Source organism: Takifugu flavidus, chromosome 16 (assembly GCF_003711565.1).
Source record: "Takifugu flavidus isolate HTHZ2018 chromosome 16, ASM371156v2, whole genome shotgun sequence".
Classification (NCBI taxonomy): domain Eukaryota; kingdom Metazoa; phylum Chordata; class Actinopteri; order Tetraodontiformes; family Tetraodontidae; genus Takifugu; species Takifugu flavidus.
In genome coordinates, this window is record NC_079535.1 from 5,657 (window position 1) to 77,466 (window position 71,810).

The 71,810-nt window shown below is 44.2% G+C and overlaps 3 protein-coding genes and 5 non-coding genes across 11 annotated transcripts in view; 7 read left to right on the plus strand and 1 right to left on the minus strand.

The window, feature by feature from the left end:
• Window positions 1-8,210: 8,210 nt before the first annotated feature.
• LOC130513044 (zinc finger protein 318-like) lies at window positions 8,211-10,495 on the plus strand. The gene is made up of 3 exons (XM_057011580.1): window positions 8,211-8,397; window positions 8,486-8,985; window positions 9,242-10,495. The coding sequence occupies exons 2-3, from the start codon at window positions 8,542-8,544 to the stop codon at window positions 9,962-9,964; spliced, it is 1,167 nt and encodes a 388-aa protein (XP_056867560.1). The 5' UTR covers window positions 8,211-8,397; window positions 8,486-8,541; the 3' UTR covers window positions 9,965-10,495.
• A 14,314-nt stretch (window positions 10,496-24,809) lies between these two features.
• On the plus strand, window positions 24,810-24,881 carry trnag-ucc (transfer RNA glycine (anticodon UCC)). Its single transcript has one exon. It is a non-coding gene; the product is annotated as a tRNA-Gly (tRNA).
• A 3,376-nt stretch (window positions 24,882-28,257) lies between these two features.
• Window positions 28,258-28,329, plus strand: trnag-ucc (transfer RNA glycine (anticodon UCC)). The gene has a single exon. It is a non-coding gene; the product is annotated as a tRNA-Gly (tRNA).
• Window positions 28,330-31,702: 3,373 nt separating this feature from the next.
• On the plus strand, window positions 31,703-31,774 carry trnag-ucc (transfer RNA glycine (anticodon UCC)). The gene has a single exon. It is a non-coding gene; the product is annotated as a tRNA-Gly (tRNA).
• A 2,828-nt stretch (window positions 31,775-34,602) lies between these two features.
• On the plus strand, window positions 34,603-34,674 carry trnag-ucc (transfer RNA glycine (anticodon UCC)). Its single transcript has one exon. It is a non-coding gene; the product is annotated as a tRNA-Gly (tRNA).
• A 3,375-nt stretch (window positions 34,675-38,049) lies between these two features.
• On the plus strand, window positions 38,050-38,121 carry trnag-ucc (transfer RNA glycine (anticodon UCC)). The gene has a single exon. It is a non-coding gene; the product is annotated as a tRNA-Gly (tRNA).
• A 21,973-nt stretch (window positions 38,122-60,094) lies between these two features.
• The window catches only part of LOC130540060 (uncharacterized), a 101,098-nt gene continuing 89,382 nt past the window's right edge, over window positions 60,095-71,810 (plus strand). Inside the window, exon 1 of the mRNA XM_057058942.1 lies at window positions 60,095-62,098. Coding sequence (XP_056914922.1) covers window positions 60,764-61,951 — 1,188 coding nt within the window. The 5' untranslated portion in view covers window positions 60,095-60,763 and the 3' untranslated portion in view covers window positions 61,952-62,098. The remainder of the gene's footprint in view (window positions 62,099-71,810) is intronic.
• Window positions 65,743-71,810, minus strand: part of LOC130540058 (kinesin-like protein KIF6) — a 92,812-nt gene continuing 86,744 nt past the window's right edge. For 2 of the 4 annotated variants that reach the window (XM_057058939.1, XM_057058940.1), the window contains 3 exons: window positions 71,695-71,745; window positions 66,259-66,343; window positions 65,743-66,166 (listed from right to left, as the gene is read on the minus strand). In XM_057058939.1, coding sequence (XP_056914919.1) covers window positions 66,094-66,166; window positions 66,259-66,343; window positions 71,695-71,745 — 209 coding nt within the window. In that variant the 3' untranslated portion in view covers window positions 65,743-66,093. Of the gene's footprint in view, window positions 66,167-66,258; window positions 66,344-69,856; window positions 69,890-71,694; window positions 71,746-71,810 lie in introns of those variants that run through there. The other 2 variants (XR_008954299.1, XM_057058941.1) reach the window with 2 other exon arrangements.

Below are 71,810 nucleotides of genomic sequence, written 5' to 3' on the forward strand. Positions count from 1 at the left end.
TTTTTCACATGCTGTGAAAATATGGAATTTGTGTTGACAGAAATCACATCCACAGATGATATTGAAATTATGGCTTTTTTGAACCATATATGACCTCTTTGCAATGGTTGGTGTGACTACATAGGTCAGTGGTTTAAGCTGCTCACTTTTTGCGGAAGGTTGTTGGTTCGAATCCAGGCGGGAGTTTGGTTTGAAGAATCAATATTCTTCACACACATGTTTTTGGTTTTACCGTGGTGACTGTCATGCATTGCATCACAATTTTTAAGACCAAGTATCCTATTTAGAAATTACTTTGGTGGGAAAGAGGATTATGACAGCTTATAAATCAGCACCCCTGTAACTATTCCAGCAATGAATCACAAACTAAAAAGGGAAAAAGTTATATAATTGATGTATAAAAAAACAAAAACATGTGTGTGAAGAATATTGATTCTTCAAACCAAAGTCCCGCCTGGATTCGAACAACAACCTTCAGCAAAAAAAGTGAGCAGCTTAAACCACTGACCTATGAGGTCACACTGACCCACTGCAAAGAGGTCATATATGGTTTAAAAAAGCCATTATTAAATTTTTCACACAGATTTTTTTTTTCACATGCTGTGAAAATATGGAATTTGTGTTGACAGAAATCACATCCACAGATGATATTGAAATTATGGCTTTTTGAACCATATATGACCTCTTTGCAGTGATCTAGAGTGACTGCATAGGGCAGCGGTTTAAGCTGCTGACTTAATTAAGGAAGGTTGTTGGTTTAAACCCGGTGGGACTTTGGTTTGAAGACTCAATTTTCTTTACACACATGTTTTGGTTTTACCGTGGTGACTGTCATGATTTGCATCACAATTTTTAAGACCAAGTATCCTCTTTAGAAATTACTGTATGGTGGGAAAGAGGATCGTATGACAGCTTATAAATCAGCACCCCTGTAACTATTCCAGCAATGAATCACAAACTAAAAAGGGAAAAAGTTATATAATTGATGTATAAAAAAACAAAAACATGTGTGTGAAGAATATTGATTCTTCAAACCAAAGTCGAACCAACAACCTTCAGCAAAAGAAGTGAGCAGCTTAAACCACTGACCTATGAGGTCACACTGAGCCACTGCAAAGAGGTCATATATGGTTTAAAGAAAGCCATTATTAAATATTCTTCACACAGATTTTTTTTTTCACATGCTGTGAAAATATGGAATTTGTGTTGACAGAAATCACATCCACAGATGATATTGAAATTATGGCTTTTTTGAACCATATATGACCTCTTTGCAATGGTTTGGTGTGACTACATAGGTCAGTGGTTTAAGCTGCTCACCTTTTTGCGGAAGGTTGTTGGTTCGAATCCAGGCGGGACTTTGGTTTTAAGAATCAATATTCTTCACACACATGTTTTTGGTTTTACCGTGGTGACTGTCATGCATTGCATCACAATTTTTAAGACCAAGTATCCTATTTAGAAATTACTGTATGGTGGGAAAGAGGATTGTATGACAGCATATAAATCAGCACCCCTGTAACTATTCCAGCAATGAATCACAAACTAAAAAGGGAAAAAGTTATATAATTGATGTATAAAAAAACAAAAACATGTGTGTGAAGAATATTGATTCTTCAAACCAAAGTCCCGCCTGGATTCGAAACAACAACCTTCAGCAAAAAAAGTGAGCAGCTTAAACCACTGACCTATGAGGTCACACTGAGCCACTGCAAAGAGGTCATATATGGTTTAAAAAAAGCCATTATTAAATTTTCTTCACACAGATTTTTTTTTTCACATGCTGTGAAAATATGGAATTTGTGTTGACAGAAATCACATCCACAGATGATATTGAAATTATGGCTTTTTTGAACCATATATGACCTCTTTGCAGTGATCTAGAGTGACTGCATAGGGCAGCGGTTTAAGCTGCTGACTTAATTAAGGAAGGTTGTTGGTTTAAATCCCGGTGGGACTTTGGTTTGAAGACTCAATTTTCTTTACACACATGTTTTGGTTTTACCGTGGTGACTGTCATGCATTGCATCACAGTTTTTAAGACCAAGTATCCTATTTAGAAATTACTGTATGGTGGGAAAGAGGATCGTATGACAGCTTATAAATCAGCACCCCTGTAACTATTCCAGCAATGAATCACAAACTAAAAAGGGAAAAAGTTATATAATTGATGTATAAAAAAACAAAAACATGTGTGTGAAGAATATTGATTCTTCAAACCAAAGTCCCGCCTGGATTCGAACCAACAACCTTCAGCAAAAGAAGTGAGCAGCTTAAACCACTGACCTATGAGATCACACTGACCCACTGCAAAGAGGTCATATATGGTTTAAAAAAAGCCATTATTAAATATTCTTCACACAGATTTTTTTTTCACATGCTGTGAAAATATGGAATTTGTGTTGACAGAAATCACATCCACAGATGATATTGAAATTATGGCTTTTTTGAACCATATATGACCTCTTTGCAATTGTTTTAGTGTGCCTACATAGGTCAGTGGTTTAAGCCGCTGACTTTTTTTGCGGAAGGTTGTTGGTTCAAATCCAGGTGGGACTTTGGTTTGAAGAATCAATATTCTTCACACACATGTTTTTGGTTTTACCGTGGTGACTGTCATGCATTGCATCACAATTTTTAAGACCAAGTATCCTATTTAGAAATTACTGTATGGTGGGAAAGAGGATTGTATGACAGCTTATAAATCAGCACCCCTGTAACTATTGCAGCAATGAATCACAAACTAAAAAGGGAAAAAGTTATATAATTGATGTATAAAAAAACAAAAACATGTGTGTGAAGAATATTGATTCTTCAAACCAAAGTCCCGCCTGGATTCGAACCAACAACCTTCGGCAAAAAAAGTCAGTGGCTTAAAACACTAACCTATGAGGTCACACTGACCCACTGCAAAGAGGTCATATATGGTTTAAAGCCATGATTAAATATTCTTCACACAGATTTTTCTTTTCACATGCTGTGAAAATATGGAATTCCTGTTGACAGAAATCACATCCACAGATGAGATTCAAATTATGGCTTTTTTAAAACCACATATGACCTCTTTGCAGTGGGTCAGTGTGACTGGGTCGGTCTACCCGACGAGTGCAAAGCTTTATAAACCCAGTCAGTCGCGTCGCAGATTCAGAAATTTGAAAGCCAATTGTCTGTGCGATTCAATCTTTCACAGCCAAACATATGTGCGATTCAATCTTTCACCAGCCAGTCATATGCGCGATTCAATCTTTCACCAGCCAATCATCTGCGCTTTTCAATCTTTCAACAGCCAATCATCTGCACTTTTCAATCTTTCAACAGCCAATCATCTGCGCGATTCAATCTTTCTACAGTGTTCCCCGGCTTAAATTAAACTGCGGTCTCAATATTTGGAAAAGCCAATCGATCCTAGAGTTGATTTATTATTTAAAAATCTGCCCGCTGTTTATTCCGGACATCTCCGTGGATTCTGACAAGGTACGCGCGCAAATTGAGGTCTGTTATTCGTTAAGATTTTTTTTAAATTTCATAAAATATCACCGTAAATGCTTAATGCAATATGTCCAAGTCATGTCAGGCATTTGTAACGCTAATGTAACTTGAACATCGGGAGTTTTGCAATAAAGTTTGTGCAGTTGCTGCCGTAGCTTTAGCTGGTTGTATTTCTTTCTGCCGATGAAATTGCTTGTTTTCTTTGGCAGTTGTACGCTGGAGTGTGTCGTTTCTGATTACTTGTTATGTTATAACAATATGTTATGTTATGTTATAACATGACAGAAAATGTCTACCAAAAAAACTCACAAGGCCATGGATGACCAAGAGTGGCTGTCGCACTTGAGGTCATTTGCCACCACAGGCCATCAACTTCAGGCAACAGGCCTGCTCCCAGACAAAAGAAATGGCATGACCTTTACACTCAGGTAAAACGACCAACCAAAAACAACTTACATTAATCATTTCAGATAGCAGACTACATTTTTCCCTCAGGTATAGACAGAAAGGATATAATCTATCTAGATTTATAACTATTAGCAGGATAAAAATCCCTCGGAAGAACTTAACACGGTGAACTGTTACATTCAGTAGGGTGTTTACACATTTATTAGTCAGCTATTATGTTATGTGAAACAAGAGTAAGATTTTTTTGTTGTTACAGATAGAGAAGTGCCTTCTGCAGCTGAGGGGTCAAAGGACCCTGGTGAGAGAGCCACAGGGGTGCAATTGGAGCTTTCACACTCACAAGGTGACTACAATTAAAAAGAAACACTGCAAATATAGAAAAATTCATTTCCAATGAGAGGTTGACTGCTGACACTGACAGCACATTCACAACTCCATACATTTATCCTATTTTTCTCCTTCATTCACTAATGGGACTCCACATCATTATAGGATAGAATAGAATAGTTATGTAGTGTGTGAGTGTGTTTTTGGGGGGGTTGGGGGTAGCAGTAGTGGGGGTGGGGGTTAATAACACAGACATAACAATGTTAGATTTTGGGATGTTTAAGGTACCTAGTGTGTTTTTTCTTTAATTAATTATTGCAGGCAACATTAGAGAATGCTGGAAAGAAAAATATTAAAATCCTTAAACAGCACTACTCACAGAGCACTTATTTCATTACTTTGGGCAAAACTGCAGCAATAACAACATACGACATTGACACTTTCAACTTTATTTTGGTTATGTGTGTGATTTTCTGGGAGGACTGTAGTGTTTGATTTCATATTAAAAACATTGGCTTAACTTCAACCTGGATCGGTTGGGCTCTAGATAAATGGTCTGTTCCTCACCTGAAGAATGGCATTACATGTATCAGGAGGTAATATTATTCTGGGTTTTGTAATCTTCAACTAACCAAAACACCCTAACGTAGTTTATTGCTTTAAAATACAGATCCCACAGGCACTAATGGCACTAATCAAGCACAGTGGTGAAGTTTCAATAAAATAACTGTTTGATGATAGTTACAACCATTAAAGACAATTGTTGATATGTATTAGTGTTAATAGTAGTCGCAGTATTAATTTCACACTCTTTTGATAATTTAATTTACATGTGCTAGTACTGGGCAAATGATGATTTCTTGATGGTTTCTGTGACTCTTCAGCTTCCTGCTGCTGCTGCTGCCTCAACATGCATTGTTGGCCAGAGCACATCTGCATCCACTGGTGATTTGCCAGTGTCAAGTCCTGCACACTCGTTCTCTGTGGTAAATGAAGCCTCCAAATCATTTTCTTGCAATTATTTAATTCAGTCTAACATATGTATGCCTGACTGACATTGTATGTGCTGTATTTTTCAGATACCCTCTGTTGTTCCAGAAACAACCCATGCAGGTGACACATCAGTCACTCTTCCTCCTCCGCAGAGAAGTCCAATCAGCTCTACTGATGTCTCCACTGCTTCAATAAGGTCGAGGATAAATATTTCAATGGTAAATGTAACATACTGATATTAATTTCTAGTCAAAGTTACTTACTCCGAATGTTCTTCAAGCATAAAAACATCTTATGACATAGTGATGCAACGTTTTGCCTCTAATTTCCAAGGCTTTTGATTTTGATATATGTTTTATGAGTCTGATATATGTTATTTTAGGTTTGAAAGATCAAGGTTTGGTGGAAAACATGTGAGAGCTGCAAAGCCAAACCTGAATGTTTCCAGAAAACCTTCCCAGGTGAATATAAGAACATATTATGAAGTTTGGCATGTACATACAAATGTATGACAGTGGCAAATAAAACATGTACAATAACATGTCACATCTATATAACCTCATAGCTACCAGTGACTGCATCGGGACATGAGGGTTCTGGGGCAGCTTCAGCCATCTACCCATCTCCTGATCCTGTCCCATTGCCAAAGCAGCCTCATCAACCTTCTCCGTCTCGTCCAACTGTTTTCGCATCCCCAGACACCTTCCTTGCGCCCCCATTACCACTATCTGTGCAGCAACCAGCACCTGCTCAGCCTGTGACGGATCATACTGTTGTGAGCAACCTGGCAAAAAAAGTGATGATACTTTTGTTTTGCCTTAAACCATTGCATGAGATGAGTCTTAAAAGGCAGGTCTCCTTGTTTTTCTGTACTTTAACAGAACCCCTTTCAGCCAGGGCATTCTGCTGCTCTCCCACTGCTGTGTCCAAAGACAATGCCACAGCAGGACCACAAGTGGGTGTCATTAGCTTTGTTCAGGGTTGGTTCAGGTGGAAAGTTGGAGTTGCGTGACCAGCTTGAGCTGTGGTATTACCCTCCACAGCCATCTCTGGTGTACCACCAGGCTCCAACCCCTTGCCGTTTCTTCGCACAGTCTCTGCTGCTGTGGATGCCATACAGGCTATGGAAGGTACGGCTGCTCTGCTTAAAGCCAGCATGTAATGGGCATCCACTGGCCAGCGGTGGTCTTCACAGGAGAGTGTGCCAAGTCCTTGATATCGACCGCTATTACAACTTGGTCACAGAGACCCTGATATGCACCAAGTGCAGAACTAGCCACTTGTCATGGAGTCAGGCAATTCTCCAGCAGCTGGACCTGGAACACCGCTCAGAGTTTAGGGTCATCCTGACACGCAGATACATGACAAAAATACATAAATATGCACTCACTACACATATTTACACATCAAAATGTAGTTTGGAGAAAGAGAGAATATTTTTTTTCCTTTTTAAAGATGCCTGTGACATCAGAGTGATCCGTCTGCTGCGTGAGCGTGGCCCAGGGAACAGTCCATCAAGGATTATTCTCCAGCTAAAGGAGAACCACAGCGAGGAGTGGCTCCAGCGGGTTGCTCGGTACACAGCACAGTGTGAAGCTTTCATGGATGCCTCTAGACTGCTGCAACCACATTTCCAGGAGCCCCCAGTATCAGCGGTGTTACCAAGTTATAAGTGGCTCCTTGTTGTGTACAGTCAAGATATCCTGAACAGGCTGGAGGATATTAAGGCTAAGATAACTTCAGTCTCTGGATGCATTTTAAAAATGGACTCTACTAAGACGGTTAGAATTTGAATAGCTCTAATCTTCCAAATAATATACACTCAATCTTTACATAAATGTTCTGATGGTTTTTGAATTTTCAGATCACCAAGAAGCTCAGTGGAACTGCCAAGGGCACTGCCCGGTGGCTGACTTCTGTTGGGAACGAAATGGGTCAGGTACTTATTAGTGTCCTAACAGCCAGTGAGGGTCCAGCATTGGATCTTATGGCTGCAGGCCTGATGGACAGGTAATAATGATAATACTGATGAACTATTAGCTATTTAAAAGAACGAGTTCTAAAATGCTTAACAGAATTGCAAAAAATGAAAGTGGCATTATGGATGGATTCAGAATAAAAAACTAAATGCACCAACATGATTTCCTCAGGTACCAGAGCGCAGGGGTGGATCCTTCTGTTGCACTTTATGTGGACAACGGCTGCTGTAAAGAGGTGGGCGAGCAAGATCAAGGCCAAATTTGGGCAGTGGCCAAATTTGATTGTCCGTCTAGACATTTGGCATTTCATGCGTCGTTTGGCAGTGGGATGTACTACTGATGCACATCAGCTGTACCCCACTTTCATGGCACGCATGTCAGCCTGCATATTTGAGTGGGATGCAACAGATGTGGCGGAGCTCAGAAGGGCCAAGAAGGCACAACTGTTGCAGGAGGGCTGGCCTGCTCTCTCTGACCAGGAGTTGGACAAAGGAGGACATCCATCCAACTCCTTGATCAGCTTCTTACGGAGCTCATGAGTGGCAAGGGGAATGATGCACTGGGTGTTCCTCTTCTAGACACTGTTAGGATGCAGCACATCTGGCGCATCCAAAGGCGGCATGTGAGGTGCATCCAAGACCCTCCTGGTTTGGCTTTATACACGGAGACTGGGAGCACTAGAAAGGGAGGAGTGGTATTAAAACATTCCGCTGTGCCAGGGGTTCCACGTCTATGGAATCGTTTCACTGCCATTTGAATCGATTCATTCCAGGTTTGTGCTAAATGTTCATGATCACTCTTTATAATGAGAATTCAGGCCAGGGGATTTAATGGTCTTTTGCTTTTAAATTTGTTGGCCTATTAGCCACAGTGATTTGGGGTTCTGACGAACTATTACCTTATAAATAGTGTTCTCTTTGTGTAACTCTTCACTTTTTCTCATTTATCAGGAATCTCTTACACTTTACTTCCTTTACTTGTTTTTTCAAGGGAACAGTGCGAACCTGCTGAACTATCCAAATCTACCTTTTGGAAGGACTCAGTCGCTGGAATCAAGACCGGGCCGCTGCTGCTGTCACATCTGAACCTTCAACTTTGCGCACGTACACAGGGGAGTTGGTTCATTGTGTGAACAGCAACTACGAGAAGGTGTTTGGCAGGAAACTTGTTCCAGGGTTTTCACCACCTGCAAAATATACAGGTAGTGTCAAATGTGCCTGTGTGCATTGTTTTTATTTGAGTTTGGGATGGTTCGGTTATTCAAAATCTCCCAATTTAATATTTCTCAGGAGAACTCATTGGGGTGCAGTACTTTCTGAGGCAGAATAATGAACCTCTTCAAGACATGCACCCCAATTCTGAGGAGACATCCCAGTTGATGGAGGACTTAGATGTTGAGGAGCCAAAAGATCTAGATGAGGGATTTGAGGATTTTTTGGGAAGTGAAGCAACAATTGCGGATCTGATGGTTTCTAATCCCATCAAAGAAATCTACCCCCCTCCAGCTGTTCTTTGTACTTCAGCAGTTCCTCCTCCACCTTCAGCAGTGCCTCCTCCACCTTCAGCAGTGCCTCCGCCACCTCCAGCAGTGCCTCCACCACTTTCAGCTGTGCTTCCTCCACCTTCAGCAGTGCCTCCACCACCTCCAGCAGTGCCTTCACCACCTCCAGCAGTGCCTCCTCCACCTTCAGCATGGCCTCCTCCACCTTCAGCCGTGCCTCCTCTTCAGTCAACTACAGTTTTGCTTCAGCCCCAGCTTCCTTCTTCCATGTCCTCTTCACAACAGGATGTAAGTGATAAATAAATATATTCTCAGTCGATCTATAGAGAGTCCCCAACTATTCTATCCTGCCTGCTCCCCGGTGAATCCTGTCTGCTGTCTATTCCTGATAATAAAGCTGTGTTCCGTCGAACTCTAGTGTCGCATTTGGGTTCTCATCGGGTTCCTGACATCTGTCTGTCTGTCCTGTCTGTCTGCAAGAATTTAAGTAGTGACAAGGAAATTGTGATGCCACAGAACCTAAATATCAGTTTTTATTTTCCAGGCTGTAGACAACCGCAGCATTCCTGGAATGGACCGTGTAGATGAACTGGCTGAATACTTGGTGGAGCTACGAGAGCAGACAGGATTGACCCTGAACAATCAACAAGTTAGCACCATTCTGGGTTTGTGGCAGAGTCTTGACAAATTTGACAAAGACAGGATTGTGTATGCTGCAAGACATCAGGACCGGTTGCTAACTGGACGCTTCAGGTCTCCTAAAAAGAAGGCTGTGTTCACTCCTGGGGTAGAAAGCACAAAACGGTGTGTTCTTGGCTCAAGTGGTTTACCAGCTCAGTGGCCAAACTGCTGTCGCCTGATTGAGACCATCTTCGTGAGGCTGTGCAACATTCACACGAGCCCCAAAAAAAGAGGACAACACAGCGTATCTCGATGGTCTCTAATTTTACAGGACTACAAAAAGATCCGGCAGCTGGTTCTGTGCAATGGGACACTAATGCAGCAGACAACCCTTCAACTTGTTGTAGTGAACCAGACCACCCTCATGCAGTGGTATAACCAACGGTTGAAGGGTCAGGAGGTGTCTGTTCTTTTGCAAGGTGTGCAACTGCCAGTCGCACGGCCAGTGGCAGCTGACCCATTGCCCTTTGCAAAAACAAAACCCATCTCTCTGCCACAGTACCAACACCAGCCCCCAGCTTACCAGCTGCACACATACAATATGCCAGCAAATACAGCTGGACATGCAAAACTGAGGTTACGGTAAATTGATCCTGCAGTTGCCTCCAGTGGACCATCAGCCACCCTCTTTCAGTCCTCGGTCACACAAGCTCCAGATTCCTCAGCTCCCAACAGAGCGAGGCCCATTCTGCCGAAGTTTGTAGTGCCGCAGTTTGTTTTGGTACCACGCTGACCATTTCCTCTGCAAACACTTCTCCTGCTCCAGAGCCCCGTGTTTCCACTGTCTCAGATGTGAAACAAAAAAGAAAGTATAATCGGACGGTCACTGCTAATTCTTGTAGAGCTTGCGGACAGTTCAGGACGGTGGAGACTGGCCACAGCCAGTACAAAGGAAAAATATACTGTCCAAACACTGAGGCTAAAGCACACTTGATACTGAAATAAACCAAGAGTTGTACAATTTTGGATTAAACTTTTAATACATTTGATCAGTATGCCTTGAGAAATGAAAAGTTAAACTGTTTTCTGCCATTTTTGCTCTGAAAAAAAACAAAAGAACAACCACAACAAAAGATCTGAACAGACGGATGTGTGTCAAAAAAAATTCGTATTCATTAAAAAATTCCAACAGTTAACTCAGTTTTTATCTACACTCCTGATAATTGGCACTTGACACAGAGAATTTAACTTAGCAAAATACTCATTGGTCAAACATGGTAATTTAACATCATCTCTGGAAATTGTCCATTCATTAAGCTACACTGTTCAGATCAAAACTGATCCTGAAACAGTGAATTGTATTGGAATTTCTATTTAGTAATTGTCTGTTTCTGAGAAATAAAAGAAAGAAACAGTCTGGTGGTTGGAGACATTTCTGTGTAAAAGCCAAAGTCTCATTAGGAGCCCTCTGATGGCTGCATATAGTTGGACACCTCAATGAGATTGTGGTCTGGATCCCTGAAGTACAGGGTGGTGATGGTGCCCACAGCTCCAGTCCTTTCCACTGGACCGTCCTCGATCTCAACGCCACAGGCCTAAAAGAACACCGTGAATGAACCGAGTGGACTTTATCTCAAAGTATCACGCAGGAAATGTGGTGGCAGCAGCGGGTCAAATACCTACAGATGTGCAGCTACTTGGGCCAGAGGGCTTCTGGTTATGGATGGTCAGCGGAGCCTGAAGTTGGATGCTTTGCTTTGGGCTCAAACTCCTGCCCCAGCTGGTGAAGGTTGAACTTCTGCTGGCCAAACCCCAGAGCTTTACGGTTTCCCTTAAAATACAAGAAATGTGTTTCCGCTGCGCCGCAGGACACAAATAAAACACCCATAGTCTGCCTTCTACTCGCATCTTCTTCAGCCTGACACGTGTCGATATGACCTATGGGTCATGGTAACTTCTGACATCCCTTGAAAGTGATGACATGCATGCCGAGGGTCGTGGTGTAGAAGTTGACCGTGTCTGACACACTTCGCACGGTTAGAACTAAATGATCTAAATGGCTCGCTTCAACCTGGCAAGTTGTTTTTAACCTGAACCCCCCAACAGTGACTGTCTGTGAAGGAAACAATGATTAAGATGTGCACCTTCAATATAGCTGTCAAGAAGGTATAAATGGTGTTAGCGAAACGACGCCACTCCGTAGCCAAAGGAAGTACGTAATGCAGCCAGTATCCACAAATCTGCTCCGATCCTTGTATAAAAAGAATTGACCTACTTTATATGACATTACCTTTCAAATCTCTGCCGATATTTTCACTGTTAATAGTTAGCTTCGCTTTATCTTTCATATAATAAGAATATAATGTTCGGGATCTGAGGATTGGGGTTAAATGAATTAAGGTTGGGCTTTTATTGCATTTGAATTTCATCATGTGACTCAAATCATCACTAAACACAGGAGTAATTTCAGATTTTAGTCACAAATACAACAAATATTCAGGAATTTCAGGAAAAGAAAATGGATCATTTAAAATGAAGCAGTTCAAAAAAGAAAAACTGATTAGGCCATTGCCACCCATCGGCTGCCAAACAATCGGAACAGGCAGAGTCCCTGTGGGGTCATCCTTATTTCTTCGTCGTCGTACTCGTCATCCATGATGTATTCACGCAGTCGACGCTGGCAGTTGCGACGACGACGACGGGCGGGTTTTTTGACCTTTGGAGGCTTGGGCTCCACTAGAACACAATTATGAAAGTCTGTTAGTGTTTAGAAGTTTCTCCCTTCCTGGGACTCGCATTCATTTCACAACAAAGCCAGATATTTACATTTCAGAGTCCAGACCGGCTGGTCTTCGTCGGTTTGCCACAATTCTTCAGTGTGTTCCCCTGTTCAGAAACACCATCCTCATGATCATCACCATCTAATCTATTGCTTTCACATGTGAATTATGGGTTAATTTCTTCTCACCAGAGTCTGGTGGCTGGCCGCTGTGGGCCTCACTGCTCAGACACTTCTGGTCTCGCAAGCTGCCGTTTCCTGTTGTGTGGGCCCTTTGCTCGCTAGAACCAGCATATTCAGTTGGCTGACCGCCGTCGTCGGCTTTGGTCTGACAGCCCTGATCCTTGGTCTCTGCTTGTGCGTGGCACTGCTCCTCCAACATGGCCAGGCAGAGGAAGACATGGATCACATGTGTTTGACAGCTGTCAAAGCCAGCCTTTTCACATCTGCTTGTGCACTTCTTCGTGTCACCTACAGTATGTGGAGCGTACGCTCTGAGCGCTCACCTGCAGTCTGACTCTTGGCTCTTCTAACCAGAAGATATGCATGAGCATTTCTACGGTGCAGAAAGTGTCCGTATTGTTATTCCTGATGGACCCTGATTTGACAAACTCCTGGAATCCATCCATGTATTCAATCAGATACCACTGGGAAAAGTGTAAGAAAGGAAGCTTTTTTATTACCATCCCTCTGAAAATGAATAATTAGTAGTGAAGCTGAATTATTTTTTGTGCTTTTTTTAAAAAATAATCCACTCCAGCTTCTGATTCTGCAGCAACATCTGAATTACCTTGATCATATCTGCTACTTGCAATTTAGAATTTGTCAATAAAGCTATGCTATGATACAAACTACAGTTTAAAACACTGCTGTGCTCCTACAAAGAACAGCATTTGCACTGCTATGCTCTTTAAACATTTTTATTATCGTGAATTTTTCAATCAAATATCTTCCATTTGATAATGCCCAAAGCGGGATTCGAACTCTCCCTTTGGGGTCTTCAGGAGCTTTCGATCTGATTGGCTGGTTCTCTGTTACAGCGATTCTCGACTGGCCCGCACCGGTCCGTGTTCGATTCCCGGCCAGTGCACATTGCTTTGAACTTGATTTTATTTATGGGAGTTGAATCTTATTTGATTTTTTTTGGAAGACGTTTCACCTCCCATCCACCTCCCACACATGTTATGTTGTTTTTTTATACATCAATTAAATAACTTTTTTCCTTTTTAGTTTGTGATTCATTGCTGGAATAGTTACAGGGGTGCTGATTTATAAGCTGTCATACGATCCTCTTTCCCACCATACAGTAATTTCTAAAGAGGATACTTGGTCCTAAAAATTGTGATGCAATGCTTGACAGTCACCACGGTAAAACCAAAAACATGTGTGTAAAGAAAATTGATTCTTCAAACCAAAGTCACGCCTGGATTCGAACCAACAACCTTCCGCAAAAAAAAGCCAGTGGCGTAAACCACTGGTTCAAAAAAGCCATAATTAAATATTCTTCACACAGATGTTTTTGTTTACATGCTGTGAAAATATGGTGTTCACGTTGACACAGAAATCACATCCACAGATCATATTCAAATTATGGCTTTTTTGAACCATATATGACCTCTTTGCAGTGGGTCAATGTGACTGGATAGGTCAGTGGTTTACGCCACTGACTTTGTTGCGGAAGGTTATTGTTTTGAATCGAGGCGAGACTTTGGTTTGAAGAATCAATATTCTTCATGCACATGTTTTTGTTTTTTTATACATCAATTAAATAACTTTTTTCCTTTTTAGTTTGTGATTTATTGCTGGAATAGTTACAGGGGTGCTGATTTATAAGCTGTCATACGATCCTCTTTCCCACCATACAGTAATTTCTAAATAGGATACTTGGTACTAAAAATGATGATACAATGCATGACAGTCACCACGGTGAAACCAAAAACATCTGTCTTAAGAAGATTGATTGTTTAAACCAAAGTCTCACCTGGATTCGAACCGACAACCTGAAACATGTTTCCCAAAGTTCAAAACTTTTTTCGTCACTGTTGGATAAAAGTCTAATCCACCTCTGGCTGGCATGACTGGGCCCATAACCTGCAAGAGTGGACATTTCTGCAGCAGGTTATGGGCACTCAGGAGACGGCTGAAAAAAACACACGACGCTAGTCTGGGAGTTCACACATGTGACCGTCTATTTTGCGCATGCTCATAAAACCTGCCGGCATCTCAAACGAAGCAGCACATCATGTAACAGCGTTTGACGTAAACGTGAGAATGCGATGGCCGGGAATCGAACCCGGGTCAACTGCTTGGAAAGCAGCTACGCGCACAACAATACCACCATCGCGACGTGGTCAACAACTGCCCAGCACATCTGGAAGCGAAGACAAAATGGCACCAAAGGACTTGAGGGAAAGACTTTTCCTATGTAAATGATGTGATGCAGCATCTTTTAACTGCTGCTGTCTTTCAATGCCCATTTTGTACAGTTCAATTTAATCCAAGTGCGTAACAACATGCAAGAGCTCAAAGGCAGCGGGCTCGCGCTCCTCACGTCAGCGTGCGCTCACCTCCACTTGACGGACGCAACAGAGAGGAAGGGGAACGTAAGGTGGTTGTTGAGAAACATTGTAATTTAGTGTACTAAGTTGTGATATATAATTTTCAGTCATCATGTTGAGCCTGTTTATTTATTTTTTTAAAGTTCCGTTCCCCATGATTAAGCAGGAAGACGACTGATTTCGTTAATCGCTAATAAATATGCCCAGGTGGCTAAAAGACAATTTTGTCCCAGGAAGGATTTATTTGCCAGCTTCAGCGCAGGTAAAGCTGCAAAACCCAACAGTGTTGTGCGTCATTACGCGTAGTGATGCCAAGCTCTTCACCACGGTATAGCTGTGAAATATGACGGCAGCATGTTGTGCAAATTACAAGAACGAATAGATTCCCGTGTTACATTCCAAAATGCATCACATTATAGCAAATCTTGTTGCTAAAGTCCACGAAACCCTAATATTCATATGAACCGTTGAAAGTGACAAGTCAACACCGAGGGTTCAACACCAGAAAAGAACAAAATCAAGTCACATCAGGCTAACTGAGACAACTGTAAATTTTTTCTTTGAACTGAAGTTAATCTGTGCAGTGCAGAAGGAACACAGGAAACCGTCATAGAGAGTGCTGCTCTTTCTATGATGGGTTTTAATTGCGGGGGCGAATTAACACTTGTGCTCAAATGTGACATCTCCACTCTTTCTGTATCGGTGGAAGACACAACTGTTTACCTCCACCTGTTTGAATGCCTTGGTGATGGACTGTAAATGGACATGTGGATGAACATCATTAGCTGAGCTGTGCTGGCGCTGTCTACCGACTTGTCGCGCTGGATGTTGAACCACCTGCACTAAGCAAGATCTTGGTCCAGTTGCTCTGTTAAGTTCTCAGACAGATGACACTCTTCTAGCAATCGTACTTGCTCCAAGGTGGACATCGGACAGTGCAGAGGTGACATCAGAACCATGTTTCTCATGTTTGAAGATTGTGTTAGCGACGAGCATCAAAGCTTGCCCAACCCTAAAAGGCTTTCTTGTTCTTTATCACAAAATGTTGAGCTATAAACAACGCTACGGTTGCGTTGAAAAAAGTCTGTGGCTTGTCTAAAGCTGCCTTTAACTCACGGCTTTTTCTGTCCTTAATGCGCTGCCGGGTGGGTAGTTCACATCAAAGCTCTTGTGGCAGGCTCTGTAGTGTTTCTTCATGTTGTGTGCTTTGATACTGCAACTGTTTTCCCACACATGAGACGCAAACATTTTTCTTTGAATGATGTAAAAAAGCACTCTTTCTCCTATTCACTGTGGAAATAGTTTGCCTTTTTGCACTTTTATGTCATGATATTTTGGGCTAAACGGTAAGCAGGCTTCAAATTTGGAGTTCATAGTCCCCTGATGAATGATCTTCAGGTGATTCGTATCTTCATCCAGGGTCCTCCAGCGTCTTTCACAGTTCATTTTGAATTTCTGAGTCCATTCCAACATACTGTACTTGTCACCCCACTGTAGATCCCCAACTACTGTCCTGGAACAGAAAGAGAGAGGTGCCAGTATTCTTGCAACAAAACATTGGTTTCGTTAAAAGGAGTACAGTACACATAACAGAACATGAGTATCACGATTAAGTAAATTATGTGATCATTTTCCCTTGGCTACCAGTACTACGACAGAGAAATGAAAACATAAACGCCATTAAATACAAAGGATAACATAAGAATATATCTTGACGAATTATACTGGATATTTGTCAACCATGTTGTTGGCAATGTCTTCCTCATCTGAATCAACTGAAGCTTTATCACTTAAGAGCAGCATGTGAGTCTGATTGCCAGGCATCACCACACCAATCCAACGCCATATCATTGCCTTGGCACAAATTAATGCCAAAGTACAAAAACAAAACATCACACCCAGTGGCACTACGACTGCGCTGAGAACCTGAATTAACATAGCTCCCATTGGACCAAATTTGTCCTGAATCCATGCCGTCGCAGATGTTTCTGCGCCTTCAGAAGGACCGAATGCATCTCTTATTTTCTTCAAAGGGTCGATTACATTAGTCATATTATGACCATTGTCCGGAGGCAATGGTCATAATATGACATAATGATGACATAATATGGCATCTCCTGTCAAATTCAAAGACACACACAAACCTCCTTCTTTGACCAAGATGTAATCTAAAGCCATGTCATGTTTTAATAACATAAGTCAGTTCCAGAGTGAACTGCTGCTCGCTCTCCCTTGCAAGGTACCTGTGTTTGTGTCTATTGTTGATTCACGCAGGGTTTTACTGCTGCTACTACTGTTTCAACTCTAACACTATAAAAGGCTTTGAACATCTCTCCAACACACAAGCTCCGAAGCCTCGGTATCATTTGTCCATCACTAATTATCTTGCTCTCTTAGACAAAAAAACAAACAAACAATAGCATCTGCAGCAAAAGGTTAGCGTGCGGTAGTGATAGGCAAATGATACTGAGGCTTCAGCGCTTGTGTCACTCTTCCCGAAGCGGAGTGATTCGAAACACTGTGTCGGAGCTTGTATCAAAACACCAGTGTCACGTAACCGAACGTCATCGCTGTTTTGCTTCGCGCTTCATTGCTTTAAAATGTTTCAAAGCCTTTCAATGGCTCAGCCTTTCAGTGTGTGTCATTGGCTCATGGCGTTTCAATGCATTTTGAGACAGATTTGAGTGGTTTGATGGCATATCAGCTATATAAGATGCATTAATATGCTTCAAAATTGTTGGGTTGTGAGGAGATAGAGATTTGGAGAGTGAGAGTTAGAGTATTTTGGCAAGTTTCATGGTGAGTACCACCAATAAGTGACGTTCTAGAGTTTGTGAGGACAAATAACTTTTCTGCTTCTGTGAAAAATCATTCCAAATCAAACATATGACAAATGACAAACCATTATCTTTAAAGGTTTTCCTAAAAACACTTCACACACACACAAAAATAAATGTTTCTGAATTCAAACACCATGATGATTTGCAAAGTAGGAAGGATCTCTAATCCTGTTAGGGACTTTTAGTAGTTTTTAAATAAATCTCAAAGTGTTCAATGACCCCTTAACCAACACTGAACCCTTAATATAATTTGCATTTATTCTTTGGGTTAATCTTGAATGTGTTTTAGAGTAAGGGGGAGACCATCTGCATATTTTATTGTAAAGACGATATAATCATTATTTGGTATGAATGAACAAAACCCCTGGACGAGCACACAATGAACTTTTATTAGTGTCATGGGATTGAAACAGTGCCAGTGCTTCAGTCGTGCTCTTTGGAGGTTGCTATGGCTTCAGTTGTCCACCAGATGTCACCGTCACTGAAGTCTCGAAGCTTTGAATCTTTTTCGACACAATTGTTTGGAAAGCCTCAGTGCTTCATGAGGCTTCACTTTCCCACTCCTAAAGATAATTCAATAATTTTCATCACTGTGGTTTTTGGTGTGTTTTATTTTTTTTTTTTGCCGTGGATTCATTAGTGGACCATGTATTCTGCCAAAGAAACGAGAAAACCTGAACCTGGACTGATGAGAGCCACGTGATCTGCAATTGTGCCAGTGTTTGTGTATTTGATGCGTGAGCCTCTGGTGAGTAAACTTCACTGATATTATATACCGTATTTTCCGGACTATAAGCCGCTACTTTTTTCCTACACTTTAAACACTGCGGCTTATTCTCCGGTGCGGCTTATTTATGTATTTTTCTATCGGCCGCTAGGGGCACTCGAGCAGAAAAGGTAAGAGTGAGACAGGTGGAATTTATGTGTCGAGGAAGACGCAAGTTTAATGTAACTTCGCGCTTTGTGTATGAATAAAATTAGCATAAACAGACCCTCATCATGGAAAATGCAAGAAGAAATGCATATGACGCAGCTATTATCGTTTGCGGTGAGGGCTGAGGCAGGTTACACCACACACCCACCAAATGTCTTTAAACGTTCCAATAGTCACATCCGCAGGCAAAAGTATAGCCCACACGGTTTGACTGGGCTCACCTTTTTGCCCGGGAAAAATAGCCGGATGCATGTCGGAGCTCTGCCAAGGTTTATACTCAAAATTTTGTCCACGAACAACAACAGGAAACATTTTGTTAGGAGAGCTCTCCTTTTTCGAACGCAAGGTATAGTCAGAAGTTAGCAGTTTTGAAAACTTTCCCTTCCTTAATGACCTACACCATCTCTCCATACCTTCCAACTGTTTTTCTAACATCTTCTGAGCTTCAGGAGTTTAGTCAAGTTAATGTCTAAACGACACTGTTCCATACTCCTTTCAAGATTTCTCAGGGAACGTTGTTTCTCCTCAGAAGAAGAACAATTGCTGTCTGAATCTTCATCAGTGTCTGACCCTGAACTGTCATTGGTCAGATCTTGACCAGACTTGGCACTCTTCTTAGATTTATTGCCTCGCTTTTCTGCCTTAGCCAACACACGCTTGATGACAGGATCATAACCACCTATGGCATCATCGTCCTCCAAGAGCAGTGTTTTTCTTGATTTGGATTTTGGAGTTGTTGGATAAATGTACATAACTGTTTTCGCCTTTCCCTTTTCAACAGTTTGGTTGTCCTCATCCTTAATTTTATATTTACCTTTCTGGCTAAGAACAGGAAGTTGTAGATAGATATCGGTGGAGTCAACTTCTAAGTCATACGGTGGAGGGTTTTTCAGAGGAGCCGTTAAAAAGGAGCATTAATCTTTTCCACTAGCGCTGCTGTTTGTTTGGTGGTTCTTTCAATAACTTGTTTTGCTGTTCTGTTTTTCTCTTTTAAAGCTGCTCTCAACTTCTGTCCCTCTTGATCAGAAACTTGCAACATTGCGAGCTCAGTCCGTCTTTTTTCTGCATGAGACTTCCCCTTTTTGCCTTCTTTCTCATTTGCCTTGGAGGCGGTAGCAAGTGTACTGATTGTTTGAATCACATCAGGGTTGAGGGTACCTTCAACCGGCCAAGGTTGTTCAATATCTGGCCAACGCTTGTTCCATTTCTTTGAGGCTTTTAATAGGCCTTTAATAAGAGGATTATTTTTCTGTACCACCTCAATTGGGGTCATGCGTTTAAGTGTTTTGCTTTCCACCTTTGACATTTTCGTGTAGTAGATATATTGTAAAAAGAATCTGTTGGATCGCAATACCTCTCGTGTGTAGCTGCTAATCCGCGTGTTCTTTGAATGAAGACTCCAAGAAGAAAAATGTCAATTTCAAAATGTATTTAGCAACAGAACCAATTCGAGATACAAATATTGGAGAGCTCCAGGCCAATTCATAACCCTACAATAACAGAGTCAATTGCCAGGGCATGAAGTCTGACAACCTAACTATCCCTTGGCCCAGTCTTTAATAGAAACACAAATGCAAATTATCAATGTTCATACAATCCAATCCAGTTTCTCTGCTGGGATGACCTCGTCCTCTTCTTCCAGTCTCCTTTGGTGTTGATACAGTCCTTCTTCTCCATTATCTTCCCGGGTGGCCAGATCAAAGTTCCCATTCTTCATGCAAATAAACTCATCAACCTGATGTCCCGTTTATAATTAATAATTAATATGAGAATGTAGAAATATAAAGAATACAAAAGGAAACAACAAAGCAGAATTATAATAAAGTATTAATAAAGAAAAGTATATAAATGAGGTTAGAAAAAAGTTAAAAATTTATAAATTCCCTATTACTCTCAAACTAATTCAATCTGACTCTAAACCATCCAGAATGGGGTGCAAAACAACTTTTGTATGTATTTATCCAAAAAGATTATGTATATATAAATTTAATTAGCCTTAGTGTAAGACCATTATGTTACCATCAGTAGGTCAACTCCTCCTCTTGTCTGCCCCCTAAAGGAATCAAGTTCAGATGTGTCAAAAATGTAAAGTGGAAAAAGAAAAAAATCAGTAGTTCATAAGCTATTAAACTCCTTCAAGAAAAATACAAAGTGTATAATTCTTGTATTATTCTTATTGATTTTATTAAGCTATAACAATTATTATTATTAAACAATTACTTAATTATAAACAATAATCTTACAAGTAAATAAACCTGTTGCATTTACGCCCCAGTATATTTCTTAAAAAATCCCAACACACATTAAAGAATTCAGCGCTGTTCTAAAAGGAGGAAGCAAGTGTGTGTTCAGCTTTTTCCTCTGATAAAGACTGTCACTTTAAAAAGTGAAAAGAAATTGAATGAGGAGGGACTCTCCGCCTCACTCCTAGTGGGAGCCAACTAGCTCCACCTCTTGATGTCTAGAACCACTTCCTGTTCACTTCTAGTCGCCAGAAAGTGAACATCTGTTCTCACTACTCCGAATTGGTCGCTGATTGCAGGCCCAACACACAGCTGCAGACTGTGAGCCATACCCTGAGATCCAAAAGATCCAAATTAACCCTAACAATGGATAGAAATATTTTTTTTCAAAATCAATTTTAAATAAAGCTTTCCATATATATTATGGTATGGTCCCCTCCTGGGCTACTACCTTATCGTGGTGGAGGGGTTTGCGTGTCCCAATGATCCCAGGAGCTCCGTTGTCTGGGGCTATATGCCCCTGGTAGGGCCACCCATGGCAAACAGGTCCTAGGTGAGGGATCAGACAAAGCGTAGCCCAGACCTCCTAATGATGAAAAACATTGGTACCAGGTTTCCCTTGCCCGGATGCGGGTCACCGGGGCCCCCTCCTGGAGCCAGGCCTGGGGGTGGGGCACATTGACGAGCACCTGGTGGCCGGAACTCTGCCCATGGAGTCCGGCCGGGCACAGCCCGAAGAGGCAACATGGGACCCCCTTCCCGTGGGCTCAACACCTGCAGGAGGGGTTCACTACCAGGACCGCCCTTAGGTCGCTGCCTTCCCAGCAGTTGACCCGGGTTCGATTCCTGGCCATCGCATTCAAATTCTCACTTTTACGTCGAACGCTATTACATAATGTGCCGCTGCGTTTGAGATGCCGGCAGGTTTTATGAGCATGCGCAAAATAGACGGTCACATGTGTGAACTCCCAGACTAGCGTCGTGTGTTTTTTCCAGCCATCTCCAGACTGCCTGAGGGTTTGACTGCTGCAGAAATGTCCACTCTTGCAGGTTATGGGCCCAGTCATGCCGGCCAGAGGTGGTTTAGACTTTTATCCAACAGTGACGAAAAAAGTTTTGAACTTTGGGAAACATGTTTCATGGCGCACGGGGGCTTGCACAGCCTCAGAGGCATAATTGAGAAAGGACCGGAGGCCGATGAGGATGACGTAGAAGTTTTCGCTGAAGATGAGGCAAAGAACGGTGAGGCATATGCGCAATTAGTGGACAACAAGAGTTTGTCCTTGGTAATGAGAGATGCAAAATGTGACGGAAGAAGAGCGCTGGAGATTCTACAAGAGCACTACGCGGGAACAGATAAACCCCGCATTGTAAGTTTGTATTGCGAGCCTTCCTCACTCTGCAAGGTGCCAAGGGGAGTCCCGCTCCGTTACAGCCACGCCTGCTGTCGCGCTGTCCCGGGGACTCTCACTCCGCCCCAGCATTGTCTCTTTTATTAAAACAGGCATGATTACATGGCAGGAGGCGTTTCTTTAGTTCCATAGTTTGCATCAACCGAGTCACATTGCCCATAGTTGACCATATTGAAGCGGCTCTCGGCCTACGCACGGGTGCACAGCCTTCAGTACCCTAACCCAAGCAGATATCACACATTGTTGTTTTGTCCTCCTTCTCACAAACACGCTCACATACGGTTTCCCCAGTCCACTTTACCCCAGTTAATCCTCCTCGCATTATCAACAAAACTACTCTACTTTTATTAAAATAGCTATAACATAAAATGCTATTCGCTATATTTCACAACAAAGGCCAGCAATGAGACAGTTACAGACTACATTGTTCGACCACAGATGATATTCACATCATTTAGAAGAGCAGAGAAGCAAATAAGTGATGGGCTTCAAATAGCAATGCTACTAAAAGGGCTACGTGATTCATATAAGCCATTTGTTGTGCATATCACCCCGACAAATGACACGCTAACTTTTGGAGAATTCAAGACAAAACTGCAAAGTTACAAAAGTACTGAGAAAGAACAGGAAGAAAGGTAACCTAAGAGGGAGAGAAAGACCCCAGAATATTGTGGTGAATTTTCTTCTGATGGTAACCGAGATGTGTTGATGAGGAAGGAATCTTCACAGACTTGGTTGGAAGAGATGTTTATTGGAGAGAAAAGTCAGGCATCAATCGGACACTGCAGTTTGTCCGCGGGAGGTCTTGTGGTCCTGACGTTAAAATCTCCGAAGGGCTTAGTTCGGTAGCCCCTTATATATGGTCAAGTAAACACATTCTTCTCTGAGGACCTCATAACACAATATAGCCAACCAAATAGTACAGAGTCCAGTCCATAAGAAGAAGACACAGGAGCCTGTTGGCCCCAGGACTCCCTCTTAGCAGCTCCTCACACAGGAAAAAACAAGACATTCAATCACAAGCACATGAAAACACAGGTGACAGGACACATATGCAACATGTGTAAGATGGCGCCAGGATGGCTGACAAACAAGTTAAGTTCTTACAGAGGTCAAGGCCTGCAGAGAATAGATACACAGGCTTCAGATACTACATGATTGTGAATTAATGTTGTTGTTTGTTTTTTTTTAAATGTAGGTCACCCACACGGTCGTCCGGGATGACCACTCAAGGCGCCCGCACGGCATGCTCTAAAAATAGCACTGGTCACAATAGATTTTTTTTTTTTTTTTTTAAAGTTGCTTTAATTTTTTGAAAAAATGCTTACATTAATGCCGATTTTTAAACAATGTTAAAAAACGGAACTTTTTTTTATGCACGCCATTATGAAGCCACCTCTTTTGAAGGCGAAGGTCATTAGTGCGTGGTCGTGTCCACCTTGGAGCAAGTACGATTGCTAGAAGAGTGTCATCTGTCTGAGAACTTAACAGAGCAACTGGACCGAGATCTCGCTTAGTGCAGGTGGTTCAACATCCAGCGCGACGAGTCGGTAGACAGCGCCAGCACAGCTCAGCTAATGATGTTCTTCCACATGTCCATTTACAGTCCATCACCAAGGCATTCAAACAGGTGGAGGTAAACAGTTGTGTCTTCCACCGATACAGAAAGAGTGGAGATGTCACTTGGTTATTGTGCGCCACGATGCAAGTTGATTAGATGCTGCAATAGACCAGTGACATTGCCTCTGGTAAATGCAAATGAATTGAAGTGGTCACATTTGAGCACAAGTGTTAATTCGCCCCCGCAATTAAAACCCACCATAGAAAGAGCAGCACTCTCTATGACGGTTTCCTGTGTTCCTTCTGCACTGCACAGATTAAATTAAATTCAAAGAAAAAACGTACAATTGTCTCAGTTAGCCTGATGTGACTTGATTTTGTTCTTTTCTGGTGTTGAACCCTCGGTGTTGACTTGTCACTTTCAACGGTTCATATGAATATTAGGGTTTCGTGGACTTTAGCAACAAGATTTGCTATAATGTGATGCATTTTGGAATGTAACACGGGAATCTATTCGTTCTTGTAATTTGCACAACATGCTGCCGTCATATTTCACAGCTATACCGTGGTGAAGAGCTTGGCGTCACCACGCGTAATGACGCACAACACTATTGAGTTTTGCAGCTTTACCTGCGCTGAAGCCGGCAAATAATTCCTTCCTGGGACAAAATTGTCTTTTAGCCACCTGGGCGTATTTATTAGCGATTAACGAAATCAGTCGTCTTCCTGCTTAATCATGGGGAACGGGACTTTAAAAAAAAACAACAAAAAAACAGGATCAACATGGGCGTGACCTGAATCGAAAGGTTGATGCCAGTGTTAATTCTTGGGCCATAAAACTATGACTGAAAATTATATATCACAACTTAGTACACTAAATTACAATGTTTCTCAACAACCACCTTACGTTCCCCTTCCTCTCTGTTGCGTCCGTCAAGTGGAGGTGAGCGCACGCTGACGTGAGGAGCGCGAGCCCGCTGCCTTTGAGTTCTTGCGTGTTGTTACGCACTTGGATTAAATTGAACTGTACAAAATGGGCACTAAAAGACAGCGGCAGTTAAAAGATGCTGCATCACATCATTTACATAGGAAAAGTCTTTCCCTCAAGTCCTTTGGTGCCATTTGTCTTCGCTTCCAGATGTGCTGGGCAGATGCTGCCCGCGTCGCGATGGTGGTATAGTGGTGAGCATAGCTGCCTTCCAAGCAGTTGACCCGGGTTCGATTCCCGGCCATCGCATCCAAATTCTCACTTTTACGTCGAACGCTATTACATAATGTGCCGCTGCGTTTGAGATGCCGGCAGGTTTTATGAGCATGCGCAAAATAGACGGTCACATGTGTGAACTCCCAGACTAGCGTCGTGTGTTTTTTCCAGCCGTCTCCAGACTGCCTGAGGGTTTGACTGCTGCAGAAATGTCCACTCTTGCAGGTTATGGGCCCAGTCATGCCGGCCAGAGGTGGTTTAGACTTTTATCCAACAGTGACGAAAAAAGTTTTGAACTTTGGGAAACATGTTTCATGGCGCACGGGGGCTTGCACAGCCTCAGAGGCATAATTGAGAAAGGACCGGAGGCCGATGAGGATGACGTAGAAGTTTTCGCTGAAGATGAGGCAAAGAACGGTGAGGCATATGCGCAATTAGTGGACAACAAGAGTTTGTCCTTGGTAATGAGAGATGCAAAACGTGACGGAAGAAGAGCGCTGGAGATTCTACAAGAGCACTACGCGGGAACAGATAAACCCTGCATTGTAAGTTTGTATTGCGAGCCTTCCTCACTCTGCAAGGTGTCGTCGAAATCACCCTCAGAACTGTACTCAGACAGGCGCACGAACGAAGTTCACCACAAATTGAGACCAGACGTCAAAGTTCCTTTTCTACCTTGGCCAAGGGGAGTCCCGCTCCGTTACAGCCACGCCTGCTGTCGCGCTGTCCCGGGGACTCTCACTCCGCCCCAGCATTGTCTCTTTTATTAAAACAGGCATGATTACATGGCAGGAGGCGTTTCTTTAGTTCCATAGTTTGCATCAACCGAGTCACATTGCCCATAGTTGACCATATTGAAGCGGCTCTCGGCCTACGCACGGGTGCACAGCCTTCAGTACCCTAACCCAAGCAGATATCACACATTGTTGTTTTGTCCTCCTTCTCACAAACACGCTCACATACGGTTTCCCCAGTCCACTTTACCCCAGTTAATCCTCCTCGCATTATCAACAAAACTACTCTACTTTTATTAAAATAGCTATAACATAAAATGCTATTCGCTATATTTCACAACAAAGGCCAGCAATGAGACAGTTACAGACTACATTGTTCGACCACAGATGATATTCACATCATTTAGAAGAGCAGAGAAGCAAATAAGTGATGGGCTTCAAATAGCAATGCTACTAAAAGGGCTACGTGATTCATATAAGCCATTTGTTGTGCATATCACCCCGACAAATGACACGCTAACTTTTGGAGAATTCAAGACAAAACTGCAAAGTTACAAAAGTACTGAGAAAGAACAGGAAGAAAGGTAACCTAAGAGGGAGAGAAAGACCCCAGAATATTGTGGTGAATTTTCTTCTGATGGTAACCGAGATGTGTTGATGAGGAAGGAATCTTCACAGACTTGGTTGGAAGAGATGTTTATTGGAGAGAAAAGTCAGGCATCAATCGGACACTGCAGTTTGTCCGCGGGAGGTCTTGTGGTCCTGACGTTAAAATCTCCGAAGGGCTTAGTTCGGTAGCCCCTTATATATGGTCAAGTAAACACATTCTTCTCTGAGGACCTCATAACACAATATAGCCAACCAAATAGTACAGAGTCCAGTCCATAAGAAGAAGACACAGGAGCCTGTTGGCCCCAGGACTCCCTCTTAGCAGCTCCTCACACAGGAAAAAACAAGACATTCAATCACAAGCACATGAAAACACAGGTGACAGGACACATATGCAACATGTGTAAGATGGCGCCAGGATGGCTGACAAACAAGTTAAGTTCTTACAGAGGTCAAGGCCTGCAGAGAATAGATACACAGGCTTCAGATACTACATGATTGTGAATTAATGTTGTTGTTTGTTTTTTTTAAATGTAGGTCACCCACACGGTCGTCCGGGATGACCACTCAAGGCGCCCGCACGGCATGCTCTAAAAATAGCACTGGTCACAATAGATTTTTTTTATTTTTTTTTTTAAAGTTGCTTTAATTTTTTGAAAAAATGCTTACATTAATGCCGATTTTTAAACAATGTTAAAAAACGGAACTTTTTTTTATGCACGCCATTATGAAGCCACCTCTTTTGAAGGCGAAGGTCATTAGTGCGTGGTCGTGTCCACCTTGGAGCAAGTACGATTGCTAGAAGAGTGTCATCTGTCTGAGAACTTAACAGAGCAACTGGACCGAGATCTCGCTTAGTGCAGGTGGTTCAACATCCAGCGCGACGAGTCGGTAGACAGCGCCAGCACAGCTCAGCTAATGATGTTCTTCCACATGTCCATTTACAGTCCATCACCAAGGCATTCAAACAGGTGGAGGTAAACAGTTGTGTCTTCCACCGATACAGAAAGAGTGGAGATGTCACTTGGTTATTGTGCGCCACGATGCAAGTTGATTAGATGCTGCAATAGACCAGTGACATTGCCTCTGGTAAATGCAAATGAATTGAAGTGGTCACATTTGAGCACAAGTGTTAATTCGCCCCCGCAATTAAAACCCACCATAGAAAGAGCAGCACTCTCTATGACGGTTTCCTGTGTTCCTTCTGCACTGCACAGATTAAATTAAATTCAAAGAAAAAACGTACAATTGTCTCAGTTAGCCTGATGTGACTTGATTTTGTTCTTTTCTGGTGTTGAACCCTCGGTGTTGACTTGTCACTTTCAACGGTTCATATGAATATTAGGGTTTCGTGGACTTTAGCAACAAGATTTGCTATAATGTGATGCATTTTGGAATGTAACACGGGAATCTATTCGTTCTTGTAATTTGCACAACATGCTGCCGTCATATTTCACAGCTATACCGTGGTGAAGAGCTTGGCGTCACCACGCGTAATGACGCACAACACTATTGAGTTTTGCAGCTTTACCTGCGCTGAAGCCGGCAAATAATTCCTTCCTGGGACAAAATTGTCTTTTAGCCACCTGGGCGTATTTATTAGCGATTAACGAAATCAGTCGTCTTCCTGCTTAATCATGGGGAACGGGACTTTAAAAAAAAACAACAAAAAAACAGGATCAACATGGGCGTGACCTGAATCGAAAGGTTGATGCCAGTGTTAATTCTTGGGCCATAAAACTATGACTGAAAATTATATATCACAACTTAGTACACTAAATTACAATGTTTCTCAACAACCACCTTACGTTCCCCTTCCTCTCTGTTGCGTCCGTCAAGTGGAGGTGAGCGCACGCTGACGTGAGGAGCGCGAGCCCGCTGCCTTTGAGTTCTTGCGTGTTGTTACGCACTTGGATTAAATTGAACTGTACAAAATGGGCACTAAAAGACAGCGGCAGTTAAAAGATGCTGCATCACATCATTTACATAGGAAAAGTCTTTCCCTCAAGTCCTTTGGTGCCATTTGTCTTCGCTTCCAGATGTGCTGGGCAGATGCTGCCCGCGTCGCGATGGTGGTATAGTGGTGAGCATAGCTGCCTTCCAAGCAGTTGACCCGGGTTCGATTCCCGGCCATCGCATCCAAATTCTCACTTTTACGTCGAACGCTATTACATAATGTGCCGCTGCGTTTGAGATGCCGGCAGGTTTTATGAGCATGCGCAAAATAGACGGTCACATGTGTGAACTCCCAGACTAGTCGTCGTGTGTTTTTTCCAGCCGTCTCCAGACTGCCTGAGGGTTTGACTGCTGCAGAAATGTCCACTCTTGCAGGTTATGGGCCCAGTCATGCCGGCCAGAGGTGGTTTAGACTTTTATCCAACAGTGACGAAAAAAGTTTTGAACTTTGGGAAACATGTTTCATGGCGCACGGGGGCTTGCACAGCCTCAGAGGCATAATTGAGAAAGGACCGGAGGCCGATGAGGATGACGTAGAAGTTTTCGCTGAAGATGAGGCAAAGAACGGTGAGGCATATGCGCAATTAGTGGACAACAAGAGTTTGTCCTTGGTAATGAGAGATGCAAAACGTGACGGAAGAAGAGCGCTGGAGATTCTACAAGAGCACTACGCGGGAACAGATAAACCCCGCATTGTAAGTTTGTATTGCGAGCCTTCCTCACTCTGCAAGGTGTCGTCGAAATCACCCTCAGAACTGTACTCAGACAGGCGCACGAACGAAGTTCACACAAATTGAGACCAGACGTCAAAGTTCCTTTTCTACCTTGGCCAAGGGGAGTCCCGCTCCGTTACAGCCACGCCTGCTGTCGCGCTGTCCCGGGGACTCTCACTCCGCCCCAGCATTGTCTCTTTTATTAAAACAGGCATGATTACATGGCAGGAGGCGTTTCTTTAGTTCCATAGTTTGCATCAACCGAGTCACATTGCCCATAGTTGACCATATTGAAGCGGCTCTCGGCCTACGCACGGGTGCACAGCCTTCAGTACCCTAACCCAAGCAGATATCACACATTGTTGTTTTGTCCTCCTTCTCACAAACACGCTCACATACGGTTTCCCCAGTCCACTTTACCCCAGTTAATCCTCCTCGCATTATCAACGAAACTACTCTACTTTTATTAAAATAGCTATAACATAAAATGCTATTCGCTATATTTCACAACAAAGGCCAGCAATGAGACAGTTACAGACTACATTGTTCGACCACAGATGATATTCACATCATTTAGAAGAGCAGAGAAGCAAATAAGTGATGGGCTTCAAATAGCAATGCTACTAAAAGGGCTACGTGATTCATATAAGCCATTTGTTGTGCATATCACCCCGACAAATGACACGCTAACTTTTGGAGAATTCAAGACAAAACTGCAAAGTTACAAAAGTACTGAGAAAGAACAGGAAGAAAGGTAACCTAAGAGGGAGAGAAAGACCCCAGAATATTGTGGTGAATTTTCTTCTGATGGTAACCGAGATGTGTTGATGAGGAAGGAATCTTCACAGACTTGGTTGGAAGAGATGTTTATTGGAGAGAAAAGTCAGGCATCAATCGGACACTGCAGTTTGTCCGCGGGAGGTCTTGTGGTCCTGACGTTAAAATCTCCGAAGGGCTTAGTTCGGTAGCCCCTTATATATGGTCAAGTAAACACATCTTCTCTGAGGACCTCATAACACAATATAGCCAACCAAATAGTACAGAGTCCAGTCCATAAGAAGAAGACACAGGAGCCTGTTGGCCCCAGGACTCCCTCTTAGCAGCTCCTCACACAGGAAAAAACAAGACATTCAATCACAAGCACATGAAAACACAGGTGACAGGACACATATGCAACATGTGTAAGATGGCGCCAGGATGGCTGACAAACAAGTTAAGTTCTTACAGAGGTCAAGGCCTGCAGAGAATAGATACACAGGCTTCAGATACTACATGATTGTGAATTAATGTTGTTGTTTGTTTTTTTTTAAATGTAGGTCACCCACACGGTCGTCCGGGATGACCACTCAAGGCGCCCGCACGGCATGCTCTAAAAATAGCACTGGTCACAATAGATTTTTTTTTTTTTTTTTTTAAAGTTGCTTTAATTTTTTGAAAAAATGCTTACATTAATGCCGATTTTTAAACAATGTTAAAAAACGGAACTTTTTTTTATGCACGCCATTATGAAGCCACCTCTTTTGAAGGCGAAGGTCATTAGTGCGTGGTCGTGTCCACCTTGGAGCAAGTACGATTGCTAGAAGAGTGTCATCTGTCTGAGAACTTAACAGAGCAACTGGACCGAGATCTCGCTTAGTGCAGGTGGTTCAACATCCAGCGCGACGAGTCGGTAGACAGCGCCAGCACAGCTCAGCTAATGATGTTCTTCCACATGTCCATTTACAGTCCATCACCAAGGCATTCAAACAGGTGGAGGTAAACAGTTGTGTCTTCCACCGATACAGAAAGAGTGGAGATGTCACTTGGTTATTGTGCGCCACGATGCAAGTTGATTAGATGCTGCAATAGACCAGTGACATTGTCTCTGGTAAATGCAAATGAATTGAAGTGGTCACATTTGAGCACAAGTGTTAATTCCCCCGCAATTAAAACCCACCATAGAAAGAGCAGCACTCTCTATGACGGTTTCCTGTGTTCCTTCTGCACTGCACAGATTAAATTAAATTCAAAGAAAAAACGTACAATTGTCTCAGTTAGCCTGATGTGACTTGATTTTGTTCTTTTCTGGTGTTGAACCCTCGGTGTTGACTTGTCACTTTCAACGGTTCATATGAATATTAGGGTTTCGTGGACTTTAGCAACAAGATTTGCTATAATGTGATGCATTTTGGAATGTAACACGGGAATCTATTCGTTCTTGTAATTTGCACAACATGCTGCCGTCATATTTCACAGCTATACCGTGGTGAAGAGCTTGGCGTCACCACGCGTAATGACGCACAACACTATTGAGTTTTGCAGCTTTACCTGCGCTGAAGCCGGCAAATAATTCCTTCCTGGGACAAAATTGTCTTTTAGCCACCTGGGCGTATTTATTAGCGATTAACGAAATCAGTCGTCTTCCTGCTTAATCATGGGGAACGGGACTTTAAAAAAAAACAACAAAAAAACAGGATCAACATGGGCGTGACCTGAATCGAAAGGTTGATGCCAGTGTTAATTCTTGGGCCATAAAACTATGACTGAAAATTATATATCACAACTTAGTACACTAAATTACAATGTTTCTCAACAACCACCTTACGTTCCCCTTCCTCTCTGTTGCGTCCGTCAAGTGGAGGTGAGCGCACGCTGACGTGAGGAGCGCGAGCCCGCTGCCTTTGAGTTCTTGCGTGTTGTTACGCACTTGGATTAAATTGAACTGTACAAAATGGGCACTAAAAGACAGCGGCAGTTAAAAGATGCTGCATCACATCATTTACATAGGAAAAGTCTTTCCCTCAAGTCCTTTGGTGCCATTTGTCTTCGCTTCCAGATGTGCTGGGCAGATGCTGCCCGCGTCGCGATGGGGGTATAGTGGTGAGCATAGCTGCCTTCCAAGCAGTTGACCCGGGTTCGATTCCCGGCCATCGCATCCAAATTCTCACTTTTACGTCGAACGCTATTACATAATGTGCCGCTGCGTTTGAGATGCCGGCAGGTTTTATGAGCATGCGCAAAATAGACGGTCACATGTGTGAACTCCCAGACTAGCGTCGTGTGTTTTTTCCAGCCGTCTCCAGACTGCCTGAGGGTTTGACTGCTGCAGAAATGTCCACTCTTGCAGGTTATGGGCCCAGTCATGCCGGCCAGAGGTGGTTTAGACTTTTATCCAACAGTGACGAAAAAAGTTTTGAACTTTGGGAAACATGTTTCATGGCGCACGGGGGCTTGCACAGCCTCAGAGGCATAATTGAGAAAGGACCGGAGGCCGATGAGGATGACGTAGAAGTTTTCGCTGAAGATGAGGCAAAGAACGGTGAGGCATATGCGCAATTAGTGGACAACAAGAGTTTGTCCTTGGTAATGAGAGATGCAAAACGTGACGGAAGAAGAGCGCTGGAGATTCTACAAGAGCACTACGCGGGAACAGATAAACCCCGCATTGTAAGTTTGTATTGCGAGCCTTCCTCACTCTGCAAGGTGTCGTCAATCCCTCAGAACTGTACTCAGACAGGCGCACGAACGAAGTTCACCACAAATTGAGACCAGACGTCAAAGTTCCTTTTCTACCTTGGCCAAGGGGAGTCCCGCTCCGTTACAGCCACGCCTGCTGTCGCGCTGTCCCGGGGACTCTCACTCCGCCCCAGCATTGTCTCTTTTATTAAAACAGGCATGATTACATGGCAGGAGGCGTTTCTTTAGTTCCATAGTTTGCATCAACCGAGTCACATTGCCCATAGTTGACCATATTGAAGCGGCTCTCGGCCTACGCACGGGTGCACAGCCTTCAGTACCCTAACCCAAGCAGATATCACACATTGTTGTTTTGTCCTCCTTCTCACAAACACGCTCACATACGGTTTCCCCAGTCCACTTTACCCCAGTTAATCCTCCTCGCATTATCAACAAAACTACTCTACTTTTATTAAAATAGCTAAACAAAATGCTATTCGCTATATTTCACAACAAAGGCCAGCAATGAGACAGTTACAGACTACATTGTTCGACCACAGATGATATTCACATCATTTAGAAGAGCAGAGAAGCAAATAAGTGATGGGCTTCAAATAGCAATGCTACTAAAAGGGCTACGTGATTCATATAAGCCATTTGTTGTGCATATCACCCCGACAAATGACACGCTAACTTTTGGAGAATTCAAGACAAAACTGCAAAGTTACAAAAGTACTGAGAAAGAACAGGAAGAAAGGTAACCTAAGAGGGAGAGAAAGACCCCAGAATATTGTGGTGAATTTTCTTCTGATGGTAACCGAGATGTGTTGATGAGGAAGGAATCTTCACAGACTTGGTTGGAAGAGATGTTTATTGGAGAGAAAAGTCAGGCATCAATCGGACACTGCAGTTTGTCCGCGGGAGGTCTTGTTGTCCTGACGTTAAAATCTCCGAAGGGCTAAGTTCGGTAGCCCTTTATATATGGTCAAGTAAAACATTCTTCTCTGAGGACGTGTCCACCTTGGAGCAAGTACGATTGCTAGAAGAGTGTCATCTGTCTGAGAACTTAACAGAGCAACTGGACCGAGATCTCGCTTAGTGCAGGTGGTTCAACATCCAGCGCGACGAGTCGGTAGACAGCGCCAGCACAGCTCAGCTAATGATGTTCTTCCACATGTCCATTTACAGTCCATCACCAAGGCATTCAAACAGGTGGAGGTAAACAGTTGTGTCTTCCACCGATACAGAAAGAGTGGAGATGTCACTTGGTTATTGTGCGCCACGATGCAAGTTGATTAGATGCTGCAATAGACCAGTGACATTGTCTCTGGTAAATGCAAATGAATTGAAGTGGTCACATTTGAGCACAAGTGTTAATTCGCCCCCGCAATTAAAACCCATCATAGAAAGAGCAGCACTCTCTATGACGGTTTCCTGTGTTCCTTCTGCACTGCACAGATTAAATTAAATTCAAAGAAAAAACTTACAATTGTCTCAGTTAGCCTGATGTGACTTGATTTTGTTCTTTTCTGGTGTTGAACCCTCGGTGTTGACTTGTCACTTTCAACGGTTCATATGAATATTAGGGTTTCGTGGACTTTAGCAACAAGATTTGCTATAATGTGATGCATTTTGGAATGTAACACGGGAATCTATTCGTTCTTGTAATTTGCACAACATGCTGCCGTCATATTTCACAGCTATACTGTGGTGAAGAGCTTGGCGTCACCACGCGTAATGACGCACAACACTATTGAGTTTTGCAGCTTTACCTGCGCTGAAGCCGGCAAATAAATCCTTCCTGGGACAAAATTGTCTTTTAGCCACCTGGGCGTATTTATTAGCGATTAACGAAATCAGTCGTCTTCCTGCTTAATCATGGGGAACGGGACTTTAAAAAAAAAAACAAACAAAACAGGATCAACATGGGCGTGACCTGAATCGAAAGGTTGATGCCAGTGTTAATTCTTGGGCCATAAAACTATGACTGAAAATTATATATCACAACTTAGTACACTAAATTACAATGTTTCTCAACAACCACCTTACGTTCCCCTTCCTCTCTGTTGCGTCCGTCAAGTGGAGGTGAGCGCACGCTGACGTGAGGAGCGCGAGCCCGCTGCCTTTGAGTTCTTGCGTGTTGTTACGCACTTGGATTAAATTGAACTGTACAAAATGGGCACTAAAAGACAGCGGCAGTTAAAAGATGCTGCATCACATCATTTACATAGGAAAAGTCTTTCCCTCAAGTCCTTTGGTGCCATTTGTCTTCGCTTCCAGATGTGCTGGGCAGATGCTGCCCGCGTCGCGATGGTGGTATAGTGGTGAGCATAGCTGCCTTCCAAGCAGTTGACCCGGGTTCGATTCCCGGCCATCGCATCCAAATTCTCACTTTTACGTCGAACGCTATTACATAATGTGCCGCTGCGTTTGAGATGCCGGCAGGTTTTATGAGCATGCGCAAAATAGACGGTCACATGTGTGAACTCCCAGACTAGCGTCGTGTGTTTTTTCCAGCCGTCTCCAGACTGCCTGAGGGTTTGACTGCTGCAGAAATGTCCACTCTTGCAGGTTATGGGCCCAGTCATGCCGGCCAGAGGTGGTTTAGACTTTTATCCAACAGTGACGAAAAAAGTTTTGAACTTTGGGAAACATGTTTCATGGCGCACGGGGGCTTGCACAGCCTCAGAGGCATAATTGAGAAAGGACCGGAGGCCGATGAGGATGACGTAGAAGTTTTCGCTGAAGATGAGGCAAAGAACGGTGAGGCATATGCGCAATTAGTGGACAACAAGAGTTTGTCCTTGGTAATGAGAGATGCAAAACGTGACGGAAGAAGAGCGCTGGAGATTCTACAAGAGCACTACGCGGGAACAGATAAACCCCGCATTGTAAGTTTGTATTGCGAGCCTTCCTCACTCTGCAAGGTGTCGTCGAAATCACCCTCAGAACTGTACTCAGACAGGCGCACGAACGAAGTTCACCACAAATTGAGACCAGACGTCAAAGTTCCTTTTCTACCTTGGCCAAGGGGAGTCCCGCTCCGTTACAGCCACGCCTGCTGTCGCGCTGTCCCGGGGACTCTCACTCCGCCCCAGCATTGTCTCTTTTATTAAAACAGGCATGATTACATGGCAGGAGGCGTTTCTTTAGTTCCATAGTTTGCATCAACCGAGTCACATTGCCCATAGTTGACCATATTGAAGCGGCTCTCGGCCTACGCACGGGTGCACAGCCTTCAGTACCCTAACCCAAGCAGATATCACACATTGTTGTTTTGTCCTCCTTCTCACAAACACGCTCACATACGGTTTCCCCAGTCCACTTTACCCCAGTTAATCCTCCTCGCATTATCAACGAAACTACTCTACTTTTATTAAAATAGCTATAACATAAAATGCTATTCGCTATATTTCACAACAAAGGCCAGCAATGAGACAGTTACAGACTACATTGTTCGACCACAGATGATATTCACATCATTTAGAAGAGCAGAGAAGCAAATAAGTGATGGGCTTCAAATAGCAATGCTACTAAAAGGGCTACGTGATTCATATAAGCCATTTGTTGTGCATATCACCCCGACAAATGACACGCTAACTTTTGGAGAATTCAAGACAAAACTGCAAAGTTACAAAAGTACTGAGAAAGAACAGGAAGAAAGGTAACCTAAGAGGGAGAGAAAGACCCCAGAATATGTGGTGAATTTTCTTCTGATGGTAACCGAGATGTGTTGATGAGGAAGGAATCTTCACAGACTTGGTTGGAGAGATGTTTATTGGAGAGAAAAGTCAGGCATCAATCGGACACTGCAGTTTGTCCGCGGGAGGTCTTGTGGTCCTGACGTTAAAATCTCCGAAGGGCTTAGTTCGGTAGCCCCTTATATATGGTCAAGTAAACACATTCTTCTCTGAGGACCTCATAACACAATATAGCCAACCAAATAGTACAGAGTCCAGTCCATAAGAAGAAGACACAGGAGCCTGTTGGCCCCAGGACTCCCTCTTAGCAGCTCCTCACACAGGAAAAAACAAGACATTCAATCACAAGCACATGAAAACACAGGTGACAGGACACATATGCAACATGTGTAAGATGGCGCCAGGATGGCTGACAAACAAGTTAAGTTCTTACAGAGGTCAAGGCCTGCAGAGAATAGATACACAGGCTTCAGATACTACATGATTGTGAATTAATGTTGTTGTTTGTTTTTTTTTAAATGTAGGTCACCCACACGGTCGTCCGGGATGACCACTCAAGGCGCCCGCACGGCATGCTCTAAAAATAGCACTGGTCACAATAGATTTTATTTTTTTTTTTTTTAAAGTTGCTTTAATTTTTTGAAAAAATGCTTACATTAATGCCGATTTTTAAACAATGTTAAAAAACGGAACTTTTTTTTATGCACGCCATTATGAAGCCACCTCTTTTGAAGGCGAAGGTCATTAGTGCGTGGTCGTGTCCACCTTGGAGCAAGTACGATTGCTAGAAGAGTGTCATCTGTCTGAGAACTTAACAGAGCAACTGGACCGAGATCTCGCTTAGTGCAGGTGGTTCAACATCCAGCGCGACGAGTCGGTAGACAGCGCCAGCACAGCTCAGCTAATGATGTTCTTCCACATGTCCATTTACAGTCCATCACCAAGGCATTCAAACAGGTGGAGGTAAACAGTTGTGTCTTCCACCGATACAGAAAGAGTGGAGATGTCACTTGGTTATTGTGCGCCACGATGCAAGTTGATTAGATGCTGCAATAGACCAGTGACATTGTCTCTGGTAAATGCAAATGAATTGAAGTGGTCACATTTGAGCACAAGTGTTAATTCGCCCCCGCAATTAAAACCCACCATAGAAAGAGCAGCACTCTCTATGACGGTTTCCTGTGTTCCTTCTGCACTGCACAGATTAAATTAAATTCAAAGAAAAAACGTACAATTGTCTCAGTTAGCCTGATGTGACTTGATTTTGTTCTTTTCTGGTGTTGAACCCTCGGTGTTGACTTGTCACTTTCAACGGTTCATATGAATATTAGGGTTTCGTGGACTTTAGCAACAAGATTTGCTATAATGTGATGCATTTTGGAATGTAACACGGGAATCTATTCGTTCTTGTAATTTGCACAACATGCTGCCGTCATATTTCACAGCTATACCGTGGTGAAGAGCTTGGCGTCACCACGCGTAATGACGCACAACACTATTGAGTTTTGCAGCTTTACCTGCGCTGAAGCCGGCAAATAATTCCTTCCTGGGACAAAATTGTCTTTTAGCCACCTGGGCGTATTTATTAGCGATTAACGAAATCAGTCGTCTTCCTGCTTAATCATGGGGAACGGGACTTTAAAAAAAAACAACAAAAAAAACAGGATCAACATGGGCGTGACCTGAATCGAAAGGTTGATGCCAGTGTTAATTCTTGGGCCATAAAACTATGACTGAAAATTATATATCACAACTTAGTACACTAAATTACAATGTTTCTCAACAACCACCTTACGTTCCCCTTCCTCTCTGTTGCGTCCGTCAAGTGGAGGTGAGCGCACGCTGACGTGAGGAGCGCGAGCCCGCTGCCTTTGAGTTCTTGCGTGTTGTTACGCACTTGGATTAAATTGAACTGTACAAAATGGGCACTAAAAGACAGCGGCAGTTAAAAGATGCTGCATCACATCATTTACATAGGAAAAGTCTTTCCCTCAAGTCCTTTGGTGCCATTTGTCTTCGCTTCCAGATGTGCTGGGCAGATGCTGCCCGCGTCGCGATGGTGGTATAGTGGTGAGCATAGCTGCCTTCCAAGCAGTTGACCCGGGTTCGATTCCCGGCCATCGCATCCAAATTCTCACTTTTACGTCGAACGCTATTACATAATGTGCCGCTGCGTTTGAGATGCCGGCAGGTTTTATGAGCATGCGCAAAATAGACGGTCACATGTGTGAACTCCCAGACTAGCGTCGTGTGTTTTTTCCAGCCGTCTCCAGACTGCCTGAGGGTTTGACTGCTGCAGAAATGTCCACTCTTGCAGGTTATGGGCCCAGTCATGCCGGCCAGAGGTGGTTTAGACTTTTATCCAACAGTGACGAAAAAAGTTTTGAACTTTGGGAAACATGTTTCATGGCGCACGGGGGCTTGCACAGCCTCAGAGGCATAATTGAGAAAGGACCGGAGGCCGATGAGGATGACGTAGAAGTTTTCGCTGAAGATGAGGCAAAGAACGGTGAGGCATATGCGCAATTAGTGGACAACAAGAGTTTGTCCTTGGTAATGAGAGATGCAAAACGTGACGGAAGAAGAGCGCTGGAGATTCTACAAGAGCACTACGCGGGAACAGATAAACCCCGCATTGTAAGTTTGTATTGCGAGCCTTCCTCACTCTGCAAGGTGTCGTCGAAATCACCCTCAGAACTGTACTCAGACAGGCGCACGAACGAAGTTCACCACAAATTGAGACCAGACGTCAAAGTTCCTTTTCTACCTTGGCCAAGGGGAGTCCCGCTCCGTTACAGCCACGCCTGCTGTCGCGCTGTCCCGGGGACTCTCACTCCGCCCCAGCATTGTCTCTTTTATTAAAACAGGCATGATTACATGGCAGGAGGCGTTTCTTTAGTTCCATAGTTTGCATCAACCGAGTCACATTGCCCATAGTTGACCATATTGAAGCGGCTCTCGGCCTACGCACGGGTGCACAGCCTTCAGTACCCTAACCCAAGCAGATATCACACATTGTTGTTTTGTCCTCCTTCTCACAAACACGCTCACATACGGTTTCCCCAGTCCACTTTACCCCAGTTAATCCTCCTCGCATTATCAACAAAACTACTCTACTTTTATTAAAATAGCTATAACATAAAATGCTATTCGCTATATTTCACAACAAAGGCCAGCAATGAGACAGTTACAGACTACATTGTTCGACCACAGATGATATTCACATCATTTAGAAGAGCAGAGAAGCAAATAAGTGATGGGCTTCAAATAGCAATGCTACTAAAAGGGCTACGTGATTCATATAAGCCATTTGTTGTGCATATCACCCCGACAAATGACACGCTAACTTTTGGAGAATTCGAGACAAAACTGCAAAGTTACAAAAGTACTGAGAAAGAACAGGAAGAAAGGTAACCTAAGAGGGAGAGAAAGACCCCAGAATATTGTGGTGAATTTTCTTCTGATGGTAACCGAGATGTGTTGATGAGGAAGGAATCTTCACAGACTTGGTTGGAAGAGATGTTTATTGGAGAGAAAAGTCAGGCATCAATCGGACACTGCAGTTTGTCCGCGGGAGGTCTTGTGGTCCTGACGTTAAAATCTCCGAAGGGCTTAGTTCGGTAGCCCTTATATATGGTCAAGTAAACACATTCTTCTCTGAGGACGTGTCCACCTTGGAGCAAGTACGATTGCTAGAAGAGTGTCATCTGTCTGAGAACTTAACAGAGCAACTGGACCGAGATCTCGCTTAGTGCAGGTGGTTCAACATCCAGCGCGACGAGTCGGTAGACAGCGCCAGCACAGCTCAGCTAATGATGTTCTTCCACATGTCCATTTACAGTCCATCACCAAGGCATTCAAACAGGTGGAGGTAAACAGTTGTGTCTTCCACCGATACAGAAAGAGTGGAGATGTCACTTGGTTATTGTGCGCCACGATGCAAGTTGATTAGATGCTGCAATAGACCAGTGACATTGTCTCTGGTAAATGCAAATGAATTGAAGTGGTCACATTTGAGCACAAGTGTTAATTCGCCCCCGCAATTAAAACCCTTCATAGAAAGAGCAGCACTCTCTATGACGGTTTCCTGTGTTCCTTCTGCACTGCACAGATTAAATTAAATTCAAAGAAAAAACTTACAATTGTCTTAGTTAGCCTGATGTGACTTGATTTTGTTCTTTTCTGGTGTTGAACCCTCGGTGTTGACTTGTCACTTTCAACGGTTCATATGAATATTAGGGTTTCGTGGACTTTAGCAACAAGATTTGCTATAATGTGATGCATTTTGGAATGTAACACGGGAATCTATTCGTTCTTGTAATTTGCACAACATGCTGCCGTCATATTTCACAGCTATACTGTGGTGAAGAGCTTGGCGTCACCACGCGTAATGACGCACAACACTGTTGAGTTTTGCAGCTTTACCTGCGCTGAAGCCGGCAAATAAATCCTTCCTGGGACAAAATTGTCTTTTAGCCACCTGGGCGTATTTATTAGCGATTAACGAAATCAGTCGTCTTCCTGCTTAATCATGGGGAACGGAACTTTAAAAAAAAACAAAACAAACAGGATCAACATGGGCGTGACCTGAATCGAAAGGTTGATGCCAGTGTTAATTCTTGGGCCATAAAACTATGACTGAAAATTATATATCACAACTTAGTACACTAAATTACAATGTTTCTCAACAACCACCTTACGTTCCCCTTCCTCTCTGTTGCGTCCGTCAAGTGGAGGTGAGCGCACGCTGACGTGGAGCGCGAGCCCGCTGCCTTTGAGCTCTTGCGTGTTGTTACGCACTTAGATTAAATTGAACTATGCTCACCATTATACCACCATCGCGACGCGGTCAATATCTGTCCAGCACATCTGGAAGCGAAGACAAATGGCACCAAAGGACTTGAGGGAAAGACTTTTCCTATGTAAATGATGTGATGCAGCATCTTTTAACTGCCGCTGTCTTTTAGTGCCCATTTTGTACAGTCATCAAGCTTCAGATAAACTCTCAAACGATCTATCTGAGGTACCAAAGTAATTTTCTTCTTTCTTTTTTAGAGTTTCAATTAATTATACAAGTCTTTCTGACCACAACTATGAGAAGATCCCCTAAAGATACATACACAAGATACATTTTCCGAGTTAGGGTGCTCGCTTGTACACTACTTTTCGCAGTGCATTGTGGGATACATTGAGTGCACTACATAGGGTACAGCGACGCACACTAACAATTTGGACACTATTTCAAAATGGCGTTCACACTATTGCGTGCACTATGTAGGCTATAGGGGGTGGTTTCGGAAACGGCCAAAGACTGGCAGGGAAGCACAGACCTCTCTTACAAGCTGGAGCAGCAGCCTGCTGGACCTCATGTTGACCCAGAAAGATCAGGGACAGAGGTCTTCAGCAAGTGGCCCAGCTTCACAATTCCAGCCTCCCCCAGTCTGGATCTCAGGCTAGCAGAAGACAGGACCCGAGAGGTGATGAGGCTGTTTCCAAAAAGTGGCTCTTCAAAGATCCACATCCCTGGGGAAAGTACAGCTTTGTGCTTTAACAATAAAACATGCCTTCAACACTGACTGGTAAAAGGGTGTAAGACAGGTCCACGGACTGGGGCTGAAGCAGGAACAGGTGTTTGTTGTACCCCAGTCGTCCAGCCTTCCTTAACAACAAACATGCCATATCTGTCCACGGCACGCCAAAACTGTACAACAGTCTTTGTGCTGCCTGAAAGCTGTGACATGAGATGTGATGTCCACCAATGCCTGTCCTCCCTCCTGTACTGGCAGGTACAGCACTGTAGACCTCAGCCATTGCTGGCCCGACCAGAAAAAGTCAACAATCATCTTCTGAACTCCTTCAATTAGACCAGCCGGTGACGGTAAGACTGTCAGCCTGTGCCAAAGAGTCGAGGCGACCACATTAACTGGACCAAGCTAATGAGTTGAACCGGTTTTTTAACAGGTTTGATTCTAGCTCCCCCTCCCCCAGCTGTCCCAATATTCCTCTGGATAACAATGGGTCCCCTTCACACCTCCCAGAGCCCCGAACACCTCTGCCAACTTCTTCCCCCTCCCCCCTGCTGACACCCTACATGGATTCCAACATGTCACCCATCCCCCTGACAGGACTATCCTTCACGTCTGGCAGGTGAGGAGAGAGCTCGAGAGGCTCAACCAGAGAAAGGCTGCCAGACCGGACGGCATCAGCCCACAAGTGCTGAAGAGCTGCTCCAGGCAGATGTGTGGAATACTGCAGCACCTGTTCAACCAGAGCCTTCATCTTCAGAGGATCCCAGTGCTTTGGAACATCCTGCCTGGTCCCGGTGCCAAAGAAGACCCATCCTGTGGCACCGAGTGACTACAGGCCAATAGCACTGTCCTCCCACATTATGAAGGTCATGGAGCGGCTGGTGCTGTCACACCTCAGACCTCTGGTGAGCCCCTTTCAGGACCCTCTGCAGTTTGCCTATCAGCCCAAGGTGGGGGTTGATGACGCAGTGATATACCTGCTGCAGAGGGCTTACTCCTCCTTGGACAGACTAAACACCACAGTGCGGGTCATGTTCTTCGACTTCTCTTCTGCCTTCAACACCATCCAGCCAAGACTGCTGAGGGCTAAGTTGGAGAACATGCAGATGGATGCTCCCCTTGTTTCTTGGATCGAGGACTACCTGACAGGTCGGCCACAGTTTGTGAGACTGCGGAGCTGTGTGTCCGACCCCCTGATGAGCAACACAGGAGCTCCTCAAGGAACTGTGCTCTCCCCCTTTCTGTTCACCACCTACACAGCTGACTTCCAGTACCACTCTGAGACATGTCATCTCCAGAAGTACTTGGATGACACAGTCATAGTCGGGTGTGTGGTGAATGGACAGGAGGATGAATACAGGGACCTTGTGGAGAGTTTTTATCAGGTGGAGCAAGGAGAACCTTCTGCAGCTCAACGTGACCAAGACGAAGGAGATGGTGGTGGATTTCAGAAAAAGCAAGTCCCCACCCTCCCCAGTCTGCATTAGTGGGAAGGATGTGGAAATAGTCTCATCTTACAGGTTCCTGGGTGTTCAGCTGGACAATAAACTGGAGTGGTCCACAAACACCGATGCTGTCTACAAGAAGGCCATGAGCAGACTCTATTTCCTCAGGAGACTCAGGTCCTTCAGTGTTTGCAGCAGGATACTCCACATGTTCTACCAGTCTGTCATGGCTAGCACCATCTTCTTTGCTACAGTGTGCTAGGGTGCAGGGATTAAAGCAAAGGATGCCAACAGACTTAACAAACTCATTAAAAAGGCAGGGTCTGTTGTTGGCTGTAGACTTGCAAACTTGGACGAGGTGGTGAGGGACAGGATGGTGTTGAAACTGCGGACAATCATGGACAATCCCTCCCACCCCCTCCTTAACACAGTGGACAAACTGAGAAGCAGCTTCAGCAGCATACTCCTGCAGCCACGCTGCTCTAAGGAACGGTACAGGAAGTCATTCCTGCCGTCCGCCATCAGACTGTATAACCCAGCCAAAAACAATAATTGTGTAATGTTTATGTTGTAATTTTATTTCTATTTTATTCTATATTTATGTACTGTATATATGCTTATAATATATGCTGTATATATGCTTATAACATTTTAATCTTATCTGTATTTATTTATTCTGTTTCTATACTTTGTATAGGTTGCTACTACAATTCAATTTCCCCACGGGGATGAATAAAGTACATCTTAATCTTAATCTTAATCTTAATTAACAACAATCAGGACTCTCCCCCTGTAGGAAAGCTGAGGTAGCAGCCATTTCCACTTAGACAATCTGGTGCACACCTGCTCCATAGCACCCTCCCAGTTCTTTTTTTCAAAGTTTTCCATCCCAAGGAACACACCTAAGACTTTCAGGCCCTGTCTACCCCAGCTGAGGTTTCCTGGTAGCCTTGGTCTGTCCCTACCTGTCCATGGGCCAACCTACAGAGCTTCACTCTTCTCCCAGTTTACCTTAGCAGAGGAGGCTTCTTGGTAGAGGTCTAGACTATCAATCAGGTTGTCCACATCACTCTGATCCCTAACAAAAACATTAATGTCATCAGCATAAGCCGACACCACCAGCTGGGGACGCTGAGGAAGACCAGGTAACAAAATTCCCGACAGCCTAGCTCTTAGGTTGCTTAGGAGAGGCTTAATGGCCAATGAATATAACTGTCCAGAAATAGGACATACCTGTCTTACCCATTGGACGCTCACTGGACAGCTCAGCCCACCACCAACCTTCACCAAACAACAAGCATCCCTGTACAGCAGGCTCAAGAGTGACAAAAAAACATCCCCAAAACCAAACGCCCTTAATGTGGAAAACAGAAACTTGTGATCGACCCTGTCGAAGGCCTTCTCCTGGTCAAAAGAAATCACCCCGACATCAATGTTGTACATTTTGCAAAGGTCAAACAAATCGCTCATTAAAAATAAGTTGTCCATAATTGACCTGTCCGGGACACAATATGACTGGTCTCTGTGGACGACCAAATCGAGGTGGTTCTTGAGCCATCTACCACCCCAGATCTGCTCCCAGCCTAGACAGCACAGCAGCTGACTGGAGATGAGGCTCCTGTCCGATACTGTGCAGTGTGACTGTGTCTATGGTGCAGTTCCAGTCCCCTCCCATGACTACACACTCGTCCTGACCACACTGCTCCACAAACGAGGAGACCTTCCGGAACAGGTCCAGTCTGTCTGAGCCCTGATTGGGAGCATAGATGTTTATTAGACAGAAGACGAAGCCCTGAACCTCGGCTCTGACAGCTAAAGCTCTGCCTGCAGTGATCTCTGTGATGGAGGTGACTCTAACGCAAGGGTGGGTAAATCCAGTCCTCGAGGGCCGTATCCAAGCCAGACTTTCTGTCCTACAGGTAAATACATTCACCTGGGGTTCCATTTACCTTGGTGAAAGCCGTTTATCCCTGATAGGATAAAAAACCTGGCTGGATTCCAGCCTTCATGGATTGGACTTGCCCATCAGAGGAGGTCAAATCCATTCCTCGAGGGTTGAATTCATGCCAGGATTTACATCCTACCAGGTAGGAAATGCTTTCGCCAAGGTAAATGAAACCCCAGGTGAAAGTGTTTACCTGTAGGACAGAAAGTCTGGCTTGGATACGGCCCTCGATGCCCACCCCTGCTCTAACGTCCAGCCTGGGAGAGAACAGAGTGGCTACACCTGCAGACAGGTTGGTGCCATGGGACAACCTAGACAGGCCTCTCCACCACAGACCCCAGTCTACCTCATTGTCTCCATCACTATGTGTCTCCTGGAGGAGAAGGATGTTTAGCTTCTTCTGAGAAACCATGTCCACAACCAGAGCCCACTTCCGTGGATCCCTGCCACCATTGATGTTTAGTAAGCTACCTTCAGCTTGTTCATAGAAGCTTGGAGAGGTGAAACAGTAGGAGCAGCAAAGGAGAGAAAAGTTGTACATCACATTCATTCTCGTCAGTATCAGCAACCTATTTGGAGCTCTTAGCATGTTTTAACCTTTTTCCTTCTTTTTTGCCTCAGCATCTTTCTCGTCACTGTCGTGTTTTAGACGGAACCGTTTCCTTTCGTTGAGGAGGTTGACTCCCACAGCCTTCTGTAACATCAGTGCACTTTTCAAGAACTTTTCTGCATCGGGGTAATTATCAGCTACCTTCACAGACTGGCCGACGGTTTCATCCAGGAAGCTTGTAACATCTTCCAGGGTGTACAGGTCTCCACTAAGGTAATGGGAGTCTGCTACAGACAGACAGTCAGAGCCAGAGTCAGACTCCATCACCTCCTCTCCCTCATCAACAACCAGCATCTCAACTGACTGATCAGTGAGCTGCACACCAGCAACCTGACCTTGGTCACCACTGACCCCCTCAGCTCCTGTCTGCTCCTCCTCCTCTGCTCCTGTCTGCTCCTCCTCCTCCGCTGCTCCTGTCTGTACATTCACTCCCATCTGCACCTCCTCTGTTACTCCTGTCTGCACCTCCTCTACTGCTCCTTCTCTTCCTGCCCTAACTGCAGCTAAACATTCACCAGCTCCTCTTTGCTCCTCTACCTGTCCACTAGGACCTCCTCCTGCATCGGCCGCCACCTCATCACCACCGCTGCTCGGCGGGGCGATGCAGCTCGGGTTTGTGAGGGCAAGCGACACCCTTGTGTCCCACATCCCCACACTCAAAACACCTCATGCTCCCAGAACTAGCATAAACCATGTACTGTCCATCTCCATGTCTCACCCTGAAGGACACGTCTATCGTCTGTGACGGACAGCACTGCCTCCTGAGCGAGAGCATGTGCTTCAGTTTATCGGTCCTACAACCCAGACCCACGGTCCTCAGACCACTCGCCATCTTACCAAAATGCAGCAGCTCCTGCTCCAGAGCCTCATTAGAAATAAACAGGGGAACACCTGAGACAGTCACCCAAGTGGAGGGCGCAGTGAGCGGGGACAGCTGCAGGTACGCGCCATTCAGAGTCAACCCCCTCCCCACCAACTCAGCCACCAGTTGCTGCTCTTTCACAAACACCACCACTCCTCTGTTCATCCTGGAGGTGTAGGACAGGTTAGCGTGTCCCACCTGGTCTCCTACGGCCAGGAGAACCTCCTCCACCGGCACAGATGGGTCGGGTTGGACCCGAACCCCATGTCGGATCGAAAGAGACGGCGTCACCGAGGACACCATTCCCGCTGTAAAACACGACGATCCCTCCGCCAAACTGCACCAAAACCACCCGACAACAACCACCTCGATGAAAAGTGCAGACACACCGCCAAGAAGGGGGAGTTAGTTGGGGAAAACACTCAAAAACTTATAGAAATCTCAGCACGCTCACCAGCAAACTCCCAGCATGCGGTCAGCGAGAGAGAGAGAGAGATTTAATCACATCTTTATTTTGCCATTTGTGTTCTACATTAACAGTAAATCATAGGACAAAGCAGCTTGAAAACTGACAATAGATAAATGAGTAGATGGAAAACAAATTAGACAAGTTGGTTTGAAAAAACAGGGTTAGGGTTAGAGCACAGGACACCCCCGTGGGTCCATGTCCTTACAAACTGCTCTAAATCTTTCATTTTTCTATAAAATAATTCTGGGTTTAAGCATTCTACTCAATAGCAGAACCACATCACAGTCCGCACTGTCTTCAACCTTCTTCCTCTTATGTACACGGCCATTTTAGACTGGCCCAGGATAAAGTTAATCAAATGGCACTTGTCTTTTTTTACCTTTATGTACTTGGAACCGTACACAAATGTCCTAAGTGAAAAGACCTCATCCGCTCTCCTGAACAAAGAGTCGAGCAAGGAAAACAAGGGGAGCAGACAAGGACATTCTGAGAAGCAATGGACAATGGTTTCCACTGCTTCACAGAATGGGCAGGTATTTGGAACAGAAGGGTTCAAGATTGAAATGAAACAGTTGACAGCTAAGATCCCATAGATGAGCCTCCACTGGAGGTCAGCCACCTTCCTGGAGAGACGGGGTTTGTAGAAACTCCTCCACTAAGGCCGAACCTCTTCCCCCAGGGCTAGTTTGGCCCTCCAGGGTGATCGGGACCGGCGCTCCAGCCTCTGCCTGTTCAGTGACCTCACCATCAGTCCAGTCAGAGTCTTGCTCTCAGCCGTCTCCAATGTTACATCTTGCTTTTGATCTGGTCCCGGTCGAATGACGAGGGAAAGGAAAGGATGGTCAGGGAGACAGGGAGAGGTCACCCTCTGGCTATGCTCCCTCAGCAGTTGCCTCTCTCTCCCCGTCAGACAGGCTCTCCAGTAGCTCAGTAGTTGTTCCACATTCCTCTCTGAGCGCAGAGCCTCTGCAACTGTTGCTCCTGCCTACGAAGGGGAACTCAGGAGTCTTCCATGGCTCACTGGTTCCCACATCAGCCAAAACGAGGATTGATAATTGGCTCTGTTTCCACAGCAGCTTCCAGGTTCTGAAAAGACCTCGGTAAAAAGATGGAAGGGAAAACATACTCACGTTCTTGAGCTCCAGTAAGAACACGGACTCCTGTAATCCCAGGCCTTCGATACTCTGCAGCAGGGGTGGGCAAATCCAGTCCTCAAGGGCCGGATCCAAGACAAGACTTTCTGTCCCACAGGTAAATACTTTCACCTGGGGTTCCATTTACCTTGGTGAAAGCGGTTTCTCCCTGGTAAGATGCAAAACCTGGATGGATTCCAGCCTTCATGGATTGGATTTGCCCATCAGAGGAGGTCAAATCCATTCCTTGAGGGTTGAATTCAAGCCGGGATTTACATCCTACCAGGCAGGAAATGCAGCTGTGCTGTGATGCCCAACAGGCTGGCTATGGCGGCATTTTTGCTTTGGAGGACTTCAACGTCCTCTGTTTCCTGTACAGCCCAGCAGGTTCTGTACCTCAGTCTCCAGGTCCTGGAGGAATCCAGTGATGTGCTTGGTGATGTTGCGAGTATACTGTTGACAGAATTGTTGAATTACAGTTTTTACAAAATCCCACCACCTGTGCAGCAATGAAAACATTGGTTTCCTGAGTCTATGTGCATCCCATAACACCTGCAGAGCCTGCCTTCTAACAGAGCAGTGTTAAAGTGCCAAAAGGCACTGGAGGTTTTAACATTTTGAATAAAAAACTCACATTTTACCAAAGAATGGTCTGAAACACCTACGGGGATGATGTGACAGTTCTTAAAGATGCCAAAATGATATTTGAAACAGTAAAACCGATCTAGTCTAGCCAACGACAAACTGTTGTCCTGACAGTGGGCCCAGGTGTACTGCCTGGTGGTGTTGTTGAAACCCCTCCACGCGTCCTTCAGGTCATGAGTCTCTAAAAGTCTCTTCAGACGGGCAGATGAAGCAAGATGAGGCTCCAGGTGATTCCTGTCCAGTCTTGCATCGACTGTGCAGTTAAAATCACCCCCCATGAATAAGAACTCATCCTGGACACCTCTGACAACATCACACAGGACATTCCAAAAGTGCATCCTGTTTGCTCAGCCCAGGAGCATAAACGCACAGGAAGATCAGGTTCACAGGAAGACCTGACCTGGCCACTCTCTGCTCCAGTCCCTCTCATTGTTCCCGTTGCTGTGAGTCTCTTGAATTAGAAGAACATCCTGTTTTTTTTAGCCGGCACAGCTGAAACAGGTTTGATAAACCTCCATTTCGCACATCATTTCCCTTCTGCCCCGCTGCTCGGTTGATCCCGAGACCAGGCCCGAGCTTAAAACACTCGCCTCAGCTCCAACCACCAATTCCCCTAAACCCAAAACTTTCTCCGATGCCAGAGCCCCGTCATCGCCCGCCAGCGTCCCTGATCCTGCAGCCCCATCACCACCTGCCGGCAGCCCAGAGCCCGGAACGCCAGCGTTCTCTCCCCTGGCACCAGGACAAGCCCTAACGAGGTGCCCCTCAGCCCCACAGCCAAAACTTCATTGTATCCGAAGTGACAAATACAACGTAGTTAAAACCTTGAATCTGAAAATTTAACGTTAAGTTTAAGTGCCCATTAGAGTCTTTAAGGACCATATAAAGCTGCCTCCGATGACACACTACGTGTTTTAGCTTCAGGGACTTGCATCCCAGCGGCACCATTCTAATCGGCGAGACTACCTGTCCGTATCTGGACAGAGCTTTGCACAGGTCATCGTTTTTAATAAACGGTGGTTAGACATTGTGATTTTTTTTGGCCGGATTTCACCAGCGGATAAACGGGGGTGAAGGCGTCCCTAAGGACGACGCCGCTCTCCACCAACTGTTCCACCTTGGACACGTTGTCTAAGAAAATGACCACCGCGCTGTTCATTCTGGAGGCCAACTTCACACTCTCAAAACCCCCCACCTTACCCACAGCATAGCTCACCTCCTCAACCAACACACGGGCTACTAGCAGAACCTTCACTGTGTGTCGGCGAGTGAGCTTTTCAAATTCCACAGGTGCGGTAGCCACCACCGGCAAGACGCCAACCAAGCGTGGCACCCACGCGCTCACTTATTCGCAAACACTCGCGCACAACACCTTCTACACCCCAAAAAATAAAGAAAATAATTCATACACCCACTCACCTACAAGAAAGAATTACGTTTTTACCGAAAACGGCACAAAACTCGAATCACCCTCAGCTCCTCAAACACACGCCATCTCAATCAGAGAGAGAGATTTTTGATTTTTCAAAAACTCATTACAAAAAAGAAGAACATGATCCAAACAAACAAAACATCTGAACATCATTCAGTTGAGGAGGCCTCCAAAGACCAGCTCCTCCTCTTCCACCAGACATAGTTCATCTTTTAGGCACCATGTGCTCTTAAACTCCTCAATATTGGCCTCGTCGGCGCTTACAAGCCGAGACCGAACCTTTAGTAGCAGTTTTTTGAGGCGATACAGTTCCTGGCCAAAGCTCCCAGTCTTCATAAAGTACTTGGTGGACTCCTGAAAAAGCTGGAGGTCTGGAAAGTAGTCCTCCACCTGTACAGACCTCATCCCCTTCGTGGTCCTGAGGAAAGACCTAATCTTTGACAGAGAGTATCCACTATGCATCTCCACCTGTATGTCATCATTATCAGTGAGAGTTTCCTGTGTGTCCCATGAACTGTTGCTCTCCTGTATGTCCAACAAGGAGCTCTTTGTACTTTGTGTGTCTATTGGTGTGGTGTGTGTCCTGTGGGCTGTGTGTGTCCTGTGAGCTGTGTGTGTCCTGTGAGATATGTGTGTGAGGTGAGATGTGTATATCTTGTGTCCATTGTGGTGGGGAGGTTGTGTGACTTGAACTTGCCGTGTCCTGTTTGTCCTGCAGGCTACGTGTGTCCACCTCCGGTTCGAAGGCAGGAGACATTTGTTCTTCTGTGGACAGTTTCTTTACCTTATCATTTTTTACCTTTGAATCTGTATTCTTCCTTTTGATTGATACGTTGATACTGTTCTCCTCCACTGCAACATCCTCCATGTCCAGGACGGTTTCAGCCACTCTTGTGACCACCTGCTCCACCAGCTCTCTGGTGAGACGCTCACTCCCGAGGTCCCTGTGGTCCCCCTGCAACCCTGCGGGCTACTCCACCTCCACGGCTGTGCCTGTGTCGCCAGTTTGAGCTCTTCCTTATTGTCGTTGAGGACCATGGACACCTGTCGTCTACACGACATGTCTCAGCAGCGGGGACTTAGAGCTGAGAGGAATTAACCTCATCGGGGACACCACGCGTCCGTGTCGGCTGAGCTCCCGCAGCAATAGGTCGTTCTTAAGGAACGGAGGGACGTTTGACACCACCACCTTTTTAACTGGGTTTGACAGGGGAAACACCAGCATCAGTGCACCATTAATGACCACTCCAGCAACCACCATCTGATCGGCCTTTTCAGTGCTGTCCACAAACACCACCACCGTGCTGTTAATCCTGGAAGCAGACTTCACGCTTCTGTGACCCACAATCTCCCCCACAACCAGGGCGCACTCCTCCACGGACACACCGGCCGGTGGAGAGAGTTTGACGCCGTATCTGCGGGTGAGTTTCTCCAACTCGGAGACTCCCGCCGCTGCCATGACGGGCATGGCAACCGTGGCCCCCAAACAATTCCAAAAAAGACAGTGAGGAAACAATCAAAATTACAAAAAGTGCTCCCCAATATGATTATACACCACCCAGTGTGACAATAAAGATCAGAAGTTAGAAAATGTTTGGAAAAAACACTTATATTTATCATTAACTCCCGCAGCCAACATACCTTTTATCACTCACCACGCTCACGCGAGAGAGAGAGAGAGAGAGAGAGAGAGAGAGAGATGGGTAGGGGGTTAAACAAAACACACTAACAAAAGCCAGATCTGATTATGCACTCACGCACACCATCTGCGTATGCAGATTTAGCCTATTACGACATGTCTGGCACCGCTGCCATAAATCACAGTTTTTTGCGACTGCTCGCACTAAATTTACATCCCTGAAAAGTGGGTATCTGACCGTAAAAAGCGTCTTCAAACGCACTCGTCAGCCACGCCAGAGTGGACACCCTCGACCCTCGGTATTACTCACAGTTTTCCAGTCAATCAAGAGAAAGAGAGACCTGACTGGGTACTCCCAAAGGGTACATAGGACTTTGGGACAATTGTCCGCGGCTTTCTAAAACTTTAACATCATTTCCTGGCCATAACACGACACATTCCTAGTGCCCGCATGCTCAGTCGCCAATCTTGTACATAACACAGTATACAGACCGAAATAAGATAAATTCAGAATGTCCTTTTTAAATGAAATGAGCAGTGTAAATAAATCTCATGGCCTGTCTCTCCTCCAGAGCCACTACTTCAGTCTTTCATAACACAAAAAAGGTCAAATTAAAAATTTTGGAAGAACTGTTCCCCAACATCAGCACAAAAATACTGTATACATACACATTACCATCACCTTATCGTGTTGGAGGAGTTTGTGTACCCTAATGAGCCTGGGAGCTATGCTGTCCGGGGCAGTTTGCCCCTGGTAGGGTCTCCCAAGGCAGATTGGTCCTAGGTGAAGGGTCAGACAAAGAATGGTTCAAGACCCACCATGAAGCAACTAAAAGGGAAGCCGCGTACCCAGCCCGGAGGGTTACCGGGGCCCCACCCTGGAGCCAGGCCTGGGGCTGGAGCTCCAAAAATGGGAGTACTGTATTTTCACAACTATAAGGCGCACCTAAAACACTGAGATTTTCTCAAAAATCGACGGTCCGCCTTATAATATGGTGCACCTTGTGTGTGGACTGAGTTCCAGAATCTGCTGTGTGCCTTTAGTGGGTGCACTATGGTAAACGCTCCACCCATCGATTAGCGGCACACATATGCGTAAGGACCCCCTAAAATGGCACCAGTCAAGCAACATGCGTATAAGACTCACTTTAAACTGCAGGCCATCGAATATGCGGCTGAAAATGGCAATCGAGCAGCTGCAAGACATTTTAATGTACAGTGATCCCTCGTTTATCGCGGGAGTTGCGTTCCAAAAATAACACGCGAAAAGTGAAATCCGTGAAGTAGTCAGCTTCATTTTTTTAAATTATTTTACAATGCAATACTGAACTATAGAATGAAACCAAAAATCAAAACCTGTTTTAAAGCCCAAAATTTGTTTAAAACAATAATTTTAATATAGTAATACAAGGTTGGAAACATTGTCACTCGTGTATTTCCCAGTCCCAGCTGTGCCTCTTCGTCCTGACTCTGCTCCGCTGGAGCGTCTGTTTCTACTGAAGGCGCAGGAGTCTTTCTCTGAGAGAAGAACATTGTTATGGGTAGTTGTTGGCGCTCTTTCTTTTTCTGAGCAAGAAGATTTTTATCAACGGATATGCCACCTTCGATTATATTTGAGAACTGCAATGAACGACTCGCAAAAAAAATCTGTGAAGCAGCGAAGCCGTGAAAGATGAAACGCGATATAGCGAGGGATCACTGTAATGTAATGTTTAATGGTCAGAAAGTGGAGAAAACAAGAAAGTGAACGAAAGTGAGGCAGAAGAAGCTGAGTTTCCGCGGAACAACTGGAAAGGGTGTCTCTACTGTCACCATTCGACAAAAGGCCAAAGCAATTGCTGAAGAAATGGACATTGTACACTTCCAAGGAGGTCTGTCTTGGTGTTTTTGCTTTATGAGGAGGCGGCATCTCTCCATACGCGCAAGGACAGCTGTTGTGCAGTGGCTGCCCACGGATTACCAGGAGAGGGTGGCCATCTTCCGCACCTACTGCCGTGACAAGATAACTGCCCCCAGCCACATTACCAACATAGATGAGATCCATCCATCGTGGGAGCGCTGGATGACGTAAGGCGAACACTCCTTCACAAAGACTATGAGGCAGCGGCGGGCAAGTTTGCCACTAGATGCGGGTGGATTGTAGACGCATGGGCTATGATTCCGTCTTCATGTATTGTAAGAGCTTTCACAAAAGCTGGCATTAATGCTGAAGCGGAACCGGTCGGTGAGTCTGATTCAGATGATGAAGAAGAGGAATTCGGGATGTTGGACAATGAAATAGCGCAGCTGTTTAATTCAGATACAGAAGATGAAAACTTTGATGGTTTTGTGGCGGAAGAATGAATATTTTGTTCAATAAATGTGTCGAAACTCACCGTTTTACTTCCGCTGTCATTTTTTACTGTATGTTTTATCATGCGCCTAATAATATGGTGCGCCCTATGTATGTTTTAAATACAGATATAGCACCCGTAAGTGAGACTGCACCTTTTATTACAGTGCGCCTTATGGTTGTGAAAATATGGTAGTAGAAAGGCCTCATGATACACATCCTCATATGGAGAACTGCCTACGGGGCCCAGCATCACTTCTTAGCAACTGTTACGGGACAGTTAAGGAGGCCAGGGCCCAGATGCAGAGTGCAAACAGAAAGGTTCCTTCTTGACAAGATATCCAAAACGATCGGACCAAGTAACAACCAAAAACTCTGAGAAAGTAACAACGGAAAAGGGGAATGAAAAATCACCATCGAAATGGTAAAAAAACGTCGAGAAAAGAAACAACTGAAAGAGGTGACGAAGCACTGAAAAAACTTACTATACGAGAGAACAAACGAGGCGAAGGGCTGGTGATCTCGGGGAGCTGGAGCTAGATACAGAAACATACGCAATAATCCGGCACCGGAGGCAAAGAGGGGAGAGCTTAAGTAGGTGCTGACTTAGGCGTAACGAGCTGCAGGTGCGCCGGAGGCTCAGTGCTCTTCGGAGATCGGCCTGCCCCTGGATACCGTTCCTGCAGGTAGAGGAGGAGGTGAGAAGTCCGAGTGCCAACCAGAAACTGAACCACAACAGCAACTCCTTTTAGCAATAACAAGACTTCCATTACAAGCTTAAAGAGAGACCAAAGTCACAGGACACATGTGGAGCATATCCTAGTATGGCACCCGGCTGGCTGAGAAACAAGTTGTGGCCTTACAGAAGTAAAGGCAGGCAGAGAATAGATACACAGGCTTCAGATACTACAACAGCTTTTGGGGAAAACCTGGTCTGATTAAGAGAGATGGTGTCCATCCCAACCGGGATGGTGCCTCATTTATTTCTAGTAACTTCGCCAATTTTATTTGAACTAAAGTTACCTGACAAACCAGGGTCCGGACCAGGATGCAGAGTTGTAGTCTTACACATCTCTCTGCTGGTTCCATTGAACCCTCATCCACCAACAATAACATATTTAACACTATAGAAGTAGTCTCTGTTCCAAGTTCACCAAGCACCATAATCTAAAATTAATACCAAAGCACAAATTGGAGAAACTGACATCACAATTAAATGTGGACTATTAACTATTAGATCTCTTTTGTGCAAATCCCTGTTAGTGCACGACGTGATAGTGGATCAACACATTGATTTATTTTGTCTAACAGACCTGGCTTCAGGATGAGGGGTATGTTAGCTTAAACGAATCTACTCCTCCAACCCATCTCAACATTCCTCATGTTACTGGTCAAGGAGGGGGGAGTGGCAACAATCAATCACTCCAAGTTATTAATTAATCCTAGACCAAAACATGGTTCCAGTTCATTTGAAAGCCTGATTCTTGGCATCACCCATCTGAACCAGATGGAAGAAAAGCCACTTTTGTTTGTAGTTGTATATTGGCCCCCTGCTGGAACACATTCAGAGTTCTTATCTGAGTTCTCTGACTTCTTATCTGACTTGGTCCTTAGAACAGATAAAGTCATTATCATTGGAGACTTTAACGTCCGTGTAGGTTATAAATTACTTCATTTCATTACTTGAGTCAATTGGTTTCCCCCAACAGATAAATCAACCAACTCATAGCTTCAACCACACCCTTGATCTACTTTTAACTTACAGTTTTGAGGTAGAACGTTTGTCAGTGTTCCCTCAGAACCCACTCCTGTCAGATCATTCTTTGATCACTTTTACATTTATGATTAAGGATTCGTCTATGCTCAGAACAAGGTCTTAGTATAGCATATGTCTTTCAGATAATGCTGTTGCAAAGTTTAAGGAAGTGATCCCTGTGCTGATCCCAGGACGGTGGGGTGCTTCTCCAGGGATCAAGCATGATAATCTTAGCCCTGCAGAGGTTGACTATTGCTGAAGGTGCAGCAACCTCACTGAGAATCACGCTTGATTCTGTTGCCCCCCTAAAAAAGAAAATAGTAAATCATAGGAGGTGTGCCCCCTTGTATAATTCACACATTAGGACCCTCAAGCAGAAAGTGGAAAGACTAAAAAGGAAGTGGTATTCTTGTAAAATAGATAGCTACCATTTAGCCTGGAAAGACAGTCTTGTAGTTTACAAAACAGCCCTCCGTAAGGCTAGAACAGCTTATTTTTCTTTTTTAATTGAAGAAAACAAGAATAACCCCAGGTTTCTTTTCAGCACTGTGGCAAAATAACCAAGAATCAGTGAGCCACGTATCCCTTCTTCCCTTAGTGATGAAGACTTAATGAGCTTCTTCAATGATAAAGTTCTAGCTATCAGAAAAAAATCTAAGTAGGCCATCACAACAACTGGACCATCACCAGATGTACTGACTGTGGGAACATAAAGGGTCTCCGATGAAACTCCTAGATGTTAAGGTTGGGTTTTTACAGGACCCCAAAACAGGCAAGAACGCAGTTATAAAAAGTCTAAAAATAGGTTTTATTTAACTAACTCAAACTGGCAGTCCTCCTGGACTGCAGGGAAGCACTAGTTCAATGTTCTGGGGCACACAGGGAGCCCCAGCGTGGAGCCAACACGGGAGTCGGTTTCTGACCAGATCAATGGTTCTTTAGTGACAGGTTATGTACCCCGGTCCAACAGGGTGGCAGTGATTAAGCCGTTGCTTAAAAAAACATCACTAGATCCTGATGTATTAGCAAATTATAGGCCAATATCCAACCTTCCTTTTATCTCTAAAGTTCTTGAGAAGGTGGTGGTGACTCAGTTACTGGAGCACCTGCAGAGGAACAGCCTGTTTGAGATGTTTCAGTCAGGCTTTAGAGCTCATCACAGCACAGAAACAGCATTTCTTAAAGTTACTAATGATCTTCTCATAGCTTCAGATCATGGACTGGTCTCTATGCTGGTTCTGCTGGACCTCAGTGCTGCTTTTGATACAGTTGATCACAGCATCCTGTTACATAGACTGGAACATGATTGGGATTAAAGGGACATCACTAGACTGGTTTAGATCGTATTTATCAGATAGATACCAGTTTGTTCATGTCCATGGCGTTCCCTCTTCATACAATAGGGTTAGCCATGGAGTTCCACAAGGTTCTGTACTTAGACCAATCCTTTTCACCTTCTACATGCTTCCCTTAGGAAACATTATTTGGCAGCATGGAATACATTTTCACTGTTATGCTGATGACACTCAGCTATATCTATCCATGAAACCAGAGGAGACAGAGCAGTTAGTGAAGCTTCAGACCTGTCTTTCAGACATAAAGTCTTGGATGTCTTCAAATTTCCTTCTCCTTAACTCAGGAAAAACTGAGGTCATGGTGTTTGGTCCTGAACCTCTCAGGGATAGATTAGATCACATGAACACTCTAGATGTTATCTCCCAAACATCTAGTCTCTCTTTGAGGAATCTTGGATTAACTTTTAATCAAAATCTGTCCTTCAGCTCACACATTAAAATAGTCTCTAGAAGTGCCTTTTTTCACCTGAGAAACATTGCAAAGATCAGGAAACCAATGACGCGGCATGATGCTGAAAAGATAATCCATACATTTGTTACTTCCAGGCGGGACTATTGTAATTCTTTATTATCAGGGTGTCCAAACAACTCTTTAAGAAGCCTCCAGGTGATCCAAAATGCCGCAGCTAGAGTTCTGACAAAAGAGATCACATAAATCCTGTACTGGAGTCTCTTCATTGGCTGCCCATTAAATTTAGAATAATTTTAAAAAAATTCTTCTGACCTACATCCTACCCGGAGAAGCTTCTGACACCTTATCATCCCAATAGACCGCTCCGCACTCAGAATGCTGTGGTCCCCAGAGTCTCAAGGGGTTGAACAGGGGCCGACCATTTAACTACTAGGCCCCCTGCTGTGGAATCAGCTTCCTGTCCAGGTACGGGAGGCTGACTCCATCTCTACTTTTAAGATTAGACTTAAAACCATCCTCTTTGAAAAAGCTTTTTATCACACGTCTGTGCAGATTCTCAATCATCCAGGTCATTGTATCCAAGGTAGTTTTCTATGTCAACTGGACTGGGTTTCTTCTCTTGAAGACGTTTCGCCTTCTATCCAGAAGGCTTCTTCAGTTCTGAAATCGCTGGGGAGAGAGCTTGAAAACAGCCCCTGTGGACCATCTGCATGCTAATGATCTGGGTGGTCACCTGAGAGTCGTTAGCAGGGTCGTTGGTCGGGTCGTTCACCTAGTTTCTGTTGAGGTGTCTCCCCTTTGTCTGCTGGATCACATGGTGGTGAGTCACTGGGTCTCCTGGAATGGTGTGAATGTTTGTTTTGCTGTTGGAAGGAGTGGAGGACTGCATTGTATGTGGGTGATAGGAAGTGCCTCAGGCCACCACCTCTGTTTAAGGATGGTTTTTCCAATTTGACATGGATAGCTTCCTTGACACCCCTTTCAAACCAGCAAGACCGCTGGTTTGAAAGCCATACTTGGCTGTCCTCGAAGGAGTGCCCACTCTCCTTTAAGTGTAAGTGGACTGCTGAATCCTGACCCAAAGAGGTGGCGCGTCTGTGTTGTGCCATTCTTCTGTGGAGAGGTTGTTTGGTTTCCCCAATGTACAGTTCCTTGCCTTTCTCCTGACACTGTATAGCATAAACAACATTACTTTGTTTGGGTCTTGGTGTCTTGTCCTTTGGGTGTACTAACCTCTGTCTGAGAGTGTTGCTAGGTTTGAACTGAACCGGTATGTCGTGTTTCTGGAGGATCCTCCTAAACTTCTCAGAGACTCCGGACACGTAGGGGATCGAAACGCTGCGGCGTTTGTTTCTCTCCTCCTCTCTTTTGCTGGGGTCTCGCTTTCTTGAGGTTTTGGTGAAGGCCCAGTCTGGGTAGCCGCATGTTTTGAGAGCTGTCTTAATGTGGTTCTGTTCCTTCTGTCTGCCATGGGATGTGGTGGGTATTTGTCTGGCCCGGTGTTGGAAAGTTCTGATCACTCCCAACTTGTGTTACAGTGGGTGGTGAGAGTCAAACTGAAGGTACTGATCGGTATGTGTAGGTTTTCTGTAGACTTCGATGGTGAGATTTCTGTCCTCAGTGATCTTGACTGTGCAGTCCAGAAAGGCCAGACTGTTTCCTTTTGTATCTTCCCGGGTGAATTTTACATGCTGGTCTGTTTTGTTGAGGTGATCGGAGAACGCTTACAATTCTTGTGTTTGAATTTTGACCCAGGTGTCATCCACATACCTTAACCAGTAGATTATCACAATTCTGTAGTTGCACGTACTATCTATCCTAGACAGACAAATTAATTAGTTGGTTGGTTGGTTGGATGGTTTGTTATTTTGGACACTCTTGTTTGGATGTCTGCTAAGGTGATGACTACTAGGACTTGTTCTGGAAGTTGGCTGTGCTCTGTCTGTAGGTCATGCAGCCATTGGGCATTAATGTTTTGTGTTGCCCCTTTCTCCCAGATACTCTTGATCTTGTTGCCCTGCCATTGAGAGTAGACCTTTGCTGGACTGGTGGAGAACTGGTGAGTATTCCGTCACTTCCTGTCTCCTCTATCGTTCGTTGGTTGCATTGTGCACGGGGTGCCGTATTCACTTAATATTGAACACTTGGTGTGTTGTATTCATTTAATATTGAACACTTGGTGTGTTGTATTCACTTTACTTAAAATTTTAAACATTTGAGACATTCTAGTCACCCGATATCAACAGTGAGAAACAACCCATATTAAACAAATACAGGGCTTCGCCGATCACTAGCGTTAGCATGGCCTCACCGTCTGTTTCACCCGGTGTCTTTGTCTGTTCAGAGTGCGAAATGTTTAGTTACTCCTCTGCCTCCCTTAGTGAAGGGAATAGGTGCAGAAAGTGTAGTTTATTTATGGCTATGGAGGCAAGACTTAGCGAGCTTGAGACGCGGTTCCGCAGTTTGGAGTTAGCTGGAGTTGCGTCATGTAGCCAGGGTAAGCTAGCTGCTGCGGAGCCGCCTAGTGCAGCTACAGCTAGCGGTCCCCCGGCAGCAGCCGAGCAGCCGGCTAGCCAGGGCGGCTGGGTGACGGTTCGTAGGAAGCGTAGCCCAAAACAAAGGCCCGCGGTGCACCACCAACCGCTTCCCGTGGCTAACCGCTTTTCCCCACTCGGCGACACACCCGCTGAGAAACCGACCCTGGTAATTGGCGACTCTGTTTTGCGCCACGTGAAGCCGACTCCAGCGACCATAGTTAGGTGCATTCCGGGGGCCAGAGCGGGCGACATAGAAGCAAATTTATGGCTGCTGGCGAGACGTAATCGTAAATTTGGTAAAGTTATTATTCACGTCGGAGCCAACGACACCCGGCTTCGTCAGTCGGAGGTCACTAAAATTAACTTGAAGTCGGTGTGTAACTACGCAAAAACGATGTCGGACTCCGTAGCATTCTCTGGTCCCCTCCCCAATCTGGCCAGCGATGAGATGTTTAGCCGCATGTCATCGCTTCGTCACTGGCTGTCACGGTGGTGCCCCGATAACCAGGTGGCCTTTATAGACAATTGGAGCACCTTTTGGGGAAAACCTGGTCTGATTAGGAGAGACGGTGTCCATCCCACGCGAGATGGTGCTTCTCTCATTTCTAGTAATCTGGCTAATTTTATTAGACCCAAAATGACCTGACAATCCAGGGTCCAGACCAGGATGCAGAGTTGTAGTCTTACACACCTCTCTGCTGCTTCCTTAGAACCCTCATCCACCAACAATAATATATTTAACACTATAGAGGTAGTCTCTGTTCCACGGTTAAAAGTTCACCAAGCACAGAGCAGGGGAGCGGTCAATCACCAAAATCTTATGAAAATTAATACTGAAGCACAAGTTGCAGAAACTAATATCACAATTAAGTGTGGACTGTTAAATATTAGATCTCTTTTGTGTAAATCCCTGTTAGTGCACGACCTGATAGCGGATCATCACATTGATTTATTTTGTCTTACTGAGACCTGGCTTCAGGAGGAGGAGTATGTGAGCTTAAATGAATCTACTCCTCCTACCCATCTTAATTATCATATTCCACGTGTTACTGGTCGAGGAGGGGGAGTGGCAGCAATCTATCACTCCAAGTTATTAATTAATCCCAGACCAAAACATAGCTTCAGTTCATTTGAAAGCCTGACTCTTGGCATCACTCATCTGAACTGGAGGACAGAAAAGCCACTTCTGTTTGTAGTTGTATATCGGCCCCCTGCTGGGCCACATTCAGAGTTCCTGTCTGAGTTCTCTGATTTCTTATCTGACTTGGTCCTTAGAACGGAAAAAGTCATTATCATTGGAGACTTTAATATCCATATGGACGTTATAAATGACAGCTTTAGAAATGGCTTCATTTCATTACTTGAGTCAGTTGGTTTCCTCCAGCAGATAAACCAACCAACTCACAGCTTTAACCACACCCTAGATCTAGTTCTGACTTATGGTGTTGAGGTAGAACATGTGTCAGTGTTCCCTCAAAACCCAGTCCTGTCAGACCATTCTTTGATCACTTTTACATTTATGATTAAGGATTCTTCTACGCTCAGAGCTCAGTCTTACTATAGCAGATGTCTTTCAGATAATGCTGTAGCTAAGTTTAAGGAAGTGATCCCTGTGCTGATCCCAGGACCACCGTGTGTTTCCCCAGGGATCAATCATTATAATCTTAGCCCTGCTGAGGTTGACTCTATTGCTGAAGGTGCAGCAACCTCACTGAGAATCACGCTTGATTCTGTTGCCCCCCTGAAAAAGAAAATAGTAAATCAGAGGAGGTGTGCCCCTGGTATAATTCACATATCAGGACCCTCAAGCAGAAAGTGCGAAGACTGGAAAGGAAGTGGCATTCTTGTAAAATAGACAGCTACCATGTAGCCTGGAAAGACTGTCTATTAGTTTACAAAAAGGCCCTTCGCAAGGCTAGAACAGCTTATTTTTCTTCTTTGATTGAGGAAAATAAGAACAACCCCAGGTTTCTTTTCAGCACTGTGGCCAAATTAACCAAGAGTCACAGTGTTTTAGATCCACGTATCCCTTCTTCCCTTAGTGGTGAAGACTTCATGAGCTTCTTCACTGATAAAGTTCTAGCTATCAGAGAGAAAGCTAACCAGGCCATCCCAACAACTGGACCATCACCAGATGTGCCGACTGTGGGAACATACAGGGTCTCCAACGAGCCCTTAAGCTCCTTCAGCCCTATATATTTTTCTGAGGCGTCATCGCTAATTCAGAAATCCAAGACCACCACGTGTCTTTTAGATCCCATCCCAACACACCTGTTGAAGGATGTTTTACCATTGATAGGCAGTTCTATCCTGGACCAGATCAATGGTTCTTTAGTGTCAGGTTATGTACCCCGGTCCTACAAGGTGGCAGTGATTAAGCCGTTGCTTAAAAAACCATCACTGGATCCCGATGTCTTAGCAAATTATAGGCCAATATCCAACCTTCCTTTTATCTCTAAAGTTCTAGAGAAGGTGGTGGTGACTCAGTTACTGGAGCACCTGCAGAGGAACAGCCTGTTTGAGATGTTTCAGTCAGGCTTTAGAGCTCACCACAGCACAGAAACAGCACTTCTTAAAGTCACTAATGATCTTCTCACAGCTTCCGATCATGGACTGGTCTCTATGCTGGTTCTGCTGGACCTCAGTGCTGCTTTTGATACAGTTGATCACAGCATCCTGTTACAGAGACTGGAACATGTGATTGGGATTAAAGGGACAGCACTAGACTGGTTTAGATCATACTTATCTGATAGATACCAGTTTGCCCATGTCCATGGTGTTCCCTCCTCATACAGTAGGGTTAGCCATGGAGTTCCTCAAGGTTCTGTACTTGGACCAATCCTCTTCACCTTGTACATGCTTCCCTTAGGGAACATTATTCGGCAGCATGGGATAAATTTTCATTGTTATGCTGATGACACTCAGCTCTATTTATCCATGAAACCCGAGGAGACAGAGAAGTTAGTGAAGCTCCAGACCTGTCTTAAAGACATAAAGTCCTGGATGTCTTCAAATTTCCTCCTCCTTAACCCAGGAAAAACTGAGGTCATGGTGTTTGGTCCTGAACCTCTCAGGGATAGATTAGATCACATGATCACTCTAGATGGGATCTCATTAACATCTAGTCTCTCTGTGAGGAATCTAGGAGTAACTTTTGATCAAAATCTCTCCTTCAACTCACACATTAAATTAGTCTCTAGAAGTGCCTTTTTTCACTTGAGGAACATCACAAAGATCAGGAAACTGCTGACGCGGCATGATGCTGAAAAGTTAGTCCATGCATTTGTTACTTCCAGGCTGGACTACTGTAACTCCTTATTATCAGGGTGTCCAAACAACTCTTTAAGAAGCCTCCAGTTGATCCAAAATGCTGCAGCCAGAGTTCTGACAGGTATTGACAAAAGAGATCACATTACTCCTGTACTGGCGTCGCTTCATTGGCTGCCCGTTAAATTTAGAATAATTTTTAAAACCCTTCTTTTGACCTACAAGGTCCTCAGAGGCCTAGCTCCATCCTACCTGGAGGAGCTAGTGATACCTTACCAGCCCAATAGACCGCTCCGCTCTCAGAATGCTGGTCTACTTGTGGTTCCCAGAGTTTCCAGGAGTAGAATGGGGGGCCGAGCATTTAGCTACCAGGCCCCCCTGCTATGGAACCATCTCCCTGTCCAGGTACGGGAGGCTGACTCCATCGCTACTTTTAAGATCAGACTCAAAACCTACCTCTTTGAAAAAGCTTATTGTTACTAATTCAGTAGTTCCAGTTTCTATCATAGACAGACAAATTATCATACCTAGGGGTCGTCTAATCGTTAGGTCACATCTTAGTTATGCTGTTATAGGCCAAGGCTGCCGGGGTCCGGAAACATGATCACCTGACAGGCCTCTGTCACTCCACTGGGTCATGGTTTCCTCTCCTCTCCTCCTTTCCTCTCCTCATCAAGCAGACTAGTTATGCTGATTCTTGTGTAGTTTTTCTGCTTCTCCCCCCCCCCCCCCTCTATTTATTTACAGGTATCGCCGCCCTCGGAGCTGCATAATGACCTCCGGCCCCGCTGAAGTGATTGTGCATCATATTTTTTGTGTGTGTTTCTGTGCTCTGTGCCTCTCCCTCTCCTCTCCTCTCCTCTCCTCTCCTCTCTCCTCTCCTCTCCTCTCCTCTCCTCTCCTCTCCTCTCTTCTCCTCTCCCCCTCCTTCTCCTTTTCCTCTCCCTCTCCTCTTCTTTCCTCTCCTCTTTCCCCTCCTCCTCCTTCTCCTCTCCTCTACCTCCCCTCCACTCTACTTCTCCTCTCCTCTACCCCTCTCCTCTCCTACCTATCCTATCCCCTACCTGTCCTCCCTCTTCTCTCTCTTTACCCAGCCGGCCATCAGCAGGAGGGTCCCCCTACATGAGCCTGGTCCTGCTCAAGGTTTCTTCCTGTTAAAGGGGAGTTTTTCCTTGCCACTGTTGCTTGTCTGGGGTCAGGCCCTGGGATTCTGGAAAGCGCCTTGAAACAATTTTGATTGTATAAGACACTATATAAATAAAGATTGATTGATTGATTGAACACCTTGTTAATTCTCCTTGCATCTACTTCTCTTGTGTACCTCCTTAGTCAGGTAGCTAGGGCTGTGAGCCTTTGCTTAGCAGTCTCCAGTGCCTCAGTTGTAGACAGTTTGTTATATTTCTTGGGCAGCTCTGTCATGAGATTCACACCTCTGCTCAGCTCTGTTAGAAGGCTGACTTCTCTCCATGTGGCAATCTCCTCCATGGCACCATTTGCTCCTTCCCTCTTCATCTCATAGCCAAGCATCTGTAGGATTACTGTTGCTGCATACATACTTATTGGTCTCAGTGATGGTAGTGGTAGTGATGGCTGACAGTGCCGTGTTCATGTCCTCCAGTAGAGATTGATCTGGCATTTTCTTTGTTAGCCTTGGCAGGTACAAAGCCCCAATTATTCTCTCTCTCAGGTCAGCTGCCCTTGTGTCGAGTCCGTCTGTCATTGGGGCTTTGTACCCAATCTCGATATCAGGGGGTGATTTCCTATATATATATATATATAAACACACAGACACACACACACATATATATGTATATGTATGTATATATGACTGCTTCCTTATTTTCATTCAATCTCTGTGGGAAAGGTGAGCATTTTTTGGTCTGTGTTTTGCAAAGGTGAATTTATAAATTCATCAACCATAGCTATTTGTTCTTTTTTCTTCATTATCTGTGGGAAAGGAGATGCAGTAAAAACTGACTGAAAAATACAGTGAACTTTTTCTTGAAACACAATGCCAAAGAATAAGACCGATTACATATACGTGTGTGTGTGTGTGTGTGTGTGTGTGTGTGTGTGTGTGTGTGTGTATTTAAATGTGAAAATGCCTCAAAGTCAGGTGGCACCCTGTTAGAAAATTCCATGTTGTAATGCTAATTTCACTGTGAGAGCAGTATATCTCCCCCTCTATGCCCAGCAAGCCCATATTCTGCTCAATGTTTCCTCCTGTTAAAGGAGAGTTTTCCTGGCTATTGTTGCTTGGTGGGGATCAGACCCTGAGTTTCTGAAAAGCCTCTAGAAACAATTTTGATTGTAACAGATGCTATATAAAGATCAGTTGAAGTGAATCAATACACTGTTGTCCCCACTATCAAAACATGATTGTTCCATCAAAGACTAATGATATTTATTTATTTCACTCTCACAGACAAAAATATGTACTTCACAACACTTATCACATACAAAAACATAAAATAATTACAAAGAAACACCTCAGAATTGTCACTTGTGTTTATCTGGCTGTAGCATCTGTTGGAGTCCTATTTCCAGCAATCAAACAAATGGTAAAATAAAAACGTCCCATGACAAAATAAGAGATGTCAGCTCTACTTTAAGCTTGGCCTAAAAAGTATGCGACATATTGTTAATATAGCCGTTATGCTTTTTTTGTGTGACCTGCACTAAGGTGACTCCCTGGGCCCAATGTCTCTGGAAATCCTTTTGCAGTTTTTTTTAAGCCAGGTAGAGTTGCTGGCGCTCAATTTTTCTCCTCAGTTCTTTAAGATGGCTGATGACAGTCTTATAGCTGACAAGACGAAAAAAGAAGAAAAATTGATCATGAAATGACAACATATTTTTGTTTAGCAATACATAAAAATCACTTTCTACTATACTCACTTTGTTTTTTCTTGCTCAATTTGCAGAGATAGGCTTTTTATCACAAGATCCTCCTCTTCAGCCTCTGTGTGATTCCATGTTACATCTATTGCAGATTTGGATAGGAGAGATTTCATAATCTTTACAAATGCTATGAAAGTGTTTCGTGTAAAGAGCATTTCTCACAAAATTAATACATTAATATTTTTATCTTATCTTCTCCTCCGTGAACCATCACCTTATCATGGTGGAGGAGTTTGCATACCCTAATGAGCCTGGGAGCTATGCTGTCCGGGGCAGTTTGCCCCTGGTAGGGTCTCCCAAGGCAGATTGGTCCTAGGTGAAGGGTCAGACAAAGAATGGTTCACAAGACCCATCACACAAGACCAATCATGGAACATCGAAAAGGGAAGCCACGTACCCGGCCTGGAGGGTTACCGGGGCCCCACCCTGGAGCCAGGCCTGGGACTGGGGCTCAATGGCGAGCGCCTGGTGGCCAGGTCTACGTCCATGGGGCCCGGCCGGGCCCAACCCAAACCAGCTATGTGGACACTCCCGTCTGCAGTGGACCCACCACCCGCAGGAGGAGCATGAAGGGTCCAGTGCAGTGTGGATTGGGCGGCGGACCAAGGCGGAGGCCTTGGCGGTCCGATCCTCGGTTATGGAAATTGGCTTTTGGAACATGGAATGTCACCTCTCTGGCAGGGAAAGAGCTGAAGCTTGTGGGGAAGGTTTAGCGCTACTGACTAGATATGGTCGGCCTCACGTCCACACATAGCATCAGCTCTGGAACCCAAGTCCTTGAGGGGGGTTGGACACTTTTCTACGCTGGAGTTGCTCAGGGTGAGAGACGGAGAAGAAAGAGGCCTTCAGGTCATGGCTGGTCTGTGGGTCTCCGGAAGCAGCTGACTGGTACAGGTTGGCTAAGCGGGTTGCGGCCTCGACAGTCGTGGAGGCAAAAACTCGGGCATGGGAGGAGTTCGTTGAGGCTATGGAGGAAGACTTTAGGTCTGTTCAGAGAAGATTCTGGCAAACTGTCCGGCGCCTTAGGAGCGGCAGGTGGCAACTCGCCCACACCGTGTTAGGTGTGCATGGGGTGCTGCTGAAGTATCCTGGGGCAATTATCCAGCAGTGGAAGGAATACTTCCAGGAGCTCCTCAATCCTACCAACACGTATCCTCAAGGTGGAACAGAGTCAGATGAGCAGGAGGTGGACCATCCAATTTCCGGAGCGGAAGTTGCCGAGGTACTGAAACAGCTGCCTGGCTGCGGAGCTCCTGGAGCGGATGAGATCCGCCCGGGGTATCTTCAGGCTCTGGATGTTGTAGGGCTGTCCTGGTTGACACGCCTCTGCAACATTGCCTGGACATCGGGGGCGGTGCCCTTGGATTGGCAGACCGGGGTGGTGGTCCCTATTTTTAAGAGTGGGGACCAGAGGGTGTGTTCCAACTATAGGGGGATCACGCTCCTCAGCCTCCCTATGCTATGGAAAAGGAACTTTTGCTCCTGAGGCAAATTCTCTTGATCATCTTTGAAATCCTTAACTTGAGTCATCCTATGGTAAATTGATTGGGCACGATAAGGTCTGATGAGATTTGGATGTTGCTATTCTCATTTTATACACATAAACATGACAAGCCCATGTCTGGCCAGTACACAAAGTTATTGTCTCAAACACTGCTGCCTTTGTAGAGCCACCAGACAACAGCATCTATGCGTTTAACCACATAAATCATAGTCCGTTTTCACTCGATGTCCTTGCAGACAGAACAAATATTCTTTATAGAGATAAATGTCATTTATCTCTTACTGAAACCTGGCTGCAAGAGAGGTGTTCTTGCTTGAATAAATCATGTCTTAATCATCTTAAATTTTATTAAGAAGTATTTGGTGTATTTAGAAACTCACTGATGCATTGTTTCTTTTTATGCATTGTTGAGGAAGCTGTTCTGCGAGCACCAGCACCAAGTTGTACATACAATTCTTAGCTTAAAGTGATTCAGAAAGTCTCTGAGAACAATTCTGAGTGAGGAGGGAACTGAAACTTTTTAGTTGGGAGGCGTAGTTGTCCTGGTTGCCTAGCAACCACCACGACACCTATGATGCAGTCTGCTAAAAGCTGTGATTGTTCACTACAAACAGGGGGAAGGAAAAAAAATAGCACTTTTAGTAATGAATGGATAGTGAAACATTAAACTTTAAATTTCATTAAAATATGTTTTATTGTGAAAATAATTCTATATTGTGACAATTGAACTCAGCAAAATTAGATTTATTCTTACACAGCCTCAAAATGTTTAAACATTCAATTGCCAATCTTTATATTGATTTGGTTATTGTTATGTTTTCCTTGACATGCTTGTAATTTTACAACTAAATCTATTTGATATTAATGGTGGATGCTGACTCAGCACAGAGTGTGGGAGGGAGAGGAGGATTCCTGAAGAAAGTAATCACTAGGGGTGGGAAAGTGAAGCCTCATGAAGCACTGAGGCTTTCCTAACAATTGTGTCGAAAAAGATTCAAAGCTTCGAGACTTCAGTGACGGTGACATCTGGTGGACAACTGAAGCCATAGCAACCTCCAAAGAGCACGACTGAAGCACTGGCACTGTTTCAATCCCATGACACTAATAAAAGTTCATTGTGTGCTCGTCCAGGGGTTTTGTTCATTCATACCAAATAATGATTATATCGTCTTTACAATAAAATATGCAGATGGTCTCCCCCTTACTCTAAAACACATTCAAGATTAACCCAAAGAATAAATGCAAATTATATTAAGGGTTCAGTGTTGGTTGAACACTTTGAGATTTATTTAAAAACTACTAGGATTAGAGATCCTTCCTACTTTGCAAATCATCATGGTGTTTGAATTCAGAAACATTTATTTTTGTGTGTGTGAAGTGTTTTTAAGGAAAACCTTTAAAGATAATGGTTTGTCATATGTTTGATTTGGAATGATTTTTCACAGAAGCAGAAAAGTTATTTGTCCTCACAAACTCTAGAACGTCGCTTATTGGTGGTACTCGCCATGAAACTTGCCAAAATACTCTAACTCTCACTCTCCAAATCTCTATCTCCTCACAACCCAACAATTTTGAAGCATATTAATGCATCTTATATAGCTGATATGCCATCAAACCACTCAAATCTGTCTCAGAATGCATTGAAACACCATGAGCCACACACTGAAGGCTGAGCCATTGAAAGGCTTAGAAACATTTTGAAGCAATGAAGCGCGAAGCAAAACAGCGATGACGTTCGAAGCTTCAAACGTCATCGGTCACGTGACACTGGTGTTTTGATACAAGCTCCGACACAGTGTTTCGAATCACTCCGCTTCGGGAAGAGTGACACAAGCTCCGAAGCCTCGGTATCATTTGCCCATCACTAGTAATCACCTAACCAAAATTATTGATGCAGAGGATTCAGTCTTGGACATACCAGCCAGCATGTACACCTATGACATAGAACATGTACACCTTGGACATAGATTAAATAAAAACAAAAAAGAATCTGTGAAAATACAGCTTAGTCTCAGTTGTTGATTATAATAAAATACAGTACAATATATGCAGGATGATTTGCATCATAATTACAGTGGGACCTCTACTTACGAATTTAATTTGTCCCAGAAGCTGCTTCATAACCTGAAAATTACATAAGTAGAGACGCCTTTTCCATGTAAATGCCCTAATCCATTCCAAGCCCCCCAAAATTCAGACATAAGTTTTTTTATAAATCATAAAAATGCATCAAAACATGTAACAAATACATGTTACTAATTGTAACATGCACAATAAATGTAGGAATTCAGTGCAAGGCTTCTCCAGGAACAAAATGAACTTTATTACAGGCTAATCTTACATTAGCCGTCATTACTAGCAACGAATGTTAACAATTGTGGTAACACCGTCATCTAATGGACAAACATACGAACACCCACAATAAATAAAAGTTAAACGAAGGCGACACAGGGATACACACAAACTTGTACAGATTGACGTCCCTTCTAGCCAATGGGATGACAGGAAAATGCTAGGCGATAGCCAATGGCAGAGCAGCTACAAGCAAGTTTGTGTTCGCTAAACTCCGCGAGCTGCGAGCAGCAGTGGTAGCGTATTTTTGACCTTCGTATCCTGAAATTTCCTTCGTAACAAGAGGAAATATTTTTCCGTTGAGACGCTTCGTAACCTGAAAAATTCGCATGTCGAGACGTTCGTAAGTAGAGGTCCCACTATATAGGTTTGTGTCACAAAAGGTAAAGAAAGTTGCTTGACATAGCTGTTTTCACAATTGAGAGCTGCCTTATCCTGTTTGGAAATTAAGGTTTTACTTTAAGGTTTAAACAGGGCCATAAAGAAGGTAAAATGTTAGAAATCTGGACAGACATCTATATTTTACGGATTCATATTTAAAGAACCAACTGCAAGACTTTTCATTTGTTACATTTGTTGAGCTTATTTTATCAACATAGAATATCAACTGTGTTCATATTTTGCTGGTGCTGTCAAGGAGTTAAAAAATATTTTGTCGATTAAATTACAGGCAATGTAACAAACCACACCATCTTTGACCAAAAGGGGGTGCTGCCGCTGCCAAGTCAAATGTTAGATAAGAAATGTTATATGGTTTAGAGTCTAAAGTCTAAAGTTTAGACAGTGACACAGGCAAAAGCATAGGAAGTACAGATAGAGGTCAGAGATGAAAATGATGAGGTTCTTTCTGGAAGTGACATGTACACATCAGCGTGACAGTGCATGTTAGATCTTTTAGGCGAGATTGAAATATTTTAGACATGTCAGGGATGCCAAAGTTGGAACTGCCAGAAAAAGGCCTAGAGGAATAATAAAGAGTAGACTTATGGCTGTAGTTGAAGCTGTTGCAAGAATGCAAGAGTAGATGATGCAGAGGATCAGGTTACATGGATAAAGATTTGCTGTGGTGACCCTTGAATGTTTCAGCCAAAACCTGATTAATTTGAATTAAGAATTATGTGACATTGTGTCTTGAATAAGGTCAAACGTTGCTCATAGTGCTAAGGTGATCTGTTTTCTGAAAGATTCTTTTTTTCTCTGTATTTCTGCCAATTGTTCTCAATTTGTTTGGCTTGGACATCATGTCTTTAAGTAATATTTAATGTATTTCTGTAGATTTACAATTATTGGCATTAAACTGTTATGTCAAAACATTTTTTCCTAATAGAGGGTGCAGCAAGTAATTATTATGACAGTATACAACTAACACAACACACCACAATATTCATTGCAGTTAATCTCTAAACATGTATGGCCTGTAATCTACAAGAAAGAACAAGAATATAAAAAAAAGTGTGGCAGGTATTCACTGCTTCATAATCAGAGGTGGTCTTTATAATACAAAATGTATGCTGTTCTTAGTCAAACAAGCGGATCAGTTTTTTCAATGAAAATTTCCAATTTCAGATTGATTTTACCATTAGTTGCCATCTGCTTCCTCTGCGAGGCCAACTGCTTCTTCATCTCATCTAAAAAAAAGGACAGAAAAAATAATATCTTCTGTTATTACTGTTAACTAATAAAATGCACTTGT

What these genes read in the sequence shown, in the direction of transcription:
- LOC130513044 (XM_057011580.1), top strand. Translation starts at nt 8,542, where the DNA reads ATGCACCCCAATTCTGAGGAGACATCCCAGTTGATGGAGGACTTAGAT. An exon ending in TGTCCTCTTCACAACAGGAT is followed by an intron (nt 8,986 to 9,241) that starts GTAAGTGATAAA and finishes TTTATTTTCCAG; the next exon opens with GCTGTAGACAACCGCAGCAT.